The sequence below is a fragment of the Tauraco erythrolophus genome, chromosome 2 (genome assembly GCF_009769465.1).
Source record: "Tauraco erythrolophus isolate bTauEry1 chromosome 2, bTauEry1.pri, whole genome shotgun sequence".
NCBI lineage: Eukaryota > Metazoa > Chordata > Aves > Musophagiformes > Musophagidae > Tauraco > Tauraco erythrolophus.
In genome coordinates, this window is record NC_141466.1 from 77,776,845 (window position 1) to 77,848,933 (window position 72,089).

A 72,089-nucleotide genomic window follows, 5' to 3' on the forward strand; every position below is an offset into this window, starting at 1 on the left:
AGTACGAGGATAAGTGGTGATTTTAGCAAAGGAAACTAGTTTATTGTTAATTCCTTAGAAGGCTTAGGGTGACTTTTAAAACTAAATTTAGGGTTAAGGCAATGGCTCAACAGTGGAAGTACTTCAACTCCTGCAATCCCAAACAATAACAGTAAATGTAACATCCTCCTCTGTCTTTACTCTAGCTAAAATTCCAGTTTAGAGATGACAAATCCACAGACTATGCAAATCTAGCAATGGAAAAAACACACTTTTGCCTTTGCTTCTGAGCTTAAAATCAAACCTTATGGTAGCTATAGCTCACCAGTCTCAGATCTAATGAGAATCCACTTTATCCTGTCTACAGTCCTCACTTAATCCACAACACGGTAGTATTCATCAATTAAAAACTGCTCTTTCACTAAATCACTATCCCTGAGCCACGGGACTTCAGACTCCCAAGCCAATGCCCAGTTCTATTTTTTAATCCTAGTCTTGCAGGATCCAGTAACAAATCCAGTTTTTCAGTTTTTCTTGTTTGTTCTCTCAATGCTAACCCTAATCTGAACTCGGGTTTTTGAAGAAAGCGCAGGAAGTCAAGCTTGTCACTTTCTGTCATCTTTAGCCATGACCCAATATTGACAGGCACACAATGGATTAAGGCAGAACCTGGAGAAGAAATGGACTGAATTATTTTTAAAGTTAGTACTTGGCACATTAAAGAACCATTTTTTAATTTTTCTACATGGTTTACAGGTCCAAGATGAGGACTCGGTATTTACAGGCACAAAGAAGTTACAGTTTGCCTAAAGGTACACGTGTTGCTTGTTTCTCTTTACATTGAGGCGTAGACAACAGCCAGGAACTAAAATATCAATCCAATGTATTGTTGGATCTTGCAATTTCTTAGCTGAGACTGGGACTGGAATGAACAGAAGCATATAGTTTTACATAAACACAAGATGCTGGGATACTCTCAAGCTTGAACTTTGGGACAAAACCCTGAAGTTCCTTGTTACATTCTGTGTTGCCCATAATACTAAAATGAACGTGTGCGGTAACAGGGTAGATATTTGAAAGACAATTATGAGACAGGCTATGGGTAACTAGACTGTAAGGCTGAGCAAAAGCAACGATTAAAATTTAGTGCTTTGTTCCATAAAGACAGCAGCGCTACAGTGAAGGGCTGGTGCTAGCAGTAATGTGTGGAGGGCAGCCAGAATTCCCTTAGCTTTGGTTATGTCTGGAAAAGTGGTGGCATTATCACTTGCACAAGTTCAATGACAATCAGTGAAAACGAGCTAAAGCACTCTTAAAAATAAATTTGGCAGTACATACACTTCAGTGTGTCATCACCCCTGAACACAGGAAACAAGCAGACATCTTTGGAGGCAGGATTTCTTTTGACTCATTGAAAGGCCTTCATCCTGTTCCCAGAACTTGACCTAAATAAAAGTTACCACCCCTCTGTTTCTGTCCTCAAGCGCTTCTGAAATGGGTGTATTCAGACAAGGACTGCCCTACAAATGGTTGGATTGCATCCTCTTTCTCACTCATTCTTTGCAAGCCCTGCATATCGCTACATGTAGGAACTGCCAGAATTACAGCCAGAAGGGCAAAATCAAATGTGTGCAGTTGGCAGCTATGGAATTTTTAAAAAAGCTTTATAACTTCCCCCAATATTTCGCATTTCTGGTCTCGCCGTAACTGGCTGCCTCTCTAAAGACACAACCACTTATCTTACATACAAGCGCTTACGTGTTATTCGAGACTAAACCTTGCGTGTGACGCCGGGCACACGGCAGTTAAATTTAAGGATGTGGGGTGCGTTGCTGGGCAAGGCCTGGGCTCTCGGGAGTAACCGCAGTGACTTGGCTTACTGAAGGGGTAACGCCCACTCGCTGAAGCCGGTGTCCGTAGCGTACAGCCTTCCGCAGCCTGGAAACCTACTATCCACCCGCAGAGAGAACTAACTCTCCGTCCCGGCCCTACTTTTAGGAGGCTATCCGGGGTGGGTGTTGGTTTAACTCCCGGCCGGTATTTTGGGATGGAAGCCTCCTCAGCTGCGTACGTGCAGGTAGACAAACAGCCTAAAAAAAAGCCATACAGGGAGAGGTCCTGGCGGAGCGAGCCGCCGCCACCGCCCCCCGCCGCCACCGCCCCCCGCCGCCACCGCCCCCCGCCGCCACCGCCCCCCGCCGCCAAACAGGCATCCGCGGCCGCCGCCGGCGCCCGGGGCACGGCGTCCCGCCCCGCCCCCAGCCGGAAGTGCGGGCCGCGCGCCCTCCAGCGGCGGCGCGGCCCGGCGGAGGGGGCTGCCTGCAGAACGGACGCCGCTGCCCGCCATGCTCTTCCGTTTCGGCGTGGTGCTGCCGGCCCGCATGACGGAGGGCGGCGGCGTGCTGCTGGTGGCCGGCTCGCGGCCGGAGCTGGGCCAGTGGGACCCGCGGCGCGCCGTGCCCATGAAGCCGGCGCGGCCGACCGCCCCGCTGCCAGCCCAGGAACCGGCGCTGTGGCTGGTGGAGGTGGCGCTGCCGGACGAGGACGCCGCCAGCCCCTTCTGGTACAAGTTCCTCCGGCGGCAGGGCGGCGACCTCCTCTGGGAAGGTAACGGACGGCGCCCTTCGCGCCGCCCCTTCGCACCCCACAGCGCTGCGGCCGCGACGCCGTGCCCACGCTCGGCGCGCCGGCGGCGGGGCGGGGCCGCCGCCTTCGCCCTGCCCGGCGCGGCTGTGGTGAGGGGCGGCCCGCGAGGAGCTGGCGGGCGGGCGGGGCTGCTGCTGGGGGCCGCGGGCTCGATCGTTGTCCCGGGGCGGGCGGGCCCGGTGGGACGCAGTAAGGCTGGTGGGAGCAGGGCGGGCTCGGTGCAGCCCGGGCGTCGGTGGTCGGCCGGGAGGGGCGGCTGTGCGGAGGCAGAGCAGGGGTGGGAGCTCCGCCCCTTGGCGGGTCGCTTGCCCTGCTGGCGGCTCTGGCAGCTTCCGCCTCTTGCCCGGCGCCCCGAAGCACCGCTCGGGGGCCGAGAGGGATGTCCTGAGCCTGATGCCGCCGGGTGTCGCTGGAGGCGGCGTCGGCCGCCGCCTGTACAGGATGACCCGAGTTATGCTTGCAGGCGGAACCTCCTAGGCTGTCGTGACATGACGTGAGCACAGGCTAACAATTTTTTTTTTTTTTAACCGGTTGATGGAGGAGGGTGAATACAGAATGAAGCTGCTCTTCTAGATTGGTAAAAGTTCTTTGAAACAGTTTCACTGTTTCTTTTCTTACTTCAGGCATCCATTGTCCTGGTGTTTTGTTTTCTTTTTTTGCCCAGAAGAAAGGAACTTGGAATTTCCTACTTACACGTTAGGGTGTGATTTATTACTTTATTTCAGTAAGCTGAAATGTCATGATGGCGTTTTCAGGCTGGAAAATTTTACCATCAGAATTGCTGAAAAAAAAGTAAGGAAAAGTTCTATCGCAGCTTTTCCAATCGTCTTGTGGTTTCAGTAGTACTTCCACCGTGGTTCTGCTGTTCTGTCTTGTCAAATGTTGAATAACTTCAGTCAGTTTCCATGTGCTGTTCTAGTATATTTAATTTAAGTATTTTAAATAGAAGATAACGCTCATACAATTGTATGCTGAGTCAAATAAGACTCTAAATATACCTCTTGTCACTGAGGAATGGATCAGACTTGCTGAAAGGAAGTCAGATGACTAAGTAATTTGTGAGAGGTTTTTTTAACTTATAAAATAGTTTTATAATCCATATACCGAAATAACACATTGCAGAGCAGTTGCTCCTCACCCATTTTAAGAATACATATCACCCTTTTAAACTGCCATTCGGTCATATAGACTAAAACATGCATGTCCTTGTAACTGTTGCATTTGTTTTTTCATCTTTATGCTAATAAAAGACTACGTACTGGTAGTACATTCACAGAAGTTTGCATCATGAATTGCTATTTACATCATGTAACAATATTTGTTTTATTTAGCAGCTAAAATTAGTAGTATATTCTGCCTGTTTTAATCATGTTTTTCTTTTGCAGAAATGCAGCAAAAGTGAATTTATGGAATAAAAATCTTTGCGTCTGTCCAAGGAAGCAGAATTGGGTCTCTTTTGAAGGTGCCATATTGCACATAATATGCCAGTGATATCCGTAAACAAAGATGTCCTCACCACACAGGGTACAGAAATAATAATAATAGAGTGTTCCAGTCTGTAGAGAATCTGTAATTGTAAGGTGATGGTTACTATCTAGTTTGGAAGTAATGTTATCTCTAGATATTTGTCCATAGCTGGGAGTGAATTTAGTAAATGTAGCCTGAGTAATAAACATACTCTGTTTTGGCAGTAGTGCTACCGATGCAGTTTTAGGATTAACGTGTGTGGGATTTTGTTTTTGTCATTGTGAATGCTCAGCAGTTTGAGCTTATAGCTTAGCTAGAACGATAGCAAACAAATGGGCATATCATACAAATGCAGAGGGGTTTTTAATCACTGATTCATATCAACCATTTTTTTCTAAGTTGTTATTTACAGGAAATAACTAAATTTGCTTAAACTCTGAAATTTGTTTTTCTTGATGTATTGCATGAAAGGATTTTAAGGATGTTTTCCTGTCTAATAATGAAGCAATATATTGCAGTCCTTTTTTGTGTCATTTGGTTTAATGATTTTTTTTTTCCAACTGTAGATCAAGAAAAGTTTTGACTGTCATCTATTTATTCTTGTAAAAATCACAGTTTTAAAAGACAGCTACCTTTTTTAAAAAAAGAACAAAACTGTCTTGGTGATAAGTAAAAGCTATGCTTTGTCTCTTTAGTGTCCTATATGTTTAGAATTAAAATGTGCTTTGGGAGACATTTAGCAGTTACAGAACATCTGCAGTTTTGAAGACATGGTCATGAGGGATAGAGGAAAGTGCAGAATGGTACTTACTCTGAGTTTATGAGTTGAAGCATTACTCTGTAACCAGAGGAGCTCCTGTCCGATTACGGATATCAGATGTTTACATACATTTGACATGAGATAATGTGCCATATTTAAGAAAATTACTCCGGATTTTTTTGTTAGTGTACTTCATGTGAGAGTTCCACTAGTAATGCATATTGTTTTTATGATACTGCAGTACATGTTGCATCATATGTTTTGAGTATAAATTTAGTTCATCCTTGCAGCCATTCCAATGCAATGGGGAAACTGAAAGATAAAAGTGAGGGTACTTGTTTCTGTGGGCAAGAGAGTCAAGATCAAGGGCCAGTGTTCTGTGGCTTTTGGTTTCTGCCAGGTGGTCTGGTGGGACACCTACAAGCAAGGCTTGGCCTGCGGGAGCGTTGCTGGCTTGTTGCTTGTGTCTGAAGGGAACTAGTTCCCGTCTCTAGGAGGATGAGGTGGGAGAGGAGGCTCTCTTGTGCTCCTGAAGGGTCAGGTGCTTGCCTCTGCTGTCCCAGGATGATGACGCTGGTCTGCATCCGGGGCCTCTCACTTAAAGCCATGGGGCTCTTCTGGCTCTGATGAGGTGGTTTTTGCATGCTCTCTGGCCCAAGTGCTATTTCTTCAGGGTTGCTACTTGCTCACCTGCTGTGAGCTCAGTGGAAAGGCCTGTTATCCAAGAGGGTTTTTAACTGCCATGGTAGCTGTGGAAATAGTTTATGTTGAGCTTTAGAATCTGGGAATAGGTTTAACCATTAGAAAAAATAAATGAATGTATGTACCTTTTTTGTTTTTTTTTCCAACCACATGCTATGTGTCTTTCTGTTTACTTTGGTTTTGATGTAGTTTGTTTCTTCAGAACTGGGTTCATGTCTCTCTTTCAGCTTGCAAAGTAAAAGTATATTGTGCCTGCTGTCAAAACTAAATAAATACAAGATGAAAGTTATGCTTGAATTTGTTTTTGTGAGTTTATGCTTGAGCATTCATCTATGCCTTTATGCACTTTACTCTGGTCTAAATAAAGTATGGATACTATACAAGATACATGTTCAATTAAAGGACGTAGGAGTTACAAAGGATATGCCCCAAACTGTTTTGAGATGATGGAATATAGGCCGTTGACACCTTATGTTTTGAAAAAAGGGAAAAAATATATATAAAAAGTATAAGCTTATATTCTGAAATGTTGATCCATTTTCACATAACCAGTAGTTTGATGTAGTTGGTGCTTACTTGAAGCTTGACAGATAGAGTCTTGCCAGTTAAAGCTGAAAAGCAGGGTCAGCCTCCATTCTAGTAATTTGTAGAGGTGAGCAGAGCCTTTTTCCTTCAAAAAAAATAAAGTCTCTACTTTTGGGGAGCGGGGAGGAGAGAAAAGATGATGTCTTGTTTGCACTTACCTGCTGTGTCATTCTCTTGTTTCTTGGGGGCCCCAAACAACCAATACAACACAGTTTGATTTAGAGACAGATTACTTAGCCTGTGGCTTGGTGTGTTGGCCTTCTGATGTTTCCAGTTCATGCTCTTATGACCTTGTTAGTTACAGTTTAAGACATCTGTTGGCCAGCATATACTTCTGATGATAGTTCAAAAAGACATTTATGGAGTAATAAAGGTTTTAATAATACTGTAATATAATTAGCGGGAATACCAGAAGTAAAATTTGCTTTCAAGAGTCAGTACTTGATTGGCTGAAAATATTGATGATAGTAAGGCACATTAAAATTTTGTTTTTAAAGTGACAATCTGTTGAAACCTGAAACAATCTCACTTCTTGGCCTCAACTCTGTGGAACAAAATTGCTATAACTTCTTATTTTAAGGGGGGAGATTCTTTAAAGGATGTGTGGGAAGTTAATACCTACTTGCCATTTTTGTTGGAGGGATTGTAACAGAATAAAAGATATGTGGGGCTAAGCCATGGTGGGATAAAGCAAAGCAGAACTTTTGAGGCCATTGTGGAGAAGTACAGTTGGATGCAACATTACTTTTCTGTAACTGAGATGCATCTTCTTTCCCAAAGCTAATATACAGATCCTCAAATTAGCGGTTCTATTGTTTAAAAAAAAAAAGAAAAAAAAACCCTGGAGAGAATAACATTTCCTCATACCTTTTTTAATGCAGATATTTTATGTAGTGTTGTTCCCACTGGGTGTCGCCATTTTACCTGCGTATAGCTGGTGACGGCGCAGTTTCTTGCAGCTACTTGGACGTTTCATCAGCATTTACTGTCATCTGTGCTGCTTTTGAAAATAATCCAGGGCTTTCCTTGCTTCCCCCAGTCTTGTTCTGAAGTAGGTGGTGAATAGGAAGGAACACAGCGTGCAGTTGGATGCTGGTAGTTGAATAGTCGTGTGTAATGTGCATTTTGCTTGTGCGAGGCTATTGCCTCCTGGGCAGTGCTACATAGAATCATAGAATGGTTAGGGTTGGAAGGGCCTTAACACCTTTCAGATGTGAGGAAACTTCATGAGTGAAAGCGAGTAACTTTGAAATCTACTGTCTAATAGCTCTTTAATGAATGGAGAGAAACTTTTGTTTACAAAGTGCAACAGCTCCTGGTGTTTTGTTTTCAACTCCCTCAAGACATACTTAGCATGGATTACGGTATAATTGGTGGTGAGTTTTGTATCACTTCCTATCTATATGTCAGCACTAATCAACTTTTACTGAGCAGACTGCTGGAGATCAATAGAACAATGGAGAGTTGTCCATGAAACTGCAAAATCAGAAGAATAAAAATAAGTATGTACACATGCATTTCTCTGGATTTGGCAGGTGTGTGTTGTTTCCTACCCACAGGGATAATGGGGGCCCAGCTCTGACTGCTGTGAGAGCAGTTGTGTTTTTAATGGTAAAATTACAATAAATGCATTGTTTATGCAAATACTTTATTTATCGTTATTCACATCGCCCACTTCACTCTGTGTCCTCACTTCCAAGTGACAGCAGCGTGCGATATGGGTGAAGAATTTATTTTCAGTGGTGAGAAGCACTTAAGTAAAGTAACTGGGATGAGAGTTGGGTTAAGATTTTGCCATGGTTACTATTTTGATGTAGCTTGTTTCCTGCCTATAGTTCAGTAGTCTTTTCTGGTGTGGTAGAAAGTAACAATCAGTAATTCACAGTACAATGCCATAGGGAGTTTCAGAGTGGTTAGGAAGACTCTATTACATTATACATTGTGTTACTATCAGCTATTATTCTATCATCTGCATTTCCTTTATTCTTATTTCCACCATCTATCTGAGAAGAACCTCTTTTTTACATGAGCTGAATTCCCTTTTAGTTGCTTTTCTCTGGCTTAATCTACATCATTAAACTGGGCTTTTGGTTAAAAACTCTTAGTACGGTAACAGCTCACACTGAGACACACCTGTGCCTAAGCGGGCCTAGAGAGAGAAATAAAACATATTCTTGAAAGTTGCCTTTGAAAATTCTTACTTTCTCATCTCTGATTTTAAAAAAAGAAAAAGAAGAAAAGCCATGTTGATTAACAGTATTAAGTGCTGAGGAGGGCTTTCTTGTAAACCATTTAGCTCTAATTCTGGCATAACTAAAAAAAATCCTTTAAAAGAATTCTCTTAGGAGTAGACTAATAGACTAAAAAAATCTCAAATTCAACCTGGATTTTAATAGATTTAAAACTTGTTTCCTTGGTTATGTGTATCAGCCCTATCAGCCCTACCAAATGAGAAGCTGAAACAGCCTGCTTAAGTATTTAAGTAATACAAGAACGTCATCTGCTGTTTTTAGAATCTAAAGAGAAGACAGTTTATTAACAGCAGAAGAAGTAGCATTATAAAGTAGAAAGTAGAGTAAGTATATTTTTATGTGCGTGAGTAAGGCTTAGTACGCGACATACAGAATGAAAACATGTTATTTGGCACTGTTTGTCAGAGGTGTGAAGACAAAGGGCAGCTATTCAGGGGCTTTGGTGAGACCTTAGAAAGGTGGGACTCCAGCATAAGAGCCTGTGGCAGACTCAAACTGCCAAAATACCTGACCTTGCTCAGTTCCACCGAGGGGAATTCAGCCTCCTCTACCTCTGCTTTTTTTAACAATCGATAGCGATTCAGCCTTGGTGGGATTGAAACAGATCCTATTTCAATATATCAGAGATTGAATTTCGTTCAAACAGTTAGGCAGCAGGGAGACTTTCATGACAGAACCTGGTGAAAGGGTAAGTAAATTTGAATATTTTAAGTGTAGTGATGGAAGTCCCGTTAGAGTAACGTCTGATAATGACACCATGGAGTAGCACATTCGGATAACTCTGAGAATCAGGTCCAAAATGGGACTTGAGGCTTTTGATCGTTTTTGTAATTTTTGTATGAAAGATAAGGAAGCAAGCAAGTACTTTGTCTTTTAAAGCTTTCATTTCGGGTATTTTTTCCCCCCATATGTTTCTGTTAGTTCCTGTTGTTCAAGTACTATTTTAAAAAAAAAAAATCTATTCCTTAGCTCGGCCCCTCCCCATTCCTCTGCCCCTTGGGTGTTTATAGTACTTATGATGTTATTAAACTCTTCCAGGGGAATTTCTAAGCGTGAACTCAAGATGTTAATTTACCTTGTTAAAGGACCTTGTTTAATATTTCAAATGTAATTACTTATAATATTTAGGCATACTTAAAATTTTGATTTGACATGTGTAAAGCCTGCTGGTTCATGCAAAATTTATGACAAAGATTAAAAGAGTTAGTCTTTACTGATTTGTAAGTAGGTGACCTGAAAATTGCCTAGCTACTTGCTGTTTGGATTCATTAGTTGCCATTGAAGCTAATGTGTGTATCTAAGGTCACCTAAGTCACCCTGTGGTTTTTCAAGGGTAGCAGTGAACTGAGAAACACATTGACCTTGCTGAGGTGTAGGGTCTGGCGAAGGCAGGGATGAGATACATAGCACCTCTGTGGCTGCTGCTGTGCCCTGGGGTTTCTACATGTCTCCCCTCACCCAGGAAAAAACAGAAAAATATCAAAACTTCCAGCAAGGTGTTCAACAGCCTGGTAGCTGGGAGAGCTGTGGCTGAGCAGTACACTATGTGGCTTTGCTGCAGACAGCTCTGCGGAGACAGTGAAAGAGGCAATCTTATTTTTTTCATTCATTCATCTTTTTCCGGTTCACCACACTTAATGGTGCTGAGAAATTTCATTGACCCAGATTTTGCTCATTATCTTTTAAGATCAAGCTGATAATTTCACCAGTGTGACTCTTCTAGAACGTTATGCAATCTGTGTGCGGTTGTTCTCTGTGTCAAGATGAGCCTGTGCTGTTGGCAGACTGTTGGATTATGCTTTTTTCAACTCTTCAGTGTAGCTGTAATAAAATAGTAACTGAAGGTTTTCCTTTGTATTCTGCTACTATATGTGATTAGATCAAATTTCAGAAGATCCTCTTCTGGTCCCTGCTTCTTTTCTTCCAGCCCTTGATCTTTGGACATCTTTTTCTTACTTGCTATATCTTCACCTGTTTTTCATTTGTTTTGTTCCTAGCTCCGTCTTTTGCCAGTGCCATTTCTCAGTTACGTGGAGATCATTGGTTTTAATATTTTGTTTGGTTGTTCATACAGCCAGCTTCCTTCTTATGCTGCTTTGATCATCCTTCATATGCATTAAACCAGGAGCCATAAGTGCAGTCATGCAGGTTGGGGAAGAGCCCTTTGTGAGGCTTGACCTGTGAGGTGGGCTGCTTGGGTGCTCTGCTCTCCAGCAGTTCCTGCGTCACTGGATTCCACTGCGCAACCATCCGCAGTGCAGAGAGCAACTAGTGGGTTGCAAAAGCAATGAGAGACTTAATGATTTAATGCCTAGAAACGTATGTTTCTCTTTCAAATAAGAAGCATTTTTGCTGTGAAGAAGGACAAAGACGGAATTTAAATAAAATCATTCTGGACCTTATTGAACAAAAAAGAGTGCTACCCTATTGGTTAAAGTAGGACCTGTATCTTCTAATAAACTTCCAAATTCCTTTTGTTCTTTAATTAGGAAAGTCCACATGATAGATTAACAAGAGGATCAATACTGTTCAGATATTTAACTTACCCTTTTTTATGGTTGAATTTTCCATGTTTTCAAACGATTCTGTATTTACCTTCCAAAAATAAGTAACTAAACCAGTGTTTTGCCACTTGAAACAGTATGAATGAAAACAAGGTGAAGAAAAGTACTAATTTAGAAGTGGTTTGAGCTGTAAAAACATATGTTTCCTGTGGTGTATTTCCCTTTCTCAATGGACATTTGTGCTTGTTTTCTTTTATGAATAGATGAACAGGCGAGTAGAAAACAGATTTGATTTTCTTTGCTTTACTACTGGCTCTAGGAACAGAAAAGTTGAAATGCTGTTAAAATTCTCCCAAATCTTTGAGGCTGCACAATGTTTCCTTGACTATAAAAAAATATTTCACCCCAATAATTGTTTATTTCATATTACAACTACCTAACGCTGTGCCCTGTCCTAGGCATGGGAATGTCCCCGTGCTCCAGGGATCCAAATCTAGAAGGGACTTTGTTTGTCTTATTGTGGCGAGGGAGGGAAGAGTAAGTGTTTCACTTAGTGTGGCAGGTTTTTATCCTGCCTCTGAAAGCTGGTTTGTTCTTTGCATGAGCTCTTACAGTGCTTTTGAGAAGTCTTGGACTGGGTCTTCTGAGTCTGAAGAAGTCACATAACTCTACTACAGATGAGGCCCTGCTCTGTCAGCAGAGATGAAGGGACTAAGATGAGACTAAGGCATGTTTTGCCTGAATGTGCTTAGGCATACTATGAGGTTGATGCACCTTGCTTCAGACAAAGGAACCTCATGAGGAAAGGTTTAAAAAGATAGGGATGGAAAAGGAAGAACTGAGGATTACCCAGCTAATGATTTCTGCTTGTCGCTCAAGCTGTCCCCGTTTTCCTAGCCATATACGTTCTGCAAATATATAACAGATCATGTAGGTGATGCTAATTGTTTTCTATTTAAAACACAGTTTATGATCCGTTACCTTGAATGAAATCTGGTTTCATTGAGTGACTTTTATTTTTGTATTAAATGACTCTGGAAGATAAAAGTTGAGAGAACTCAATCTTTAAACCTTTTATAGCAGCTCTAAGTTATAGATGAGTTCTACATTGCTTCTCCAAACTTATCATCCAGCTCTACTTCTGAAACTGTTTCCTTGCATTGTTGTTTTATGGCATCCAAAATATTACGGTTTTCCTGTGATAAACTGTGCTAGCAGAAGCATGATGTGAACAGATAAAACAACTTTCTCTGGTTTTGAAACTTTTTGTTAAATGCGTCTTGTGAAGCAAACTGTGGCAAGAAGTGCTTGTATATCATTTGCATATTGCCTGGGTAGTGAGATCCTGATCGTTTGTAGTAATTGCCTTCTTTCGTAACTCTTCCAAGGGGAATGGAGAATTCAGTTTCCTGAACGGCTCGGCATGATCATACTGTTCTCTAAATTAGTGTTCGGAGATGGTAGCCCTCTCCCCCTCCTATCTGAAATTACATGACTGTATTTGTTGAATATATATTCAACAAATATATATTCAAATATATATTCAACAAATTAATGAATATATATACACACATGAATATATATATATGTTGAATGCATATTCATATACATTCTGTTGCACAGACATCATATTTCAGTAAGAGGGTTGTTAATTTATAAGTCAGTAGATAATTTAAGAGTAGTAAAGAGCGGTGCAGTTCTCATGAGGAATGTTACGAATGCAAGCTGTTATTGTTTACATGAGCATTATAGTCAAAGGAAAACATACCTTTTGAGATTCCAGATTGACTGTAGGCCACAGCAGGAAAGTGAGGTTGAGTGGTGCAGAAAAATCAACAGCAATAAATAACAATTAGAGAAGGAAGCTTTTCAGAATGAGATTTGACAAAACCTGTTTGAGGGAGTAAATGAAACAAACGTCTCATGGCAATTTACTGTTGGCCCACTTTCATGTGTGGTTGCAGGCTAGGTAAGGGAATGAAAGATGGTGAAGTTGAAAAGATTACAAGGCAAGGAGGTTACTGCCATTTAAGAAGGCAGATGACAGAGAAGGAAAGAGAAAAAGAGACGATAATTAAAACTGGAAAAGAGGATGGACAGTAAAACTGACGAATGACAGAAGGACATGCACCTCAAGCAGCAACTGTTGGAAATGGGAAAGCAGGAGGTACGCCACTGAGATCATGAAGATGAAGAAAAGCGAGGCTTTGTTGTCTTGTAGGACTGACTATCACCTTGGAGAAGGGAGAAGTTAAGCAGGAGAGAAATACCATAGATTGTGATGGCAAAAATTCATGCAGAAACCCAGATAGGAGAGGAGCAACAGCTGGAGGAGGAAGGGGCAGTGCTTGAGGCAGCCATAGTGTGTACAAAGTGTCACCTAGCACTGAGGGGACAGACGGGTTCTTTTAGGGTTCCTTGGCAGAATGGCTTTACCAGGGGTCAGGAGCAGGGGGTACCTTTCATGCAAGGGCACCTGCATATGAGGAAGCACAGGTCTGGGAGTAGCAAAAGAGTCAGGGATCCTGAGAACATGGTCCAAAACTGCCAGGGGGCAGTGATGGCTGGTGGCTCCCTGGAGACTGGGGCTGAGGGCTGCAGGGACACCCCATGGGGTTGGCAGCGAGGAGCAGGGAGCCAGGGGCACCGGGGGATGGGGACAGGCTGAGGCTGGGATGGGATGTCAGCCCGTGGGTGGGTGTGGGTCAGGATCAGACACAGCCTTGTGATGGCTGGGTAGGGCCATGGTGATGTGCATTGCTACGGACAGTTGTCGGAGAGTAAAACGGGGAAGGCAAGATATGTTATTTGTGGTTGTAAAGATTTTGCTGAATACATTAAATCAATGAAGTGTCATAAACATAAAAGGTTTTGTTATGCTGTTGTATTTGTTGATGTATACTGCCTTCTTCAAATATTGTTTAAAAGTGGTAAGAATGTGTAAATAATTAGAAATGTGAGATAAAAGTACAATGGTAAGATTTGTAGCTTCAGGAGCTAGATACTGATCTTGCTCACCTTATTTATCAAAAGCTGTGTCATACCATTACTATTGTTTAGCCTCAAATACGGGCTAAACGCAGACAGTGTGATACATAATGGTTCAGCAATACAGAAAGAGAAAATAGTTTTCTACCTAGTGTATTAATTTTATATTTGGTAAATAATAATATTTCACAATTATAATAGAAAATACTGCATGTCATCTGGAAATAAGGGGATTGTTTGAGCTTTACTATTAAATGTTAGTCTTATTCTCTAATCATTGCATTAATACATCCCCCAAAACGCTCTTGCTCTAGCAAATTTTCCTAAATGTGGTGCTTGGAACCTGGTCATGCATTTACATGCAGTCTGAAATTGAGGATATTCCTTTGGGCATAATTTTACTCAGAAATGTTCTAACATCATTAATAATGTATAAGTGTAGCAGGTTTACATTAAAGCAAGGCAGAGTCTACGTCACTTCTAATCTGCACAGTAATTCTTACATGGCAATTAATATTACAATAAGTAAGTAAAAATGATGGGGCAGGGGGAGAATATACTGAATTTTTGGAGGCTAGATAACCTTTTGATTGATGACTGAACTGGTTCAATTCAAATTGCTTACTCTGGCATGGTATTAAAAATTGGTTTTCTGTACTAAAGCTCACACTATTACTGTAAGAGCAGAAGGGGTAATGGATATTAAATAATGGAAAACTGTAAGAAAAATTTCTTACTTTAGACAAAGCTATTTTAGTTAATCGTGATTGCCTGGCATTGCAGATGTGATTGTGTCTGGGTCTCTTTGGGCACCTTTACTGTGTACGAGCAGACCTTGTAAGTGGGACAAGTATCTGAAGAGTACAAAGTGATTTTTTTATTGGTTAGCAAACATAAAAGGCAGGTAGGATTTAATGAGCTCCTAGGCTAGACATCGATGTGCGTCCTGTCCCCGGCAGGACACTTGAAGAGTCTTTGCTGGCCAGGCAGCTGTGAATGGGGTGGAGGAGGGCCACCCTTTGCTGCTCCCTGAAACAGGTCTTCATTGCTGCCAGGTCGCTGCCTGCCACCTGCTTGCTTTTCTTCTTCTTCTATTTCAGGTGATAATAATGTGTTCTGAGAAATACAGTTTGAACAGAGAGCGAACACCACTCCTGGTCTTAAATACTCAGTTCACAGCTCCTGCAAACCTTTTGGAAGATTTTCCAGATGCACAGCCTGCAACTGTCCTTTCTTCTGTTCTAGGTAATGGGCCCCATCATGATCGAAGTTGTGTTTACAACCAGAGCAACATAGTAGATGGAGTTTACTGCCTCCCGATAGCACACTGGATTGAAGTCTCTGGCCATACTGATGAGATGAAACATACAACTGATTTCTATTTTAATATTGCAGGACATCAAGCTATCCATTACTCCAGGTAAAAGAAAAGTGCAGGGCTTAGCTGGTGTCAACTATTCAAACAGAAAACCTGTACCGACATAATGTCAGCAAACTTTGAAGTGGTGAATGGTAGTATATGTGTAACAGTAAAGTTTAACAAATATTCAACACCTCTTCACAATTAAATGTCACTTGTGGCAATAAAAAGGAGAGATTTTGAGTTCAAGGATACCTGCAGCCTGTACAGGTATGATAAGTTGCATCATATCTGAAAGTGACTGGTGGTAATTTATGGATAAATTTATGAGGAACTGTCATTTTCAAATGCTTGTCCACATACACATGTAAATATGCATGTATGTAATGTGTTTGGTTTGGGATTATTATACTGAAGAACGTCTCCTGTGAAACAAAAAGAATATATTCCAGCACCAGAACTTCAGGGCAGCTGCAATTATTAACAGCCATCGTAGATGACTTCTGCTTCTGTGCATGCATTTTAAAAAAATACTAGAACTTAGACAAGACTTGAAATGGTTGTACTTCCATGGTGTTCACTTGAGTCCACTGCCTCACCAGCGAAGTGTCCTGGTGTGAATTAGCTTGGCAGTAAAGCTTAAAGAGAAGAGGGCAGCCACCCTTTAGGGCTGCAAATAAAGCACAGGCTGTATTTAGAGCAGCAGCCTTAGCACTGGTCGTTAACAAAGTGTCACTGAGGACTGTTTGTAACTTTTTTCTCACCTCCAGTCATGGCTGTAACAGCAAATTTGTTGATTGATGATGGTTGTATGAATGCTGGCAGCCCTGATATCCACCTTCAGCTGGTGTTGGTTACAAAGCAGTCAGTGATCCCAAAGGGATGTGTTATTTTTTTGAAGAAATCAAACCACCACGTACTTTCAATTAGGTCTCAGCATTGCTTTGTGTGAATTTCTCCAGATTACCGTTTCAGCTACTCCAACCTCACCATCTTGTCTCGCCTTTCTACTCTTTTGTCTCCACCCTGGCACAGGGCAGGAAGGAGAATTGTCTTTTTCTCATCAGAGTTGCAGTGTATGAGGGAAGGATTTTCCTCTCTTAGTATCTTCTGGAATAGCATGGGTTCATAAACACTGTTAGGCATACGTACACATTCATGTGGCTTGGTACCTTTTCTCTGAGACCCTCTCAAGCTATATAATGCACCTGACAGACTATACTGTTATCTGTGTCTTAAGCATCTGTTTCTAACACCCTATCTGAGAAAAGATCTTGTTTATTCCAAAGCACAGACTTAGAGGAAGTTTGTGAGAAAGAAGAACAGCTGTCGGAAAGTGAATATCTAAGCTGCAAAGGCTAACTTATCTTCCTTTCCTGAGGCAGCAGCGATCCATTTAATACTGCCTTATCTGTGTGACTATATGTTTCTAAGATTAGGATAAAAGCACTGATTCCACTAAAGAATATTTGGAGAAAATTTTCTGAGTTGTGTAGTCTTTTCCAGATGAGAATCTCCTCCTCTGTTCCCCTCTCACACACACATACCTTCATTGCAAGGCAGCCTTAAATGTACATCTTCATGTAAGTAATTTTTATCTCATTTCTTTCAGCTGTATTAAGTGAGCATACCCCATAACAGTCCTGTCACATAATTATTTTTAATACTTTGAAGATGTGCAGCCTTAAATGACTTTTTAATTATTAACAGTTTGGGGCAGATTCACCATTCTGCTGGTTGTAACAAACCAGCCTCAAAATACTGGCTAATTAAGATCTTTTTTTTTTTTTTGGCAGAGCAGCTGAAGTGAACTGATGAAAATGCTTTCATTTTGTAATGGATTTATTGATTCAGAATAGTACTATGGAGATTAATATCACCAAAAAAAAAAAACCCCCACACTCAAAAAAAAACCCAAAACAGAAGCAAAGAGCCAGTCCCTCTGCCTGTACGGTTAAAAGCTCAGTGTATGATTGAATTGTAGTTACTCAGCTAAGCTTACTTTTTTCCACCCTTGAATGGAGGCAGCAGTACCACAAGAAGCTTTATGAGCACAAATTCTGAGTCGTGTCACCAGATGTAGGGTCTTTACAGAACGGTGGCAGCTGGAAAGACGTGATTTATCAGTGAAAATTTTTGATGTGAGCCCCTTCCCTATGTTGCCCCGCTTACAAGGATTGGCACACGCAAATTAGCTGGAAAGTTTCTTTCTGTCAAATGGCCCCTCACTTCAGCCTTCCATCTCATTTTACTTGTCATTTGCCTAATCACAACTATTAGAAACAGTTGCACTGAGCTTCACTTCCACCTTGCTGCTTAAAACGTGTGCTTAAACTTTAGATGAGCTGCAGCAGGATGAGAAGAGCCTGGTTCCTGCTGTTGCCAAAAATCAGTCTGAATCATGCTGAGGCTGATGGTGATGTTCTGAGGAATCAGATTTTTCTTATTCAGTATAGATGTATTTGCTCATAAATCAGTGAATTTATGTTTAAACTTTTATTTAGAGAACTCCCTGTGTGTTGGTCATTCAGGTTGGAGAGTATATGATGTGGTTTTTCAAGCATAGCAGGATTTGAAATTAATTTTTTTTTCAATGTGAAATGGAGCTCACCTGCGGCTACAGAGTCATGACTGATACCTCTGTGGCATTAGCGTTCACTTGTTTTGAACATGTAATGACGCATATCACTGAAATCTGATTCAGGAAAAAATATCCGTCCCTTTCGTGTTAGATATTACTGCAATAAGATGCCTTCAAATTGCAGGAGAGTTCACTTAGGACACAGTAATTTTCCAAAGCAAATCGGAATTATTGTAATTTTTTCTAGGAGAAGATGACTTCAGAAAATTTGTAAATCTAGGGCATGTTAGCTCTGTTTCAGTTCCATCTGTGAAAGGTGGAATTTCCTAATTCATAGGTGTTATGTACCTTATTATTTATATAAAAACCTTGACATTTTTCAGAAGAAAGGTGTTGTGTAAGAGCAAGAGAGGGAGTGTCACCTGAAATTACAAAATCATTAAATAGTATGTTGGAGATAATGATGCTCGATGGCAGAATTAGATGCTACAGGAATGAATATCACTGAGAGGAAAAGCCATCTAGTTATAGTTTTCGATTTTCAGACTAATTTTAAGTTCCCAAATCTACTCTTGATAAGGAGTGAGTTCCCAGAGATTTTGCCTACTCATTCCAATATGATGTATGATCACCACCTCTTCATTTTAGGACATAGGCTTTTATGCGCTCTATGGTGTCTAATTTTTAATAATATGTGTTTCAAATTTACTGTCTTCATAGCTGTAATTTTATTAATTGTGTTTTTTGTGGGTCATATCTCCTAAATCTGATGAAGAAAAATATTTTTTTGCATGTAAAAGGCAGCTAAACTGAGTTCTGTAAATCAATTCCTCAGACAGCCATGATAGCTAATCTCTAACTGATATATTGTTACAGCTGCTAAATGCGTTAAAGGAAAATAAACAATCAGCTTTAGACGCACAAGAATGTAACGGAGGAGTCACTACGTGAGAGTAGCTGTGGGTCCTGACAATTTTTTGAGGTACAGTTTTTGTAGTAGCTTTTTTGCACTGAAATATTAAGGCCATTAAATATTAATATTTCATGTTTATGGAGCAAGTGGGATGTTCCTGTAACTGGATAGAATCCAAGAAATTGTGAGGTTGACAAATGTGATGTTGTCATCAGTGTTTATGTCCCTATTTTTTTCCCTAAAATGAAATAAAGCAGAAGATAAAGTAAACCTTTGTGCTTGCAGATACTATTTTTGTTTATTTGTTTCTTGATGGCTGCGAATTACATTTAATTTATGATGTAGTCTTTTTACAAATGCTTTGTAGGTTGTTAGTAAGACGGCTTCCTTCAACACTGCCATAGTAATGTAGGTTATAACCTAAGTTAAGTGTTAAGTGGGAATGATCAGGAGAGTCACATAAAACGCATGCTCCCGATCTGTACTAAAATGTTAACACAGATAGGTGAGTGGATGAGGAATGATCCAGGGCAAAATCCAGATGCTTCTTATTTACCTTCTGAAGGCACTAAAGCAGTATTCTGCTGATGAGCACTGAATTTCCTTTGTCTGTAGTAATTCCTGTGAAGAAGATGAGCATTTACTTGGTAGACATGCATCTTTAATTGGGATGGAAAACAAAAAGCTGGTTGAGTATATTTTTACTGGAGAAGGGTAATAATATAACTTTTGTTAACTTATTTGGGTCATACGAGGCACAGTTAGTGCTATTTGAATGTTAGAACTCTGCTGGGATTGATGAATGTAAAGACATGCTTAAAGATATCTGTGGTAGGACTCAGCTTGAGATTAAGACAACTAAGTTTGTATGTCTATATACAGCAATTTAACTCACTGACAACTAGGTGTCTACTTTAGAGTGAATTGAAGAATTCAGTTGGTCTCCAAACTCCACTGGTGATGCTGATGAGATCTCTATTGATTTATAATGACATGTTAAACATCCTGTCTGGTTGCTTGAATGTTGATGTCTAGTGTCATTTGGGATGCTCTGGAGTTTACTGTCTGGCCTCCAGCTGCTACACTGCAGGAACATGGTTTCTGATACTCGTTGGCCATAACTGTGAGCCCCATCCAGATGTTTGAGATGCTGTAGAATGTCTCAGATGTCAGTGGGAAGCTGTCCTTAGGCAATGCATTGAGCATTGCTGTGCCTGAAGACACCCTTTTATAGATAAAAAGGGCTAGGTGTCTTCATCTTGATCTTGTATCCCATCCCTAGCCTATGTTCATGAATGATGTCCGTATCAGTTCAATATGAAGTCAGAATTACCTTTAAATTATGAAACTGGAAAAAATACAAGAGAGAGTGCTTTTATTTATTTTTACTCTTGAAGTTCTCTTCTGACTTACTGATATTAATTCATTCACAAAATAAAATACCCTTCTGTTTTAAGTGTTATTCTGAAGAAATTTTTTTAATACTGAATTATAAGAACAGCTTTAAAGAGGAAGCTGTCACAAAAAACCCACTAGAGTGCAGTGAACTTTGCTACTGTAATAGAAAGCTGAACTGATACTTTTTGCCTACATTATGAATTAAGAGAAGAGGTGATCATATCTATGGAGATTACCATAATTAACATTAAAAGCTGAAAGCTAGCTGTCCTCTGTGCCTAAAGAATACTTGTGGTAACAATATGAGAGAAAAGAATAAGAAATAATGAGCTCCAGAACAAAAGTATTTTATTATATTCTAATAAAATAATCCTGATTAAAAATACTTAACACGAATAGGAGTTTGGCCTTTGATTTCAGTACTTGGGATTCTAACTATGAAGTTAACTGGCCATTTTATACAATAAATAATGAAAATATTCTAAGCCGCATTTTGTTACATGTTTATCCCATAAACTAGGAAATTTGACCACTTCTTTGAATGTTGTTTTATTACACTGAGCTGTAGTCTTAAACTAGTCCAAATGAGATCCATTGTTTACTTACCAATGGGAATCATCTTTTATAGAAACGTTTAAATATTAATTCTATTTTTTTTGTCCCTTGTATATCTTTATTTTTTTACATATCACCCTCAGCTAGGGCTATGAAATGCTTTTGCTAGTCTCTGCTGTGAAGAAAATGGGTTTCAAATCAGTGCAAGAAGTGACTTTTGAGCATTTTTTAATGAAGTTATGAAAATTAAGAGGGAATGCGAGGAAATAGAAGCAAGAGTGAAAAGACAAATATATTATGAGGTCGGAATTTTGTCCATTTTTAAAGCCCTTATTTGTTTACATTTGGATGTATCTCTGTATTGGGTAAGAAATGCATTTTTCTTCTATGTTTGTTGCCTATCCAAACAAAAAGTTTCTCGTTTCGTGAACTCACCACACTGTGCCCTGCCTAACAATGGCTAAAAACTTGAAGACTGATTCTGCTTTTCCAAGTTTTGTGATTTTTGCACAGGCAAGATGACACCTAGCAGGCATAACCTAAGCCAGATTATTGGAGGGTTAGCTGCAAATCCCAGGCCAATGCACTCTGCACAGGAACACGTTTAGGATGTGCCAGCGGTACAGTCACAAACTGTGGTACCTGTGTAATACTGTGGATAAACTGAATTGAGGGAACTCACTTCTCACTTCTTTTTTCCCAAGTATTGGCAAATAGCTGTTGTCAGCACAGCTCCAGTTCCCTCGCTGTGACCTACCAACTGAGCACTCGAAAGGCACTTGAAATGGGACTCCTGGGTCTCAGTTACTCATTTCTAATCACATTTCTTGTATGTGCCATAGCAACAAGCAAAATCTGGCATTTAAATGGGTGGTGTAAATTTTTCCAGAAGAAAAAAAAAATCACAGAGCTTTTAGATTAAAGATTTTTGCATAACTACTATCGGTTATGCAGTAACCACTATTACTTCTACCTACAGTGACTGATCTGTTAAATCTGATGAATGACTACTAGCCAGCGTGCTGCCAAGTGTGTTGTGTACTGCAGTGGCTGAGGGACACAATATACCATCTAGACTTTGGGATGACACTGTTGAAGTAATGACTGATGAATGGTAAATTCTCTGTGTGAATGTGATAAAATTATGGGAAGGAATGATTTCGACTGCAAATGGGACTGAGAACTAGCAAACTTGGGAATTATTAGTATTTTTATGACAGTAATTTTTCAAATGGCCAGCATCATTAATATTCACCGGCTTTCCTGAGTGTTTACCCTTCTTTCTATAAGGCTACAGTGTACGTCATCAGCATTGTTGATAAATTGATAACTCTGAACTGTTCATATATATAGTCTTAAGTAGTATAACATTTTATAAATTATTTAATGTGGTATTTTTACATTGCTTTAGATTATTAGAGCAATTAGAATAATTTTGTTAGCACAGTAGGAGCACAACGCACTGACGTGTGGATTTCACTTTTGATGAAAAACAATGTATTTCTAATGAAATACAGAATATTTTCACGGTTAGAAGTTACTGAGTCCCCTGAAGTAATGCATAGCAGTCATCTGTACTAGAAAGAAATGGCTTCCACAGCACCTCCATTACGTCTTGTTTACCTTCTTTATCTTAACTCTGCTATGCGCTTCATGATGGAGAGCAGAGTTGTGAAATTCTTTCCATTTCTTATGCCTTCAAAGAAAGATAAAAGAAATCTTTTGGATGTAACACTCCTGAAAAAGTTGTTTTTTCCTAATCACAGTCTGAATCATATTCAGATGTAATGTCAAGACCCTTCAAACTGTCCTGTGGCTCGGCCAAGGAAGAACCAGTTGGCTTCCCAAAACTATTATGTCTGGGCAAGTGGTGTGAGCATACAATAACTTCCTTAGAGTATTGCTAGAAGGGCTCAACAGTAACCCCCTGAGGCAAAAGAGCTTTTGCAGCAACAAAGCGCTTGATTTGCTTTCATCTCAGAAGTTAATATCCCTTTGTCTGTCACAGGACTGGGCTTTATGGGGTCTGCGCAGTGCTGCTGCTGGGCTGCCAGTGTGTGCGTGGCAGCAGGAGGAAGAATGGGACCACAGCAAGAGTCCTGGTGCTTGTCACACCACATCAGCATGGAGCTCTGCAGGGTGGCAATTATTAGATGTGTCGTTTTTCTGGAAGCCAAATAATTGATATGTATAAATTATACATAGAAAGTACATTGAGCATGGCTTGATGTGCTTCTAGTCAGCTTGGTGAATTTGGCAGATTTAAAAAATATTTGAAAATTGTTTAAAAAACCTGGTATGGAGTGTATAGCTGAGATGAACCGAGAGTTGTGAGATGGCAGAGGGAGAGAAAGCTGGAAAGACTTGTGATTCTGCCTCTCTACTGTGCTCTCATAAGACCCCACCTGCTGTACTGTGTCCCTGACAGAAGGACATGGAGCTGTTGGAGTGGTTCCAAAGGAGGGCCATGAAGATTATCTGAGGGCTGGAGCACCTCTCCTATGAAGACAGGCTGAGAGAGTTGGGGCTGTTCAGCCCAGAGAAGAGAAGGCTCCGGAATGATCTTATTGCAGCCTTCCAGTACATGAAGGGGGCTGTCGTGGGTTAAGTTGAAAACTTCCTCCCCCACACACCCGGTCACTCCCCCTCCCCCACCCTCAGGAATGAGGGAGAGAATTAAAGGATAAACGGGAAACCCGTGGGTTGAGATAAGAATGATTTTAATACAGATGATTTAATACACAGGATAGGTACTCACCACCCCCTCGTATGCGAAGCCCGTCTCGTCCCGAAGCTGCAATCCCGGACGAACGCGAGGCCCCGAAATAGAGAGGGGCAGAGAGAGAGAGAGAGAAAAGAAAGAAAAAACAGCAGAGCAACAGCGCAGCAAGCGCAAAAGAGCAAAAGTGCAAAAGCGCAAAAGCCCCTCTTCCCGGCTGACCTTCGCTTTTATACTGGGCATGACGCTGCATGATATGGAATACTAATTGGCCAGTTTGGCCCTCAGTCTTGAGTTCCACACAAATCACAAGGGGAATCGTGTCCCCCTTGTCCCAGCTATGCTCTCCCCTTATCCCGCTGTGCTTCTGCACTCCGGCACACTGAAAAGTCCTTGGCAGCTTGTTATCAGCGTTCTTCTCAGAGTGAGCCTCTGAGTAAAACCAAAACACGGAGCTCTTCTAGCTGTTAAAAAAAAACTCTGTCCCAGCTAAAACTAGGACAGGGGCCTACAGGAAAGCTGGAGAGGGACTTTTTACAAGGGTGTGTAGTGATGGGACAAGGGGCAATGGCTTTAAGCTGAAAGAGGGCAGATTTAGATTAGATAGAAGGAAGAAATTCTTCACTCTGATGGTAGTGAAGCAATGGAACAGATTGTCCAGAGAAGTTATGGATGCCCCATCCCTGGAAGTGTTCGAGGCCAGGTTGGATGAGGCTTTGAGCAACCTGATCTAGTTGAAGGTGTCCCTGCCCATGGCAGGGGGGTTTGGAACTAGATGATCTTTAAGGTCCCTTCCAATCCAAACCATCCCATGATTCTATGACTGGCTGCTGCTTCGTGGAAGCAACTGGCTTGTATTCACATACCAGGAGCTTGTGGCTTGGAAGGTGCTTTAGAAGAAAATCTGAAATGAGGGTCTAACTCAAAAGCGCTAGTAACGTAACCAAGTAATTTCTAAACAGGGAGTAGGCATCAGCACACAATAAGTTAAAGGGGAGCTTAGCATGCTGTCTGGATAATCTTGTGAGTTTTATCTGGACTTTTTTCTGAATTTTTCTTTACCATTCTGCCATTCATATGTGGTGTTTGGAATAGGCGTTTGATTGGGAACTATTTATTTAGAGGGATGATTGTTTAGGAATGAGTATTTCATTAATAAAATGGCAGCAAGCAGAGACTGGCTGTTGATGGGAAGATGAACACCTTTCATCAGCTGACTGGTAATGGGTAATATTTGCTTAAAACCACTGTTGCTCTTCAAAATGGATCTTTTCATAGGTGTGTCGCTGCACGAAATGATTTCCTTACTTCTTAAGAAAAAAAATACAGTTCTGTGTTGTTCTGGAAGCTAAAACCAGAAGGAAGACTGGGAACCCTCCATGAAAAAACCTTGAGGAGTTAACATACTTATTTGTTCTGGTTTTCTCTGTGGGAAATAACAGATAGTCTAGTAAATACGAGTTTTATGTAAGGTATCACTGTTAGGGAGCAAAAACTATTGTTGCTTCTGATTTCTCTTTCTGTTTTACTGTTCCTCCCTGTCCCTTGTCGGTATTTCTTCTGGAGGTCTTCAGCCCTTTTTCCTGCCTCTTTATTCTTTAACATTCAGGCTGTCAGTGAGGGAGTAAAGTTCTGTCTCCATTGGAAAGCAATTTGCTGGCATTGCCGGCTGTGAAGGAAATTGACTGAGATTGTGAAATCCTGGGCAATTTAGCTCACAGCTGGGATGACGGGGAAGGGGTGACATCAGTCTTTCACCAAAGATGATGTTCCAGTTGTCTCGCAGATATTCATTTCCTGTTAGCTTTTACATGCATTTATTAGGTGCGCTGTAATCGCTGATATTTCTTAACATAGTTTGTTCAAAGATAACAGAAGCTCTTTTTTTTAAACCATGTTTAAATGCTCTAGATATTTACAAGATAATTTTAAAAAATCTCTTCCTTATATGGAGAATCCTACTTAAAGGACAAAAAATGATTTATTAGAAAGGAAACTTGTATGTAGCTCTAGTTTCTTTGAAGTTTGTCTCGGAAACATAAGTATCTTATTTCTCAAGAGTAAACAGATTATCGAATTACTGCTGTATTTTCCCATATATAATTTTCTCTCTGCAAGAAAAAACAAAAAATTGTCTTCCCAGGGAATATATTAAGAGACTGAAGTGAAAATCTCTTGGTCCCTCCTTTAATACTTGTACTTTGGGAAATTTAATTTCGGAGAGTATGGTACATAATCCCTGCCATTGTTCAGAAGTTTAATGTATGTCCTCTTGTGAACTATGACAAAAATTGAGTCAAATATCATAGATGTTGACAAGTTATAAGAAATATGGATTTCCTCTTTATTGGTTCAATAGACACCATGGTTTGTAAGTTTAAATGAAATGTCTTTTTTCTTTGATGTTAAAAACCTAATAATAGAAAAGATGCTTTTAAGCATGCAAGAAGAGAAAAAAGGGGAAGTATGCATTTCAGTTTTAATACAGAGACAAGAAAATGTAGAATATAAATAAAGTCATTAATGAAGTAGAATCTTCCCTCCTTCCTTCCCTCCCTCCTTCCCTCCCTCCTTCCCTCCCTCCTTCCCTCCCTCCTTCCCTCCCTCCTTCCCTCCCTCCTTCCCTCCCTCCTTCCCTCCCTCTCTCCCTCTCTCCCTCCTTCCCTCCCTCCTTCTTTCCTTCTATCTATCTACCTACTTCCTATAATTTAAAGTAACCGAGTGAAGAGCAGCAGGAATAGGAAGGTAGCATTCGTGCAGAAAGTCCATTCATCAGCCGTGGGCCAGCAGCAAGACTCTCCACAGCTCTTTCAGTTCAGGGGGTGGATGCTAGCCGCTAGTATATATATGTGAATGTTGGTGGGCTTCTGGAGCCTTTTAAAATTATTTCTTTAGTTTATCTAGCTTCTTGAGGACTGCTTTTTCAAAATTCTTCAGAACAGTTATATCCGGTGCCTTCACTTCACCAAGGTGAAGATCTGGTAAGGAGGATGTGCAGCTTCCCTAATAAAATAATTTCTGGAGTGTTCCTTCTCTTCGCAGTCCGGCTGCCAGCTTGCAGGGTTGGCGTGTGCAGACCATTCCTAAACACAGCATTAACTACAGCTTTCTCTGCAGAAGACTGAATCACTCAGCTTCCTGTAATACTGAATTGCCTCAATCTGGTGAGATGAAGGAGGCAAAAGCTTCTCAAATATATTTGCAGTCTAGGTAATGAGGCTATCTAGTATGAGTAATGTTTTACAAATTTACAGAGGAGTTAAGCTTCATCCAAGAATGTAAACACATTTACATAAATTTTAGTAACAGTGGGTCACGTTAAGACGTTTGTTCAAATGCCTGCAATTTCAGTTGCCAAGTAGGTGAAATTATGTTGCTAGGAAAAGAAAGAGATCTGGAAAAAAAATGGCAGTTTAGAAAAATATGCAACCCTTGGTAATTCTTGTCAATCTTTGGTCTCCAATAAAACCTGCAGCATTACTTGTTCATAAAATTTAAGTTGAATGAATTTTTTCCCTTTTGACATCTAAGACTTCTTCAAGAGATCCCACTATACTTTGCAGTTCTGTGTCAAGAAGACTTACACAGATCCTTCTGCGGCCTCTCAGTAGCTTCATTACAGTCTCAGCCTCAACCTTTGAGGTTGGCAACTCATCCACAGGGTTATTAATTTTATGTTTATACTCTAGTAACTAGATATGTTAGCTAAAATGAAGTTTTCTGACAATTTTATTATGGTAACATGATGCAGCTGTTGTCTCTTTGATTTGACTTTGTTGTGGGAATACATTCTTTTAGGTATTTGTGTAGCTGACTGTGGTGATGCATTGATTCAGTTTTTCTCAGTATTTCTAAGATGTTGTCCCTCAGCCTGTGGTACTCTAGAATGTGCCTGTCCCTCCTTAAAATTAGTAGAAATGAAGCGATGCGGGTTTAGAAATTCTGGGTAAATAACTGGAATGAACAGAGACACAGAGCCCGTCAAGGCTGCTGTATTTGATGGTGCCACAAGGAATGGATGTGCTTCTTTCTCTGGCTGTTGCAGTTCTGAGGGAATTCCAGTGTTTTGTATGCGTGCATATGCTGCCGTGTGGATCAAAAGGCCACCTTGCAATAAACTCTGCTTTGCAATTATGTAATTGTCATGAATATGTGCTTGTTTCTGAAGCATTGGAAAGCATTTCCATTGGCTCTGAAATGCTGTATTTGAGAAGTGGATTTATCTTTTATTATTTTCACAGTCTAGATTGCTAAGGAGCTGCTAATAAGTAAACTCTGAAAGAAGACAAAAGATATTTTTACCAACAATTCTTGGAACTTCTCGGGCACTAACTAACTAAGTTCATCTGTAGCTGTTTAAGTCAATTTTGTTAAGATGTTTTAACTTAAAGGTGCCAGCAGTGGCATCATTCCCATTGCTAAGCATTAATGTTAGAAATTCTCATTCCTAATGCCAAGAGATTCATGGCTCATTACAATCTGGCTTGGTTCAGCAGCGTCTTGTTCTTGTGTTTCCGAGTATTTGTTCTAATTCAAAACAAATGGGAATGTTGGCAACCTAACGGAGACATATGTAGGAAGTAATCATTGGCAACCATGGTTGCATGAGGCAAGATTCTATAATTGGAGCATTTAAGTATTAATCCTCACAAGCCAATGGAGAAGTCCTTTCCAGGTTGTTCAGCACAAGCCTTGGATCCTAATTCTATTCTCAGGCTGTATTTTTGTAATTGGCACATTGTTTTCTTTGGATAATGTTTGTACAAATGAAAGTACAAGAAGAGTCATTCCCTACAAAGGCAAATCCTGCTTTCTGCTGCATGCAGTGTTCTCCTTAGGCATCAGTAGAAACCTTGCGTGTATGTTTGAAAATGAAGTCTGACTAAGTCCTATAAGACTAGATCTAGACACCCTGTCCTGCAAGGCATTGGTGTTCTTGTGAATGATTACTTTCTTATCTTCGCAGTAGAAATATGTAGTGAAATATGACGTAAGATATTTATTTCACTTTGAATACAGGCAGGATAAAATTTTATCTTCCACAATTTAGGTTTGGCCATGTACATAAAGTCTTGTGTGACCAAGTTATTTTAGATTGTGTCTAGAGTAGAGATAAAATAGATTATAAAAAATGTATAAGATATAAATTCATTGGCGGTAAGCTTTTTAATGGAGTGAGGTGAATGAGAGGGGAGAAGAGTTTATAGTGTTTTTCTTTCCTGTATAGATTCAAATGTACTGCAAGCTTAACGAGACCAGTTCCATTGAATTTGTTGGAGTATGTGCACTTATCCTAGAGACAAAGTTAGATAAATTTGATCTGTTATTGTGTCAGAAGAACAAAGATGGCTTACAATCCCTTTTGCACTTCCATTTCCCAAGGGGAGACAAGCCTGGAACATATTCTAGTCCTGGCATGGAAGGTATCAACTGTGTCAGACTGGTTTCTCTCATCTGTCAGTAATTGACCTTTGAGGTAATGGTGCCATCCCTGTTAATGGGGATACTCTGCCGCTTTTGTGTTGCCTTCTTCACAGGAACTTTTTGGTCAGGAGATATCCCACAAAAAGAATCCTCAAAGGTTTCTTGTTAGGAGAGCTTTACATCCTCTTTGCATTGGTTTTGCAAACCCATTTAAAATACAAAATGATGTAGCGGTCTCTTTTGTTTCTGTGTTGGGTTCCCTGACATAAGATATACCGTCAGCACAAACCACAGTGAAAAGCAGAGATACCTGAGCTAACCTGGAATGAATGAGGGCATTTTCTGCAGGCTGTGTAGCTTTTATGACACTGGAGTCGAAGCAAAATAAATTGGCTTGCAAGGAACTCTGTGCTACCATAGCTTGACTGCTTCTTGTGTCTGAGATAGGCAGCACAGTTAAATGAAGACTGAGAAAGAGGATATATTACTATTTGTAAAAGACATTCAGGAATTAGTACAAGGGAGAGAGAAGAATTATTGAAATTGAACCTGCTTTAAGATCAAATAGATATTAATTGCTTCTGAATGAATTTAGAATGTAAATTAGAACAAGGTTTCTGACATCAAAGGAGTGATGTCTGAATTCTGGCACAACCTTTCAAATAAGGCAGGAAGGACAAGGAACCTAAATTATTTCAAGGTGGAGCTTGATAAATTAATGCAGGTAGTGATCCCAGAGATGGAAATTAAAGTTTATGATTATAGTATCATAGATCATAGGCTCAAAGAGACCTCAAAAAGCATCCAGTCCATTTCCTTCCTCTAACTTGGTCTCAATTGCATTTAAGTCATTTCAGGTTTATCCAGCCTGATCTTAAATATGATCTCATCTCAGTGATGAGACTCTACAGCCCTGTTACTCTTCCATTCAATTACCTCATCATTGCTACCATTAAAAAGCTTTCCTAATCTCAACTTAATTCTTCCTATTGCAATTTAAGTTCATTTCTTCTTGTCTTCTCCACAGCAGGCTTGAACAGCAAATTAGTATCCTGCCCCTTTATAGCTGTCTCTTATATGCTTGGAAATTCCTATCCTTTTTCCCAGAATCACAGTGGTTGAGATTGGAACATCTCAGTATTTTCATTTTGATATTAACTCTTGATTCTTTCAGTCTTTTCTCTGAAAAACTTGTCTTCTACATCTCTGATTGTTCTAGTACTCTCTGCTGGGCTCTCCAGGTATTTCTCTTCTTACCATTCCTCCTGATGATGGTCTATTAGTGCTGAATACATGGAAGAATTATTTTATGACTTTTAGTCATAGTGCTACTGCTTATTTATCCAACTGTTATTGTCATTTTTGCAGTGTGAGATGTGGTTTACTTCCCACTTCTCTAGGTGTTTTCATCAAATATGTTCCCTGCTGTGGCAGGCGTAGGATGTTAGAAATGCCCTTGGTCTCTGCAGCTGTCCTTATGAGATGTTTTTGTGAGTTTCTGCTAATAAAACTCTTATATTCCTTGTAAGGGAATTTTTGGGGTTGCTGTGGAAGGGGAAATGGGCCATAAACAGAAAGCTTTGAGGATCCATCTGGACTAAACTTCTCTTATGTGATTGACTTTAGTTCTACTCACGTGGATCCTTCTTACCCTGTATCTCTAGTGCATTCCAAGCTAGAACAATCCATAAAGCAGACACAGCTTACAGGCCTCCCCAGAGCCAGACTTCACCAGAAGGTTGTGAATGAGGAGGAGAGCTGTGCTGTGCATAGGTGTTAGCATGGTTGCTCCTTGTTTCCGTAACCTGAAGAGTGCACCATACCAACTGCTGTAGATGCAGATTGGTGGGTGAAGAGTTGTGCCATCAACCTGATGCTATGGAAATCTCCTCCTAAATCAGCAGAACCTGAGGGCGCTGTACTACTGGAACTGCTTTGAAACCGAAGGTCTGTGCAGCCTTATATTTCAGTTATTGGTTTGATATTATTCTTACCTGTTTTCATTTTAGTGCATTGTCAGCCAGCTCGAGGTCAAGTCTTAATGGCTTATTTGCTCTGCATATCAGCAAATGAGGTAGTTTGATGCCACATTCATGCATGAATTTGTGAACATGGAATAAATAAGATACTATTAAGTGTAACACTCAGAATTCAAGGACTTGAGAAACTTTGCATATTGCTAAGCTGACAAAGTGTTGTTCTAAAGTGATAAAAGCAGGTGTTTCTATTTAGTTGCCAAGTCTGCTCCCATGAGAGAGGCTAGATAAGTAGTCCAAATTACATCTAAGAGGAAAATTTGCCAGAGCTTAATTACTTTTCATTGCAGTGCCAAATAATAAGAAGAAAAAAACCACCTTGGAACTACATTGTAGTCTATTTGATTCTCCTCATTTGAAGCCCTGAGGTAGAATTCTTAACTTCACAATAAACTGCACTCTTTCAGTGGTAAAGCAGAACAAATTTATAAGCAATGACTTGTGCTCCTGCATTCGTCATTTAGGTAAAAGCAATTTTTTGTTCAAAAATATGTGTAGTTTTTACAAGGTCTGTAGCTGTGTTGTTTCAGTAGGATATAGTTTTATCATTAATCAACACTTTGATGACTTCTGCTAATATTATGGCAATTTATTCCATCTATATTGATAAGAGTGATCTTATTAAGTCTGGCTATTAGATCGTGGTGTTCTGTGAGTTAGACCGTAGCATCATCAAACCTCACTCTCTTACTCTGGCAAGTAGTGCTTGTCTGCGTGCTGGGCAATTGAGTGCATCAGGCTGTGTTCAGTCAATCCTACTTAAGTCAAGCCTCTCATCACAAAGCCTCCATCAGCTTGTCTTCTGCAAGGAGACTTTATCAGTAAGTCAGCAGGGGAAGGGATTAAGACCACAGCCATTTACCCACATGCCTTGTGCAAAGAAATGTCAGTGTCATAACCCCTCAGTTCTACATTATTATTTCATTGGTGAGGAGGCATTTCGCCGAGAGATTTCTCTGTCCTTTATTGAAAGAGAGTGTAATGAAACCAGAATTCTTATGCAACACCAAACCAGGGACTCCTCTGTTTTGATACCTATCTATGTTGTCAATATTTTTGAGGAAGATGTAATAATAATAATAAAAACATAACAAAAAACCTACCATTTTTCTTACCTCTTGGTAGTTGCTTTATAGGTGAAACTATATGGAAACTGATATTCTTTACCTCTTTTATGTACATAGAGCCAGTTGATTTGCCCCTCCCATATATTTTCTCTTTAAGCAGTCATCCAATTCTCTTTTAGAAATGCTAAATTCTTAGTCTGCCCTCATATGAAAGTATTTTCACAAGAAATAGCTGGCATCTACTGTGTTTTGAATGTTTTCATTTTTCTGTATCTTTTTTTATACAATAAAATAGTTAATAGAAAGTTCGAAGTTTGAGTGCATAGAATGGGATCGTTGATTTTCGGAAAGTAACTGTAAATTTTCTGTTATTTTCGGTTCACTTCTTTGTATAGGCTAATATAACCACATTGACCTCTCTATAAAGCAACGCTTTCACCACGCGTCACTGCAAGCATGTACTGTTTCCCTTTCTAATTGATTATAGTTAGCTTAAAACCCAGTGATGTGTGTGAGTGGCTGAGATTATTTATTTCAAGACATATTACTGAGCTGCATTCATCAACTGTGAATCTCATCTGCTCCTTTGCTGCATATTTATTTAGTTTTATTTGATACCACTGGCAGTTGTAACTAATAAAATCTTAACTAATTCTGTTTTGGGCAGATTTTACTCTCTCCTTGAGCAGGCTCATCTCTTGTGAGAGATCTTAGCTTCAAAACAGAATTCCATGTTGAATATAGGTCAACAGTGTCATGCTGTAAAAGGACAGTCAGGGAGCTATAAAGATGGATATAAGCCTCTGAGGCACAAGAAGTAACCAATCTTCAGTTCTTTTCAGAAACGGTACTAGGCATAACATCTTAAGAAAGGTGTTGACCAGCTGGACAGCCCAAAGGCAAACAGGAATCATCAGGTGCTTTGAATATATGATAAGCATGTGTGTGTGTGTGTGAGAGTGAAGAATACAAAGCTGTGTGGGTGTGTTAGTAATTTTCAGATAGGTAAAAGGATTTTGCAGAGTGGAAGGGAAGAATCTGTTCTTTGTATCCATGATGGAGACAAAGAGGTATCACTGAGACCTGTGACTGTGCTATTCATATTGGGCATTAGGAAAATATTTCTGAAGGTGAGGATAGTCATCAGTGTGCTTTCTACTTATGAAACAGTATTTGAAGGTGTTCAGATCTTCCACTGGAGAGCAGAATTTGGTCATTTGAAAATCTTTCTCTGTTTGTCAACTCATTTCAGGACATGAGATAGCAACCTAAGTAATGTTTCTTCTCTGATGAAGGCGCAGGAACCTCATCTGATTTCTTGTGAGTGCTCTTAGTGTTTTCACTGTCAGAGGTTCAGGAGGAAACAACAAGGAAGTCCCAGAAGAGAGACTTCTAATTTGGTACTTCAGGAAAGGCCTGCATGTACCTAAGACTAAGCTGCTGTATGTTGTTGAAAGAATGCCGATGGCAAAAGAAGGAGCCCATACAAGGACAATGGTTCTGGGTCATCATAATCTAGTGGTATCACCATTTAAAGTGATGTGCCTTGTCACAAGGCTGAAAGAGAAAAGATGAAAGAGCATCTCAGCTACAGCCAGTAGGATTTCCTATATTCTCATTTTGAATATACACAAGGCAGTACTTTTGGAAATCTCTTTTGTGTCAAATGAGAGAGAGGGAAGGAGAAGTAAGAGGTTTTTTGCTGCCATCCTTCTGTCTCCCTTTGTTTCTCATCAGACATTTGGTCATTGAATTAGTTTAAATTTTGTTAAAAGTAGAAAATATCGGTGCAAGCTTTTAGTTCGGACAGATCATCGTTTTACATTAAAAATCTACCTTATAAAAAAATTAGGAATGAGTTCCTACTCCAGTGCCATCAGTGGAGGAAATAGGAATGCACCGTAATTGGAAGCAGTCTTTAGCAGTTACAGTGCTGCAAAACCCATCTGTAATGGAGTTGTGCTTCAGGCCTACATTCCCGTTGGGCTGCTTCCTTGTGGTGGTGTCAGAGTAATATCACTACATCAGTACAAAAACCACTGTGTGTGCATACAAGCATCACAAAATGCTGAGGGTAAACTGACTGAATTATATATGTTGCTCTTCTGGGAATGCAGAATGAGTTTTGCTGTAAGTTACATGTAGCTGTAGTTGCATGCTACACCTTTAGGAAGTAAAAGCCTTAAGGGAGGACGTAGCTGATGTAATCATTATTTTGTTTGTTTGTTTGTTTGTTTTCAGCTAAATTGCTCTATCTTGTAATATGTATATATTAGCACAAGTCTTGCTGCCATCGGATGCTTAGTGGATCTAAGGAAGATTGGTGCAGACAATTGAAGTGAATTGCAAGCTTTAACATCAGGCTACATCTTGACCTGGCACTGAAGGATGAATCGATTCATCCCTTTTCATTTGAAAGAGTATGCTGGACCTTGGTTGAAAATATTACCGATATAAACAAATGCCAGAGTTGATGGATGGTTCTATTGCCAATAACCAATGAAAAATACCTTAGCATTTTTCCTTAGTTTGGCAAAGTCCTCTTCCTTGATTAAAGCTGGCAACTAACAGGGATAAAAGGACATCTGAAATATTGTATCTGATAGATCTTTTGATGAAATGTGTTCCCCAAAGGCTTGAATCCCACCCTTTTCTGTAGGAACTGTGACTCCTTAGAAGGATTGACTGATTTTAGAAGAGATTGTAAGACGCCTACTCCTAGTACACTGATGATTGAACAGATCTGGAAGCAATGCCTGAGTCATCCGAGCTTACAGCTCAGCATGTTGAGGAAATTTGAATTTGGTGCCCGTTTGCCGTAAACCATTATCAACAAAAGTAACACAGGAGCTGCTTAAGAAGAAGCATAGACATCTGTGCGATGGAGGAGGAGCTGACAGCTAAATGCAGTAACTGGATGTCTTCCCCTAGGGCCGGTCAACCTCACTGTGAATCAGAACCCTACAGCAAAGTTGCTGGTTTGGTTTTGTACTATCTGTGGAGGCCTAAGATTCAAAGGTACAGTGCATCACGCTGTGAGAACATTTCCTCTAGCCTGAAAATTACAATCTGCACCATTACAAAAAAAGGTATCAAAATGCTAATCTTTCATTGCCTCAGACTAATTTTCTTCTTAAGGATTGGAAGACTATTTGCGTATGCATTGATTAAATGGAATGCATTTGTTGTTTCAGATGCATTCATAGTGCATTGTTATAATTTAATCTAGGCTGTGCAGGGTCCTGGGGAGAAGCAACCAAGTGCAATATATATCTGCATCATTAGAAATAATTTAAGTGTAATGACAACTGGAAAATAACCGTAAAGTGATTTCAAGGTGTTCCATATTTATTCCCTGGTAATGATAAATCGTTGTTGGTTTTCTCAGTCTGCAAGTCAGTCAAAAGACAGGTTTTTAACATTTCAGCCTTCAGTCTGGGCTCTGTAAATCAAGTAAATTGTGCAGACACCTGCCTAACATTTAGTCCTTGTTACTACAAATTCAAGCTTCTCACATTCATTCGTTCATTTAATCCCCAAAAGTCCCCTTAAATTAGGTAAATATTATCTCTATATTATGGATGGAGAACTGAAGTGTAAGGCAGGCTGAAAGTAATTTTACAGAAAGTAGCTTTAAAGAGAAGGCTTTTAGACAATCTGCAAGTCTTAATCTCAGAAGTTTGTTGAAAATTTTTGATGTTACTCTAGGTGATTTCTTCATTGATAAACTGCGTCTGACTGAATTGACCATGTCTTCTGGGATCAAGCATGATTTAGTATCCTTAGTAACACAGGGAGTTAACATGTACAATGGCAAAACACCATTTTTATATTAAAAGAGAATTTTAAGTAGTTTTTTTTAAAAAACATCATCCTGTTGTGATATTTGAGGATTGTGACAGGAGGTGTAATGGCTAAGATTATAGGTTTATCAATCACACATAATCCATAAGTATTTTATGAACTATACACAGGGATCACTCAGTTTGCTACTGGAAAACAACCACATGTGAGCTGGAAGGCAGCTGCTGTTGGACAGCTCAGTGTGCTATTATAAGACAGTTAAGAGGGGAAAGTAAAGGAGTTCTCTTTCCCATGCCAAATACTCTTGTGGCTAAAATCTAGCTACCTACTGAAGTACAGTGGCAACTTAAAGAAGGCCATGTTGGAGAAAGAAAACTGAAAGTCATATTATTAAGGAAAGAGATGTAAAAATGAGATTACCACATTCTTACTCCATTTAGTATGTACCTTTCCCTGGTCCTCAGTGTAATTAAGCCCTCATTTGAGCTATCAAAAATCAATGTACAAAATATAGCTGCTAAACTCTCCATCAGTTTCTGTACTCCCATGTGCACCGGCCCTTTCATTCTTTCCTTCTGACATAAGACAAAGTTGAAGTACAAACCAGATAAAGCCAAATGGAAATACAGGAACTATGCAGTAGGATTATTCTAGAACTTTTACATAAACTGGCTGATCAGACAGCTCTGCAGTACTGTTTTCTGCATGGACCATTTTTCTGGTAAAAGAGTAGTTAAGTCTTGTCCCACAAAACCAAGACTTTACAGTTATTTGGAGGTGGGTAAATAAGGGACTTGAAGACCAAGGTCAAGACTGCATCTTGATCATCTCAAAGGCTGAACTCCAGGACCTGATCGGAAAAATAATTCACAAGAATTGGCTGTCCTAAATACGTTGTTTTGGTCATTCTCTGAATGCCACCACTAGTTTGATCAATTACATGGAAAGACAGTGATAAAAACTTGGTAAACCCATCAGACTGTTCGATAAATGCAATTATTATTGTGCAATACAGGAGGCAACAAGAACAAAATAAACAAATGATGTATATCCCAGTGGTCTTGCAGATAGTGCAGCTGTGATGTTTGCCAACTAAATAATCATTGGGGAAAAGATTATAAAGCATTGATTTATCTGGAAGCAAGAGTACTGCCCAGAATTTTGTTTATCAGGAATCCTCCTGATCAATCACTCCTGATTCAATCAAATGCTAGAAAACACACTTTTGATCCCCTGTCAAGGTAACTTACTGTATTAGATGCTTCCCAAAATATCAAGAGAATTACATATGTATGAGTCTTCAGGAAAGCTTTTGAAGGAAGGATACTAATGTTCTTGTTCTTGAAAGAATATCCTCATATTGTCACAAGGTATTAGCGATATTGTCGTTTTTCTTTCCCGGCTATGGAGTTTTGTGGGCATTGCTCATCTTCAGCCATTCATCAGCGTCTGTTAGGGCTCTTCAACTTGTGTTTGCCATCCTTGAAATGCTCTAATCATTGCACTGAATTCCTGTGGCAGAAGTCTGACAGCAGTCACTTTTTCAGGTCAGGATGCGGTTTGCTGTGGGGCTGACACGTGGGCAATGGGGCAGAGAAGCAATTGTTGCAGTGGACCTTTGCTAACCTCTCTGGTCAGTGGGAATACTCAAGGTCATTATGCTGGATTTTGGGCAATTTTGAGAAGCTCCCTTCCTGTACCAGCATGTAGGATTGTGCCTTGAACTTAATGGTAATTCACAATTGTTGTGCTTTATTGCATTTCCTTTGGGTTGCTGTGGAGTCCACCGTTGACTGAGTATTGGTATTTCTTAATATATGAACTGAATTTCATAGCTTAAGGAAGCCAGAGCCTGTGTATTAGAACAACTTTCTTTCCTTGTCTTCTCTCTTTTATAAACGTAGAATTCAGGAATGTGAGAAAAGTGACAAAAGAAACGACTTCAAGGTGTAAATCTTGATTTCTGAAAGTTTGGGTTAAAGTTTACTTGCTGCTTAGGAACAAATGCATTTTCTGTTAGCAGTGGGAAATACTCTCACCTCGATCTAGACCAGAACATCATAGATGTGAAACAACAACTAAGTCAAATCTTTTTGAATGATCTCCCTATTGAAACCTGGTTGAAACGATTATTTGCTGTGAAATAGATTTGACTAAATAGTACTCAGTTACCGTATAGTGAGATTGAGCCTGTTGTCTCGCTGAAACAAGGACTGTTATGGCCAAAGACTCTGTGTGGCTAGTATGTAAATCACTGTGGATGCAGCTGAAATGTAGGAAACAATAATAAGTGCTTCCTGGATTTGAATTTTTCTTTTTGACAATCTTTCAGTAGTAACATGGCAGGATTTAATCATTGTCAATTACAGGTCTTAATTAAATGCTAGTAAGCACTTATAACTAATAGTAGAATGGAAATAGCTACCTGATGATTTAAGATTTAAGGGCTGTTTGTAGGAGTAACTGCTCCTGAATAAACATAAAACTTTTCTTACTTGTCTCTGAGATGAAAATTGGAAAAGACCGTAAGAAATGCATGGCAGACACTTTAATTTTGAGGATCTTGCTTTTGTTGTAGATTGCAAACATTATTAACTTCAGAAGAATTAAGCCAAAGTTGTATGTTCAGCTGCAGGGATATTTTGTGTAGTTTGTGGATTGCATGTTCAAAATACAAGTTCATGCAAACAAAAAAATAAAATAGATCACCAATAATTTGTGCATGTAAATAATCCATTGTAGATACCATCAGTTTATTTGCATGTGCAAATTAAAAATCCTTATTTGAAAACAAACTTCTTAATATTCAGTTTTTATATGTGTCAAAATCTGTGGAGACATACAATAGTTTTATGATAATTAAGAATGGGAAAACCATAGAAGTCTTGAAGCTTGATTTAGATAAGTACCAGAAATATGGATGTTTATCCATCCTACACATATCTCCTGAGTTTTCTTGCAAAATTTCTGGTTCTTCAGGCCTTGAGGGAAGCTAGACATGTGTTGTAATTCTGCATTTGGTTCCCATTAGACTCCACAAGAGCAGAGAAAAATGAGAAAATTACTCATTCATTTTTGAATTTCCTCACAGAAGGGTAGTTTAAGTTGGGTTTTTTTTCTGTCTACTTTCCTCATTATAATGGTAGCTATAAAGCTGGAAGAGTGCTATGTGTTTGACTTATTACTAAAGTAATTCAGATTTGAATCATGTGAATCTTTTAGTCTCCCTTTTTTTTTGTGCAAATTTCATGAATCTTCAGAGTTTTCTTATTCTAATCTGTGATGTTAGTAAGCTTCTACTGCAAGCTTAATGAGGGATGCCTTGGAGACTTGTGCTACTAATTATGCTCTGAATTTTTTCTCAGGCCATCTGGCTTTTTGTGGTAGGTTAAGAACTTGATCCCCAGCATCAAACATTACCAACTCAAATGTAATGAAATAAGAAGATGCTTACTGCATGACATGAAAAGGCTGCGCTTAGCAGTGTTCGTATGATCATGCTAAGCAGGCTTGGAGCTGGAACTGCCGCTGAACTAGGCACTTTCCTTGTTAAGATGTTTTGATCAATCCCACTGCAATGTTTTCTCAATGCTAGAATTCTGCCAAACATCTGGCTGGGAAGTTGCCCTCGGCAGCTGGAGCATGTGACCGTCAAGCTGAAGCACGAGCTGGGTGTTACGGCTGTGATGAACTTCCAGACCGAGTGGGATATTGTTCAGAACTCCTGGGGCTGCAACCGCTACCCGGAACCCATGAGCCCCGAAATCCTCATGAAACTGTATAAAGAGGAAGGTCTTGCCTATGTCTGGATGCCAACCCCAGACATGAGCACTGAAGGTAATGCTCAGGCCACATTTGCAGTAAATTTATAGTAACAAACCCTTTGAGTTTGTCACTTTTTTGACTTGTTTGGTCACTTTTGTGACCAGCGGTCTTTTTTTCTGTGTAAATTTTGCATAAAAATGTACTTAACACACAAGGTATAATTTCTCTGCATGTTGGCTCTAACAAATTATGCATATTTTCTTGTAGGCGGAGAGGCCATCTAAGGTACTTTGTGTCTGGCAGTATATGTGTATTTGAGTTTAAAGCCGTCTCACGTTGATAACTGCTTGACTGTTTTTCCTTTCAGCTTGAATTCAGCCCGTATAATGAAAATATGCTGTGTAGGTGGAAGACTGCAAGCTTGCACGGCAGGACAGCTTGCCATCTTTGCTGGTTAAAAATGGAGAGACAGTGCTGTATTTCCGTCTCTGCTATCCCCTTCCCCCAACATATAGCTTTTCTTTAACTATAGTATCCCAGTCTGATGAACCTCCATAGCGTCATTTATATAATTATTTATTATTAATTTAGAATACCCATACCACCTGATGTTGTAACATAAATTATTATTATTTTTAATTCCTCCATTGGAATGCTCAGATCAGAATCTTGTTTCCAACCAGTAGGTTAGAAATTGTGCGTGTTTTCAAGTGAGTAGCTCACCAGCAGAAGACAGTGCTTTCAACAGAATGAAATACTGTTGCCACAAATAGAGAACTGTCATATCAGTAACAGGACATCATCAGAGAAGACAGGAGGCCCTTAAAACAGAGATTTGAAAGGGCTTAATGTCAGTGCTCATCTGTTCCATGAGGAAAAGTTGGGCTCTGATCTTTGCAGCTTCAGTTCCCGGGGTAACAGGGAGAAAGGTGTCAGGAAATACGGTATATTCATTGCTTTGGGAGTGAGAAAGGCTATTCTGTGTTGTTTAGCCATATGCTTAGTACACAATTAAATCTTAACAGTATTAAGTTGTACTGGAAAATACTCTTCTGCTCTCCCTCCCTCACTTCTTATTGATATAATGGCTTTCATTACAATGTTTTGGAAAGCAGCAATATGTAGGTAGCTTCACAAACCTCTGGTACTAAAAAAACATTTCATTTTTGGCTTGCTAATTTTAATTCCGTGTATGATGTGCCGTTTGATGTAATTTGCTGCCTTGTTTCAGTCTCTGTGAAAACGAATATGCCATACATATCCAATGTTAATAAGAATGTATATTTAGAGAAGACTTAGAGCATTTTATGTATTTTGTGTGATCTGAATCTGTGTTGCAAGAAAAAACAAGGTTAGAGTGGAAGGTCATTTGGAAAAAAAAAACCAAAAAACCAAAAAACCCAAATATGTCAGATTTGCCATTGTGATTCACAGTTCATCAAACTGTGCAGACATAATCTCAACTGTGAACGTACCTTTCTCAAATGCAAATGAACGTGCCTTGTTTTTAACCTTAGGAAGAATACAGATGTTGCCGCAAGCTGTCTGCCTCTTGCACGGGCTACTGGAGAATGGACACACTGTCTATGTTCATTGCAACGCTGGCGTTGGCAGGTCTACAGCTGCTGTCAGTGGCTGGCTGAAGTATGTGATGGGATGGAGCCTGCGGAAAGTGCAGTACTTTTTGGCTTCCCGGAGACCAGCTGTCTACATAGACGAGGAAGCGCTGAATCGTGCTGAAGATGATTTCTACCAGAAATTTGGGCATCTGCGTTCCTCATGCAAAATACAAGAGTAGAAAAGCAGGAGAGGAGAAGGAAGGTGAAGAGGAATGCTTACATTTGAACCCCAAGGACTTGAAAGTTCTGAGTCAGACGCCTGCCTCTCCTCTTCACATTATAAACTTGTCATAAAAGTGATGAGAATTCTGTTAAAAAAGTGCCTTTGAGGGTTTTTTATTTGCATTCTTTAAGGTGATATGATTCATATTTTCAAGCATTTTGCTGCAAGTATGAGACCTAGAAACTCTGCAAAGGGAAACTGAGGTTTTATTTTGACTACTTGCCTACAGGAACTGAGGTTTTAGGGTAGACACTAAATATGACGCGAGATGAGATAGAGTTGGCAATATTTCAGTGACAAGAAAGAGAAGGCATTCTCAGGAAAGCATACAAAGATTGACTGGATTAAGGTTCAGGTTAGGATGGAACTGATCATTGTCAAAGCTGCTCAGTTATTTTAGGTGAAAGGTATGTTATTGCAGTGTTTTCTAGTAATTTTGTAGACAAGTGCCGTTAATGAGAAAGACGGGAAGGAAACTGATTTTTCGACTCAGTTTCTTAAACAAAAAGCTAATGTCTAAAGCAGTGAACTAAAATAAACTCTCTTTGCCTATCTAGTTAATGTTAAATATTAATGAGTTATATCTATGTTCTTTTATGACATTGAGGTTATGCTGGGATGTGGCATGAAAAGGGGAATCAGCTCCACTTCCTGCAGTTTTTCTCCGTCGCGAGGAAGGACTACTATTTATTACATTATCCTAGCCTGTGAGATCTCTAAGTGAAAGATACATTTTGCTCTTCTGGTCCATGTCGTGCTGTACAGTGGGCTCCTCAGGTACTAAGTCAAAATAAGCAGTAACCACTGGGCTACAACAGGACCTAAAGGAACTGTGCGATAAGCCTCTGCACATGATTGTCACCACAGTCTCTGTGATTAATTTCTTCACTATAGCAAAAGTCTCTCCTTGTGCAAGCAGTGTGTGGATGTTCACAGATGCTAGGAAGCAATGCTGGGCTGTCTCTGGGGTGAGTGAAGTGAGTGCATTCCTCTATAGGAGCAAAGAGCAACTCTGAGGAAGGTTTCTCAGGAGCTTAGCCTCAGTAGGCTAATGCTGGCTTTGTGGGTGATCCCCAGTGTTTTCCAGTGCTCTTAGTCCCTTAGCGAAAGTAAGCAGTGGCACCAACAGCTTCCAGCCCTGCTCAGGTAAAACCAATTTGCTGTAGGTTAAGTCCAAGAGAGAAGGGAGAGAAAGCATTTCCTAAGGAAGAGAAGATTCAGGATGCATAAGCATTAAGAAACCTGATTTCTATAGGTTTATTCTTCAGTGAAATCTCATTTTTTCTAGCCAACTTGTTCCTCTAAAGACCCAGTCAGTGCCAGACTAGTTCAACTGATATATATTGATTATCTTAAAACTTAATGGAGAAACTATTAGATATGAACTGTTTCTGGAGAATGTCCAGAACAAAATAGTTCATTTTATTTATCCTATCCTTCAATCATGTTCAAATGGAAAAATGTTTATTTAATTTATTCTGTATGTGTGGTTTTGATCATTACTTTGTTTCTGATTTTTTGAAATAACACTGCCTGTTTAGAAAATGGATGAGAAAAGTTCTCTATTAAATAAAAACATAATGGCAATTCCAGCAGCCCATTTTGTCATATGTCTTTGGCTTCCAATTTTGTGAGTAGCAAAAGGGGTCGTAACTGATATTTCTATGTAAAGGTAGGACCAGCCACTTTAATGGTAACAGCCCATTTCTTGTCTGCTGTGCTGTGTCAGTTTTGATGGGCTGTTGAGGAGGAAATCTCAAAAGACAGCACAGCAAAGGTGTGTGGATGATACGGCACCTCTGGTACCTCCAAAGGCAAAAAAAGTGGTTTCTTCTCCCATCCTGATGCAGAGAGCAGAGGGAGTGTGTCAGTCCTGCTGTTGGGCTCTCATGCAGATGTGCAGAGCTGTGGCTGAGCACCCAGGAGTTGCCATGTTTTGAATGAGTTTAAAGTAAAAATGGTGAGCTTTTGCTACCGTGTGCCTCTCAAAATCAAGTGCTGAGAGGAGGAGGATGGCGTAAGAAGTAGAGAATAGAAATCACTGAAGTTTTGTGTTTCAGTTGAGATGCATTTGGAACCCCAAGCTTAAAATGTGTTTCTAAGCATCCCCAACAGACCGTCCTTTCTATCAGATGCAGCTTGTCATATATGTTGGGACAAGTACTTGTGGCTTTGGTGCTAGTTTCACAGCTAACTGTATTTCTCTTTCAAGGGCTCTTGGGACTGCACAGTGAGTAACATGGCACAAATAACTAAATGTGTGACTAAGTAAGTATAGCCATGCTGTATCAGCTGTTTCCCAATTCTGGTTTTATTGGCAATGAAAGCAGACTGGTTCTTCATTTGTAGGGCAGGAATTCAAACGATACAGAAACCACAGCTTCAGGGAAGCCATAGCTAGGGGTTGTTAATTTGTTGTTTATTATCATTTCAGCAAGGGGTTGTTGATTCGTTGCTTATTGTCATTTTGATTTGCTTGTCTGCTGAACTGCTGAGGGACTATATCATATACAGATTACATTAGCCAATGAACTGCATGAAAACAACTTGCCAACATCATGTTAACAAAGAACGCAAAGAGATCCCGTGACTTGCAGTCCCTTTGTACCTATTTGTAGCATACTTTTTTCCTCATTGCCACCTTCCTGTCTTCCTCGTTGAAGGCCACTCTGTCGAGTAACGTTTGTTCAAGACCTTGTCTGTTGAATGAAATTTAAAGGAATTTAAATGCTAAAGAGATCATTGCAAGAGGCTACAGCAACAAAAAAAAAGTAATTGTATAAAAATATTCCACTTCTCTAGCTGTATAAATACCTGATAAATCTGCATCTAGAGATTATCTATTAGAATTCCAATTTGTAATATGTTCTTATGCTGACTGGATCATCAGTTCTTTCCACAGACTAGCCTCTTGATGCAATTTGGGTGAAAGGACGAAGACAGTCTGTTGTTTATATACTTGTATATGTCCTTGCTACTTTAGTCATGAAAGTGCTACAAAATTTTGAGAACAACTCCTGTAGAAAGAATTAGAAACAGATAAACAGGAATGGTTATTTTAAAGTGGGCCCCAGAAGCCAAACTAATACACACACAATAATGGGAACCAGGCAGAAATATTTTGGTAACTCATCACTGAAAAACATCATTCGGGGAAAATGGTTTTCGGCTGGTATGAGCATCAGTATTCTCTGCCCTGTTGCAGCCAGGTTTTTACCTCTGTTAAGTTAAAGAAAGTAGAATTTTCTGCATGAAATGAGAATATTTATAACTCCAGGTACTTAGAGTATCTTAACACCATTTTAGGCCAAACAATAGTATATATTCTTTCCCAGGGCTATGTACGTGAAGCAGCTAAGCAGTCCTAGCTCTTACAAGTGATTTTGTAACAAACATAGCCCCTTAAAGGATGGGTCAGGCTTTGAGGGGTATAGTTTCATGAATATTGTTCCTTTTGACATCAGAAAGGTACTAATGAGAATTTCTGCATGAAATTTTTAGGTAGGCAGTGCAGTCTGGTGAAAGGGTACTGGGCTGGCTGGCACGACTGTTGAATACCTTCTGTTCTCCCTTACTCCTTACTTATTTCATACTTTGAATTTTGGTCTTTTGGGCACTTGTCTGCTCCAGTTGCTTAGGTTGTAAGTTTATGGTCTTCCTTCCATTTGTACAGCACCAAACATGGCAAAGCTCTGGATGTCGCCGCAGCTGCGGGTTTTATGCCAGGTTGTACTCTGGAGTAGTGGGAAAGTCTCACACTTGGCAGCCAAGTTGCGTGTGCTACACAAAAACCTGTGCAAAACAGTTGCACTGAGATTGAATTAAAATTTGAAACTGCCAGCCAAGCATGAAGATGAAGGAAAAATATAGGCTGTAGGTTGTGCAGGAGCAGGTAATGAAATCCCTGTTTAAAACAAGAAGGTAAGAAGTCAAACTTACTCCATTACCTACTATGATGGCCTTTTGAGCTCGAAGTTATAAACCCATTGACTTTACTGGTCTGTAATTGAGAAAAAAATTTGATTTGAAGTACTCAAAGACATTTGCCATAACTGTGTTACTCTGTTGCTTCTTTCATTCTTCATCATTAAATTGCAGTGAGAGGTTTAAAATCAATGATACAGTTTAAAAAAATAACAATATGATTCTTTAAAAAAAACACACTGAGACTGTGCAACAGGAAACTATGAAGGAATACTTAGAAGCATAATAACTACCACAAAAACATATATTTGGGAAGCAAGCCCTACCTTCTTGAAGGATAATGAACGTCAGCCTGCCTTTAGCTAAAATGGAATTGGATTAATCTAGCAGAGGACAGGATATAGATTACTATCTCCAGCTCTAACTGCTTACATTCCCAGTGGTAAATCAACACCTCTGCAGTCATTTCTTTGAAAATATTCTACTGGAAAAAATAGTGTTTTATTTTCCACATGTATATAGCTTAAAGGGAAAGGGACTGCTCTGAGGGAGCAGACTTTGGAACGGTGGAAGTATAAAGGAATTAATCCTTTTTCTGGTGCTTAGCAACACAATGACATCACCAAAGCAAGACCAAACCGTATGACTTCATAATTGATCATCTTCCTAAATTAACAGAGGAAAGCAATTTTTTCAATGGCAATGACATTACCATATATTAGCATAATTGCATGATTGTGATATAAGCAACCAAAATACATGTTGTTGGCCCTTCAGTTTCACTGTTCATTCTTAATTAGATGTATTTTCCTCTTGCTCCACCTTTTCATCTCAAGATCCTTCATTCCAGTCTTGACTGGTTTAGAAATGGTTTTGTGGCTAAAAATTGCCATATTTGTAAAGATGAGTAATAAATATTTTCTTAAACCTTTTTTACATATCAAAGCTTGGCTGGGGATAGGGAAGTAAGAACTGTTACACCCTGTAAACCAAGGATGGTGACACTGTGAACCTTAGCCCTATATAATTCAATCTTTTTGTTCTTAAACATGTTGTCTTCTTTGGAAGATAGAATTTATAAAGATGGCAGGATAATGTCTATTATTTGATAATTACTTCAAAGCTGATGTTGTTAAATTTACATCAAGGAAAATAGAAGGCCTGTTTATTCAGGAGCTGGTAAAATATTAAGTGATATCTCATTCTTGATTTAGATGATGTGAGGAAAAGCGTATAACAGCTGCCAAGAAAAAATTTCTATGCTGGGCAGGTTTTTGTGGTCTTTACTTAATGTCATTATAACAAAGTTTGTTTTGTGGTAATGCAGTTTCAGCAGGGAAATAATTAACAGTCAGGCCATCATCCAAGGGTAGCAGCCATGGTTAAATTGGGCAGCCAGCCCAAAGTCTCTGCAACAAATCAAATGCTGAAAATGAATCCAATCTTCAAAAATTCAATAAAATACATAAACACAGAGGTTAAGAAATTAATATAAAGATTGTAATTGGAGAAAGGCAAAAATAGATAAAGTATAATCCTAGCTAATGTCAAGGGGAAAAATATTTTGTAGTGGGATAGCAAACACCACAACTCACTTGAAAACATAATCAATAAATAAAAGTTAGCTGGTGTTAGATAAAAGTATAGCTGGTATTTAAAGTTCACTAACTAGTCAAAGGGGTGCCACCAAACTGTTTAGGCTTAAAATGCAGTTACAATATTTGGCTATATAAAGACAGATTTGTGGAAGGGTAAGCTCTCAAGAACACAGACCAGTTGGATACCCTCTCTTGGGTGACTAACTCATGGAGTGCACTCAAGCCAGTGAAGCTTTATGAACACAAAAGTGGTTGCTTGGTGCACTGTGGTTTGGCAAATAAATGTCTTGCTTAGAGATGTGTTATTTGAAATAGGATAAATAAGGCTATGCTTTAGAAGAACTAATGGGAAGGGCACCTCTGAAAATATGCTTAAATGATAGCTCCAGATGGATATCTAAACAAACGTAAGTCTTGATGGAGTCTTTCTCTTCACATGTGTCTTGCTGACACGGGAAAGCCTCTTACAGGTCTTTTGCGCCACAGTGCTTGCACTTATAGCCAGAGCAATGGAATGGGAAATTGTAACTGTGAGTTGCAGTGGCCCTGACACCGTTTAGACTCTGCAGGTGAAAGGGACTCTTTAATCTCTGTACTTGAGTTATTCTGCTTCTTAACATGACACTAAGGATGCTTAACCTCAGTTGCCTACCAGGATTGGATGGGACAACTGCTGTTCTCAGTGCCTCCGCCCACAGAGGCTGTGTGGGTGCCTGTGAGCACTTGATCAGACACTATTTCAAATGCTTTGCAACTCCGTGTTAATATGGTCTAAATGGCCCGCTTAAGTTTCACGGAGAGTTACTTGACCATGTCCCCAGCACACTTTCCTGGCACATGTGTGAATATTGCAGTTCGATGGCCCTCACAGGCAACATGTGGTCTAGCAATAAGAACCAGGACTCTGATCTGGCCTTCTTCCCAACTGGGATATCTTACTCAACTGGAAATAAGGGCACATGAACAATTCTGTCATCTTTAGTCAGACTTACTATAGTTTTCCTGGTGCCTTATATGGCACTTTCCATCCAAGTGCTTTCTTCAGAGAGTAACAGAAGCAATCACAATAGAGTGTTCTCAGCACCACTGAAAATCTTATTTGTGGTGTGGTTTTATTTTATTTTTTTTTTAAATGTAACTTAATTTAGATACCCAGCTGTGGGCGACTAAAATAGAAAATGCTGCTCTGAATTTTTGACATCTTCCACTCTTCCTAAATGGTAAAAGAAATGCATTATTCTGTAGTGATTTTCATGCAAAAGATTACAAAACATTTAAAAAGGCAAGAACTAGATACACTAGACCACTAGAGAAAGATTTAGAAACGGGAGTAGGAAAATATGTGAACTGCAGAAAGGAGTGATCTGCTGAGACGAGGCAGAGCAAGTGGGCAGGTGGCCCTCCTTGCAGTGGTCTCATCTCCTGTAGAAAGAAGCAGAGGAGAAAGCTAGAGCTTGTGACTCAGGCTGAGGACAGGCAGAGCTGTGTGAACTGAGAGAGGCAGGGAAATAGCTGGGAACCCAGGCAAAGGCTCCGAGACGTGGTGTGAGCAGGGCTTGCTCCTTGGGGGCAGCGGCACGGCCACCGCAGCCACGTTGTCACTCTTAGTGCACTTGGAAATACGTCATTCGGCAGTTAAGCAGACTCAAGCACAGGGGCTGAGGAAATGCACCAGTGGGAGCAAATGCATCTCAGCACCCAGTGATCATCAAAAGCACACAACATCCACAGGAACAGCAACGCCTGCAAGCTATTTAACAGGATCTGCACAGATCATTATTTTTGAGAGGAAAGAACTTGATTAGGACTCCCTTGATTGCTGGGAACATGACTTGAGTACACTTTGAAAATTCTGAGCTCTGCCATTTGTGCATTTCTGCTTATGGAACTGAAATCAATAACTTAATTTTAGCTGTAAACATGGTTTTGTTTTGCTTTTCTGAATAGCAGTAATTTCAAGGTGTCTTTCAGCGGCAGGCTGATTTAAAAAGAAATAAAACAACCCCCTGAAGAATCGTATCAGAAATTGATATAAATTATATATACCTAGGGTAGTTTCTGTGCTTTTAATGATGATCATCCTGGTTTATTGGAGTATTACTGAGCTTAGAATGTGCAGTTATGTTGGTTTTACTCAGCTGCTGCCTTATATTCCAGACTAAAGCATATGCTTGAGCAGTACAAAAAACATAAAAACCAGCTAAGTTTGAAACTGTTTCTGAAACTGTTATGTTTTTGTTCTGCTGTACTGATTCAGAGTTCAGTGTTGAAATTTGTGTGAAAAACCCCACCCCTGTAAACCATTGGTGAGAAATGCAGTAGCTATCAGAATGTTTATCCTGCTATTATCTGCTTTTCATTTGACACGGCAGGAGGAAAATTATTTGGAAAAAGTTGTTAAAGCCAAACAGAAGATGTGCATATGCACATCAACATACCTTTCCTCCCTTTTTTTAGCAGTGGGTTTGGGCAGACGATCTGCTGATTCCCCCTCTGTGCTCTGAAAGGCTCTTCTCAGGGGACACCTCCTTCAGACAGAAACTGATCTAACAAAGCACTTACTGCTGGTGGAAATTTAAGTACGAGAATAGTCATGGGGATTTCAAGTTCAAAACTTTACACTTGGTGCCTAAGTGCTTTGCTGCATTCTCTGCCTTGATTTTTGATGAGACAAGTTCTAAATTGGTGCATTGGCTGCAACCAAAATTCCCCCAGCAAATGCCACGAGTTCTGAGCCCTTAGAAAAGGATAAGGACGCTCGCCTATTACATGACTCTGTGACTCAAACAAGTTGTGTGAGATGGTAAAGTGAAATAATTTCATTTTTCAAGGGATTGGATGATAATAGGTGTTGGAACTTCATTACAAGTACCATATCTGACAACTTTGTTGTGCACACCAGCAGAGCTGTCTGAGCATCTATGTTCATGTGCCACGTGCCTGCCTGCGAAAGGAATAAAATGAAGAGCAAGGCTACCAAAGATCAGAGCTTTCAAGACTGAAATCAAAAGAATGAATGCGTACATGTCAGACACATAATGGCTGGAAACGCAAATGAGCTCTACAGTGTCTTGGGGAAAGCCTGCAGTTTTTAGCAATATTTCTATTGTGTTATGCATGCATGTGATTTTCTCTAGTCTGTACACATTTACTCTTCTACTTTTCCATTTGCTTTCTGCCCCAGCTTCTCCTCCCATTTAAAACAGGCTCAAATACTACAAAAATTTCGAGGAAATTCTTTCACTTGTGGAATTTTTATTCTCTGTCGGCTTCCTTACCCTATCTTGATAACTGCTCGTTCCAGACCTGCAAATATCAGACCAATACTGTACTATTTTCAGTGCCACAGCTTCTTCTTTTCACCTGTTCCTTCATAGTTCTTGAACCTAGCAGGGAGAAGCACAAAACCGTGTAATGATTTGCATGGCTCTGGATCACCTCCAAGAGACGTGCAGAGATCGTAGCAGATAGATGGGTGGAAATCTCCCTGCTGAAGAATCTGGAAACTACAGTTGAGCGTGATTTTTCCATCAGTCCTTCTAGACATAATTTGAACTAATGTGTTGTTTTTTCCCACACCAGTTGCTACTCAGGAAACCCTTATGTTGTTCCTTCTTGTTCCATGGCAGGACCTAGTCTTGAAGAACACTTGACAACTTGCAATGGTCGTGAATGGTCTTCTGGTCTCTTCAGCACGTAAATACTACTGAATTCTGATGTGTGCTCGGAGCCCTTTGGAGCTGCAGACTAGCTACCAGAGGTCTAGTGGTTTCCTGTGACTGGATCTCTGGTTATTGTTTTTATTTTTCTATACTTAGTTCTTTCATTGCCTATGTTTTGACATGGATGTGGCAAAGCTGTTCACTGATTACCATTAGTTATTATTCCTCTCTGCTTGTGGCCTGTAATATAATTCCTTCAGTCAGTGTTCACGGCTGTTGCCAGCAGCAGCTCTACCACCAGCACAGTGCCTTGGCTGCACGGGAGCAGATTCTCCCAATTGCTGTCAAGTAGGGATGTGAGTGGGTACCTAACAGAATCGAGCTCAGGACTATTCTGCTGTTTGATTTCATACAATATTGACTCAGATTTTTAGCAGTTAACTCAACACAGGTGCTAAGACAAGCAGTCCCCTTCACTAGAGGGGTACTGGCATTTTATAACCTAGTGTCTTCTGAGAGGCGTTTTGAGGTGCTGAGCAGTAAGTAGGCTCTGTTGAGTTTGCTCTGTACTCCAGTTATCCATACTGGAGGTGAAGCTGCAAAAGTCCATGGACCTCTGGCGATGAAGCTTGGGCAGGGCAGCGCAGAGGACAGCTGGTGAGAAGTGATCGCTAGCAGCTTGAGGTTGCTTTGATTTATACTTGGTGTCTCTCAGGGGCTTGTAAGAATAAGATTTCTTTTCTGACTTCTGGGGTGATCCCTAGGCCTACCTTGTTTGCTCAGCTCAAAACCATGAGTTGCACCATATCCTGAGACTTAATCTTGGCTTCTGTATTTCTAAAGCAAGGCTAATAATGGCGTTCCCCCATAGACCATAGCTGCACAGACCATCTCACTTACCAAATGGCTGCAGGTCACGCTGAGGGTTCTCCCAGCCCAACACCCTGACTTAGACGGTGGCTGCAAGCGGATACTATGCTGTCCCCAGGCTCTGACCATTTGCAGCTCAAGGGATTTCCAGAACTGGTGTCATTTCTCTGTTTAGTAATCTAAAATATATCTCTATTCAAGTGTTTGCGCTGTCTCCTGTGGGCATAAGCTTCAAGCATTCACACTGGCCTCTGGCAAGAAACTCAAGTCTGCTACACACTGGAGGAAAAACCACATTATTTTGTTTGTTTTGCGGTGCATTTCGTATCCCCTAGTTTTTGTGCTGGAAGAGTCAGAGTGTAATTAATCTCTTCTCCACCTTCCCCATCAGAGAAGCATGTGCTCTGTTAAGCACACACAGAACAGAATATTAAGCCCTTGATGAAGTCCAATGGGAATAAACAAAACCTTAGCCCAAACCTAAACACAAGCTCATGTGAAAACACTTTGCTGAGCGTGAGGGCTCCAATGGCATTGCCATGGAGCTAAACTCATTTTGTTCTGTTTTAAAGTGGAACTCCGTGCTCTAAGCCTTTGTTTAGGTGTAGATGTTTAAAAGGTCACTTCTTTCCTTGAGACAAGCTTTTTCTTTCTATCCCTGTTAGTTACCTGCTGCCTCAAAAACCTTCTGGTTTATTAAGGTATTAAATAAAGTGTGCATGCCATTCCCACATAGCTTTCCTTCTTTTCACTCTTGCTTACCTCTGATTTCCATTTGTTCACTGTCCCTGGTCAGAGGCCACCAGCATGAGGAGGGAAGTGAGCACCTGCACTTGTCTGGCCATCTCACAGAGGCTTGAAGATGCAAAAATCCTGCAGGCACCATATGGTGCTTCTGAGTGATGAAACCACAAAGTGAAAGCAATCATTATATTAGCACTGCTGTGTGGCTCCTCTGGCACTTGCACTACTGTAATTCTGGTGAATTATTTTATTAATAAAAATCCTGATGGATATATGCATAGGTAAAAGACCTAGAAGTAATGGAGGATAACTTAAAGGAATGTGAATCCTCATGTATGTGCCCAAGCGTGTTTCTGATTAATCCCTGTTAAAGTCCATGTCCCAGTCCCCATCCTTTTCCCCAGAACTTTATTTCTGGGTATGTGACCTGCAGTAGTTGTAATTCCTCAGCTACAGAGCAGGCAGCAAGAAGTTTCTTAATAAGCTTTCTCTTATTACCAGCTAAAAACTGAATCAAACCATGCAAGTTTTAGGGACCAGATGAGACTATATTGTTAGATGTTCCAGCCTCCATGTGCCACCTGCATGCTGACTGAGAAGTCACCTGGAGATACCTAATAGAAGACAAGAGGGTAGAGGCAAATCTGACACCTCCCCCTAGCTTGAGAGAGCTTCAGGTAGGCACCTCTGCCTGCATGGGACATGGGCCATAGCGTTGTCCCTGGAGGAGACATCTGTCCTTTGCAATGAAGTTATGGACTCACCCTTGTCTTTCAGGGTGTTGGGGAGGGGAGTGACAGCTGTGGTGCTTGTTGCGATTATCCAGGGCTTAAACCATTGACCTAGAAAATGGGACCCTAAGATCAATTCACTCCTTAGCCTAGGATGTTTAAAGACCATGTGTCCCAAGATGTAGCCCTAGACACTGAGCTGTATAGCACATGAAAGCACCTTATGTTAAAGAGCCTTAACAAGCCAGAAACATCCAGGAGAGCAGGAAGGACACCACCAGGCTCCTTGTCAACCACAAGCATCCTGGTCTCCAGATCCCACCACCACCACCTCTGTTGTGCTTTCCCTCTCTCTGACCCAATGAAACTTCAAATCTGTCCTGCACACTGGCACAGCTCTGGCATGACGCTGGGGCTGGGAGGGAGTGGGGGACTTGATCCCACCGTACTGCAGCCTAGCCTAGAGCTTATCAGTAAAGCAATTTGCAGATTTTATGCTCATTTCCAAAGCAAGCATTCTTATAACTAGGCTATTATGCGCAAGATATCACAATAATCTCTGCCATTTCAGAAGAAATGAGAGAAGTGGTGGCATATGCTCACATCAGCGTTTAAGATACCCACAGCCATTAGGTGATATTTGTGCTCTGAAGCCCAAACTCTCTAGTGTCTAGAGTGCTGTAAATCCCATTCCAGGTGGCTGATATACTCAAGGTGTGGAAGTGCTCTTTGCGGGCACTGCTGCCGCCCCAGAACCTAAGAGATTTTTGGATCTTGGCTCCTCCTGAGGTGATCATCTGTTGTGAGAGACAAAACAAGAGTGTATGTGCAATCCTTGTTTTATTCAACAGCTTGCAAACATTTGCTAGAATGAAAAATGAAGAAAAGGTGTATCACAGAGGAGGAGAGGGAAGGTTGGGTGCTGCCTGACAAATTGGGAAATGTTTCCTTTCTTCGCCTTCTTAGCCTATATAAGATACTCAAATACTGCCAGCAAAAGCTATAGTTCAAAATGGAGAAACATAGCTTTATAATGTAAAGAATTTGGTTTTGCTGTTGAATTTTGTCTTTTCCCCAAATGACCAAACAATTTAAATAAAAATTTAAGGGGAAAAACTATATCTTTAGTTGCAGAGCAGTCACAGAAAACATCTGTCTATTGGTGGTTTTCTCCAAATGATAACTTCTGGGGAAAGAAGGAAAGGGAAAAGGCACGTGGCTTTGCAGCCGCTCCCACACTCTTCACGTGCTGCCCTCGAACAGCTTGTGCCGTGGGGGGGTGGTTCTGAGCCAGGCTGGAGTGCCTCGGGAAACATACTCATGAAAAACAGGACGTGCAAAATCATGACCTGAAAGTGGATGTCAAGGTGAGGGACAATTTCTGTCGGTTGCTGTGGGAGCTCGTTGCAGTCTAGGAGAGCACAGATGGCCTGTGCCCTCCTGCCAGGAAGCGCCCGTCTGCTGGAGGAGTGGATTTGAGGGCAGCCCCACAGCAGAGACCAAGCCCTCACCTCGGAGCTGTGAACCATCTCTAAATACCCTGAGACCAAGCCGGGGAGTGCCTCGGGCACGCTTTCCCCTCTGGGAGAGAAACATCTGTCCACTGGGGTTAGTGTGAGGGAGAGCTGATAGACATATCAGCTGTTGCAGCCTGGCACAGAGCTGGAGAAAAGACTAACACTTAAAAAATCCCCACATGAGCCTTCTTATGTGAGCAAGGTTTTGAGAGTCATCACAAGACACGTTTGGAGTATTGCACCGAAATCCCGGTCAGCCTCCTGCCGGCGTGTTATGGAGGGCAGCGGAGAGCCCGGGTCTCCTTGCTTGCCCACGAAGCCGACCCACTGCCCATCTGGGCAGGCAGCCACCCATCTGGGCAGGCAGGCAAAGAGAAATGAGAAGAAAAAGTTGGTATTTAGTTTTAGAAAAATGGGATAGCTAGAGAAAGCAGCTTGAAAAGGAAAGGAGAGACCTGGAAAGTGAGGCAAAGCACATCAGGAGAAGAAACTGTGCAAACACCTATGTGTGTGTGTGGTTTAGCAACTCTTGTCAAAATGTTCCCTTAATCCCCTGGAAAGTAGGTGAAAAAAAAGCCCTAGCTTTACAGATCCTGGTGTTTGTGGGATCTCAATTAAAAAGTCTGCTGCCCACATGTGGGCCCAAACACAAAATGCTGTTTTGTTTTTTTTTTTTATATTTTGCTCTTTTTCTTCACAACTGAAAAGATAGAAGGGAAATGTAGAAATCCCCAGAAGATCCTTTTTTCAATATTACCTTCTGCTGTGACTACCATTTGCCTTTGCCATGGGCTTGTTCTTCTGTACTGTATCATAATGCTTTTGCACTTGGCAAAGAGCAGCCATTTACCATGCAAGTAGCCACACTGTAACTGGAAAATTTCCTTAAATTCAGTTATATTCTCTTCTACTTCCTCCCAAGATATTCCTGAGGGAATAATTATTCCCCTATTTTAATATTTCACATTATAACATCTGTAAGTTACTACAAAAGGGAGGAAGTATGAACTTCCCTTACAGTTTACGTCATATCTCACGTAATTTCTGTGATTAACTCTCTAATGGCGAGATCTTGATAAGAAAGCCTAGGGAGCTCCGATAACATTTTACAGGGAAAAACACTTCACTGTGGAAAGGGCAAGTTCCTGAGAGACCTACCTAAAAGCACCCTTGTCTTGATCTCACTTTACAGAGCAGACCATGCCAGGGCTACTGTGGTAGGAGAGCAGGTTTCCTCCATCCTCTTTCATCCTTTCTCCCTGGAGATTTCAGGTCACTGACCTCAGCAACAGAGGGTTTATTTCCTTTATTCTTTTTACCTTTCTGAAACCGAGTGAGAATATGTATCTGTAGAAACCCAGATTTCTTTGTATGGCTTTAGGCAAGGCCAATTTTTTCAGCTCTGTCTACAGAGCAGCCAGGGCAATGGCTTGCTGCTGGGGCTGGATGGCGTGTCTGTAAAGCAGGTGGGGTTTTTGGGAATGCAAATGCTGTATATGTCTCAGGTGCTTATGGAAAAATCCAAACAAGCCCCTTGTAATCCAAAATATTCTGTTTCAGTCAATATTCGCCCCCCTTGAATTGGTCATTCCTGAGCATACTGCCCTTTATCTGTATCATTTCATAGTCGATTCATAGAATAATATCAAGCAGGCTGACTGGAAATCTTTGCCATAATACATACACAAAGGGCAGATCTGTAAACTCGACAGGGGAGCAGATATTCACAAAATTTATTGCTTCTGGTTTGACTAGAATTAGCGAGGTGATGACTTGCTTACTGCTGGGATCAGGGAATTCATACTCTGCCACAGGTGGTTGCTTTGCTCAGGATCGTAAAGATTAACACATGGAAACATAATGCTATCCTGCTTTGTAGTTCAGGTTAAAAGTTTCATTGATCTCCTAGGACTTAGGACTGCTTCGGATGTGCAGCATCTGGCCTATAAGAAATAGGAACACATGCATGTGAAATAGATAAAGTACAAAAAGTGAGAAGTAAGGGATAAAGCTAATAACAATTGTTTGCCAGAAGTATCCTAGATTTAAATGCTGATATATACATCAGCACCTTCTTTCATTACAGACTAATGCACTGAATGGAAAGTCCCAGAAGAGATGTCATAACAGTGCTTATATTGCTTTCTTAAGGTGTCTTCCAAATTAACTTGACTTCATCTCTGTTTCCCCTCTCTCCTTCACTTCTCAATATTCCCTTGCTATGTATTTATGGAATTTTTAAGTCACTGCAGTTTCTATTGATCTTTGAGAAAAAAAAATGTGCAGCACACTTATATGGTTTTGAACAGTCTGTCTTGCAGATCTTAGGTTTTTAAGGATGTAAGTGACAGTTTTAAAGAGTTTTACTTGTGGGGCTGTGGAAGATTTTTTTCCTGCCTTCACGAGGATGTTTCTCTTTTCATGTTTTTAAAATGAAATTTTCATTTTCATTTCTATTGCTTGAGGAAAATGAAACTGAGCACCAGGGAAGGTGACTTTCCTCATTCAGATTAGATTGGTATGGTTTCTCTTAAAAAAAAAAAGGTAAAAAAGGATAAAAAAGATGAAGTACTTGACAGTGCACCCATATCAATCTTCCCAGATCGTAATTTTTGGGAGGATGAGGGGTTTCTGAGTTAGTCTTTCATCAGACTGTCAGGACATTATTTTCCCTTATAAACTATAGGCTCTGTTTGCATTTCTGTGGCATCTTCAATCCCAAAGGACTGACAGCGCTTCACCTTCTATCCATCTGGTCTGTCTTCACCCTCTATTGAAGTACAGCTGCCACAGTCTCAGGAGCACAAATTGGGAATGTGTTTAATTGTGTATAACAACACTGTCCCGCAGTGAAGGACAGAAGCAAAGCAGAATCCAGCAGAAACAGCAGGGGACCTTCAGACCAAAGCGTAGCTAAAACTGAATATTCAACTAATGTAATTTTCTGAAAATAAATCTCACTTCATCTCGCCCCTTACCTGTTTAAGCCTATTTGTATTACAGGTATAATGTGAAAGGTATTTGGTCTACCTGTCACACCCTATAGCTAGTATTTTGATCAAAACCCACTAATCTCTAGTTGCTCCTGAATTTGCTTAGGTAGGATATGCTTTCTGAATCTCAGAGGTGCTCATGCCCTTGCAGAAAATCAGCGGGTCCTGATGGAGCCCAAACTCACTTACTCATCTCACCGAAACACAGGCTCCCTGGATAGCCCAAGTCAGGAAAGTCAAATGAACGATTGCAGCTGAAAATTTTGATCATAACAACAGTACTTTGCTAATGCATGACAGACACATGTCAGGAAATTGGCCAGGATTGTAACAGTCAGTTCTAGATAGTAAGGTGGTTCAGGAGCTGGGATAACCACAGGCATTCAGGGGTTACAGCCGCTGTAAATGCTGGCATTTCTAATGGCACAATAGCAGCAGTATTCTGGAACTTTAATTCAGCAACCGGCTTGTCAGTGGTATAATTTTTTGTAGCTTCTGCCTGGCTGTCTGCAAGAAATCAGGGCAGCAAGCCGGGCAGCCCAGAGTGTACCTTCCATGTGGCCGCTTTTCTCAGGCAAAGGCTGGTCGAGTGGTGAAGGGAAGAAAATGGAGCAGTGGTGCGCTGACAAGCACAGGCAGGACTTCTCGGCAAACAATCTGCAGGGTAAACGGCTTGTTACATGGAAAGATTTCAGCTGCAACTAGCTGCAATTGTAAGGAAGAATGTTTAGCTGGTAAAAATGATTTTGAAGGACAGAAATGCCAGTTTCAATGACAGAAGTCAGTGAAATGTCGTTTGTTTGAGGCAGATGAAAGTAGTAAGGTCGTTCTTGTAGATAGCTTCTTGAGACTCCTCTTTTCATCAAGGTTATTCTGATTTAATAACACTCAGCAACCCATGCTGAGGCCATGTGTATGACCGTGTGTGTTCTGGAGTCCTCTTCAGCATTGGCCATTTTTCTAATTGTTCCTAAATGCGATTTGTAGGTGAGTCGGTCTGCTGAGGAGGTTTGGTATTCATGGTAGCAGTCCCCTTCCCTACCTTCTCATCACCTCAAAGGACTCATCTGGTGATGTCTATCACATGCAATTATGTTGGAACCCCGTTAATTAATTAATATTAGTTGCTAATGATTATGCAATTAAATGCATTTGGAAGAATATAAAATTGAGTAAATAACTTTGAAGTGTTGAGTCCTATTTGGCAAGCTAACACACCTCATCCTGCCCAATTACACTGATAAGATTTTAACCTAATTGAGCTCACACTGTGCCTTTCCATTACCTGACATTCAGCAGCACACAGAGAAGATTAAAGAGATTCAGGCGATGATGCGCTTCTAAAACCAGGAATAGTCACTCCTGGTTCTCATTTAAGCATAAATACATATTAATTCACAACTGAACAATAGTTTGTATGGAGGTTGCCATAGAGATGATAATTTTGAGAAGTTTGGGGCTCTTGCTGACATTTCAGGTTAAAAATAATGACCCAGGTTACTCAGGACCTCATTACACAATGGCAGGTGCATATCCTGCAGTCCAACCAGTTGCTCACCATGGCACCATAAGAGCAGAGAGCTCGCCATACTGGATTAAATAATTTGTTCATCTAACTTGACATTTTGCCTTCTGCACTGATATTCTTGAGGAAGGTGGAAGGCTCCCATTATGCCTATTACCTACCCAATTATGCTATGTGGTGTACAGGGAAAAAACATCCTTCCAGAGCCCTGCAGGCAATTAGCTTATACCCAGAAGCGTGATATTCAATTACCCTTATTATTTCAGCATGCCAAGCAGCAAGAGGTGGTTAATGATTGCATGAAATTATCCAGCCTTTTAAAAAAATCTGCTCAAAGTTACTAGAACTTACATCGCATGCCAGCAAAACCCATATGAGGCCCACTAGCAGCAGTAAAACTGGAGGAAGGCGAGTGACAGATGATACACTTGCATGGCGAAATTTGTCTTTTTGAACCTCTTGTTCATACGCATGGATTCAGTCCTGAGGGACACTTTACAGGACGATAATGTTCATCTAGAAGCAAATCTACTACTCTCCCCTGCTGAAGCTTCTGGCTTCTTGTTTGCTTTACAGAATGGGCTGTTTTTCAGAGAAGGTTTTGGGCTGCCAAGCTCTCAGCTTCTGTTGCTGCACCTTGGATTCAGAAGTTGCTTGTGACTGTATCCATGGCATGCTGACATCTTCTGCCAGTCACCAAACTCCCAGCAAAACTCCCCATAATAATAGAGAGAATCTGATAAAATCTTTCAATGTTGTGAAGAAATGCTTTTAGAGGATTAATTATTTTTCATTGAATAAGAATGGGTGGCTGAACTAATTAACATATTAACTCCTTGGAGAAGAAAACTAAAGTTCCTTATGCAGAACAAACCAAACATTGAAAACTGAGTTTTCTTTCACCAGCTGTCTTTTAAAAAACTTTGCAGTAGAGTTTGCACTTGAACAGGTATTTCCATTGTCATGGACGACCGGAGCCAAAGGTGCCAAGATCCATGTAAATTATATAGGAAGACAGTATAAAAACATTCCCATTGATCAACAGTGACCGGGTACCGTATCAGAACATTCAAGAAATGAAGCAGTACATAATGAGTATAACTGCTGTGAGAAATTATACATTTGATACTTATTTAAACCAGACAAGAGATCTTGGCTGGTAACTTTATGTTCTTAAGAGAAAGCTTAAGGGACATGATGACGAAATGAGTCCGCATTGTTAATGGCACCAAACAAGTGCTGTTCTTTGTCAAAATGGTGTTACAAATGGACTGCAGGTGAAATTTTGCAAGACCTTAGGTCTCTGAAGGACATATACTCTGATTAAGATGTATTGAATCATTGCTTATTCGGTAAGAGACAGTTAAGTTCTTCCTGCTAAAAATTCAAGCAAAAAGCTTTATCTTTAAGGCTTAAAGAAATCAACTTCCTTTTAAGTGTAAAACTATCTGCTAAAACCAAAGGTGGAGGGATGGGTCCCTCTTACAGCTGCAGACTGTTTTCCAAGTATTTAGAGTGTCAGAATGTCAGTTAAAATGTAGTCTCAGACTTTTCACGGGGACAGATTGGATGTATATATTCAATCATATATATATGATTGGATGTATATTGGATGTATAAATGTATGTTCTGTAAATGCATATCACTCCACTGATGGCCATGGCACTGCCTCAATATATACCAGAACTCGTTTTGACCTCTTTCACATTTACTAAGTAATCATTTAATTCTACAGTCTTCAAAGAAAAAGATTATGTGACTCAATGAACTTTCAAAATGAACTAGTTAGGGAATGTGAATTTTAGTTTCTGAAGTGGATGATTTGTTTTGCGCACAGTCTTGGGATTCACAAAGAGGGTGTCATAATTTATGTTCCCCAATGATAAACCTATTTCTCATGGCAGACAAAAGCCAGCTGCCTCCTCATGGGTCACAGCGAGCACACAGAGACAAAATATCACTTTGCCAAACTTATTTGATTATTGCAAAATTTTTTTTCCCTAATAACTGTGTTTCCTCTAGCAGATGGTAGGAAAAACTGAGACTAATCAGATAAAATGCTTTCTTTTCCACACGGGAATTAAAATTTCAAGGTGTGTTACCAGTTCAAATATTCTTGAATACCTACAACTGTAGCTTATTGAATAAAATGAATGTAAACTAGAAAAACGGATTGGTTTACTTCTCTCATTAATCAGAGGAATAAATTGCATTAAGATGTTGATGTTTTCCTAGAACAGAAAACAAATGATTCTGTGAAAGACGTATAGGAAATAACACTGAACTGCTGCAAGTCGTCTAGTAACTGCTGCCAAGATCCACAAACATCAGAGGTAAGTGAATAATCACCAACAGAGCAGAACAGCCATTAGACATAATGATAGAAAACCTCCTTTCACACTCACAGGCATCAACCTTTCTGTGCAATTACGAGTTGGCAGAAGCAAACAATTGGCTTTAAAACAAGATAAAGAGCTACAAAAAGAACCTGGCTTTTTGCTTTGAGTGAGTGGACTGCGAGAGAATTCAGCTGCTCTGCTTGGAAAAGGGAACAAATGAGAGTATACGCTTTTGTGTCCTTCAAAGAAAATTCAATGGAAGAAAAAATTCAAACCATTTTGAATTCTTGCTTCTTAATAAATCAAGCAAGAACTACCCAAAATGTCCAGCTCTTCTGGAACTGTTTCGAAGCAGAGCTAATAGGACCTCTCAAGAGACCCTTTAGTTTTATATTCCCCTTGAGAGGGGTGCAGAGAAATGGAGGGGAGGCAAATCACTAGCTGATGAAAAAGAAGAGGAGGATAAGGGGGAACAGTGTAAGCCTGTGTCCTCTTCCATGATATCTGTTTTGTTTTCATGAAGTGCTATTGATTTCTTATGCATCACTCACACTAGTGAGAGGAGAGTAATTTCACATACCATGTGGTCCAAAATGCTTTAAGCACAATTAGGTTTGGTGTTTCATTACAAGCTATTTTTATTCTGCGAGGGAAGTTGCCAAAGAAGTTGGGTAATGTTACTTGAGGGTCACGTGGTAAGAGATACTGACTAAAGAAAAGACAAAAAAGAATGGGAAAACACAGAGGAAGTGTGCTGGAGACAGAGAACAATTGATCTGCTCAGTGTCACTGAATTAAACCAAGATAATGTGACTTTGCAGAGTGATTTCCCTGTGGATGCTTTTCCTTCTGTGTGAGTTTGGGAGTTTGAAATACAGAACCATGGGATTTGGCTGATTTTTTTTTTTTCCATTCTGAATGTTTGCTAAATTCTAATTTTCACATCCTAAATCTCTCTGACACCAAGTAGAGAGCGATATTTCACTGATCACCATCTTTAATTGACTCCAGCTAATTCATGCTGAGAATATGAGAAAAATACAAACCATGTATCTCATTGCTGAGCAAGAGGGCTGAGGGCTGCATTTCCTCTGTGCTCTTAAATGCTTTGTTTTTATATTTAGGAAAGGAGATAGACTTTTAATTGAAGTCCTTTTCATAAAGTGAGAGTACTTGGAGTTTTAGAATAGAAGAAAATAAATTACATAGTACTCTTCAAAACCAGTTTCTGATTTTGGCCATTCCAAGATGAAGTGATGGTACTGGTAGACTTCTAAATGTTAATGAATACTTGAAGGCATTTTGAAATTTCAAAGTTAAAATTTATCGTTATAAAACTCCTGCAGGGAAGCGGTTTCCTAAAGAATAAGTGACAGAGAAGAACAAGTTGGTGGACTCTTGGAAGTCAGGCTATTCCATAAATTATAATGAAAAAGAAGTTTCTTTTTAATTTTAAATGTATTTTGACCTTTCTTGCTTATTGTAAGATGCATACTGATCTCTTTCAAACAAAGAGAAAAAGTTACTGTATCATAGTGCTATAAACCATTTGTTCTATGCTGAAATACAACATACAGGGTTTCGGTTCAGAAATAATGTTATTTTTCAGCTTGGTTTCAGGAAGAAAAATGTTCTCTGCTGCTAAGAGATTATCTCATTATGAATAAATTCACTCTTTTGGAATTCAGACCACTGTGCTGTGTGGAAGGTTTAGTTTCAGGACATCAATAAACTGATAGGTTGACCACATGTTTTTCGATCACTGCGTAGTAATATTTTACTGATGTAGGGCCTTTACTCACACAGCTATATTCCCCGGGAAGTCAACAAAATAATCTATGTAAACGAGGAGAAATATAACACTTGATTGTATGAAATGGCTTTTTAGGTAATCACCTTCAGAGCATGTAGAGACTTCAGAGGATTTTACAGTAACCTGAAAAATAGCATCAAAAACGTGTCGGTGTGACAGACATGAGATCTATTTTTCAGAAAAAATGTAATCAGTATTTCTAAAGCACTGACTGATAGAATAGGCTAAAACGAACCAGACTTGTTACAGGCAATTGAAAAAATAATATGAATACCTGAAATTACTTTATGTACTGAACTACATACTTACCTGATGGCTCTGATGGCTTTACTAACAAGAAGTTATTGCCTGTCAGGAAAGCGATCATTTCCTCCACATCTCTAAACAGGACTAAACATGACCTTCTTGGCTAAATATATGAAACAAAAGGCTGCCACAGATTTTTCTGGCAGAGGGTTTTTGAAGCTCTGTCAGTCCTAGTGCAAGAGGAATATCTGTGTATCTTGATAATTTCATCTCCAGTGTGCAAGGTATTTCCACATAGGTACGGAACTGGTTTATAAATTTCCAAATAATATATGTGGTTTTATATATGTATAATTTTTTTAATAGTATATGTGGAAATTCGCAGTGGTGCAAGAAGGGCAGTGAAATTTTCTATTTTCTGTGTAGTTCTCCCAGCCTGATACCTGAAGACCGAATGCAGTAGATACTCTGTAAAAAAGTAATTTTGACCTGTATGAATAAACCAGTTGAAATCAGGGCTACTTGTCTGAGCTGTACTTGGCACAGAGATCTATTTACAGAAGGAGAACTTGGGTAAAAAAATATATTCTGCTTATATAGAAGTATCATGCAGTCTCTGGCTGAATTACGTATGCTATATGAATTATTATGTATGTTAGTTATAAAATAAACTAACATATAATTACTTTCCTCTTATACAAAAATATCTTTCATGACATAAAATATTTTTATCAAGTTGTAGCCATGTAGTGAAATACTGTAGAAAATATAATTGGATTATGATTCTTTACTATTGCTTTTTAGCTGTATTTTAATAGCATGGTGAAATGCACTTTACTGCCTAACTATGCAAAAAATCCTCTTCTGGGTTGGTTGGTTTAGCTTATAATGTTCACTGAAGGAACTTGTAACACAAGTGCTTTGCTATTAGCATATTAAGGTATTGCTGTATGGGAAAGCAGTTAAACACTTAAGCATTTCATTGAACTGAAACCACACAATGTAAATGCACAGTATCACAATTTGCCATAGGTAAGTGCATAAGGCTGAAGTGGATGGAAACACTTAGAGAGAAGGAAACTTAGCTATTTCTCAGAAGAAGTGGGAAAAGATTAGATAATGTTCTTTACACCAGAAAATGAGGAAGGGAAAAACGAAAGAAAAAACACAAAACAAATTCCCGTCCTCTTGCCTCAAGAGATCAGCTTGATCAATGCAAGATCAGGTCCAAAGGCGTTCATGGAGTCCTGCTGAAACTGTTGCAGACCACACTCTTGGTTGGGCTTTCTGGTGCCGGGACGCCAACCAGCTCTCACCCATCTCTGCTGTCAAAAATAATTTTAAAATGCTGATGAAAGTTAAATAGACAAATTTGCAATATTAAAATGTCTTTGGAAAAGTTCTCCCCTTCCTTTTATTTCAGATTCAGTGAAGTTTTTCAAGAGATAAGCTGCTAATCCACCACAGCTTCTCTGTCAGGCTGCAGCAAGGTCTTGCCCAGTGAGCACTTGCATTAATCAGGTATCATGAGTAACTGACCTGTCTTTGTTAAGTTTGAAGTTGGAAAAAACACAAACGAAAGACTAAGAAAAAGAGAAAACATTAAATGGAATAGAAATAAAATATAAGAGAAGGTATGACGGTGCACCTGGGATTTTAGAAACTACTTGCATTTTAATAGGTTGGGCATCCTTACAGTCAGTTTGCTTTGTGGGTTCATTGAGGGATGATGCCAGAACCTCTGAGAAGCAGAACTAATTGTCTGAGCTCCCTGGCCCTCAGTACTTGCCCTACAAGTGATCGCCCTGACCCTTGCCATAGCAATGTCAGAGAAGGACGTGATCCTTTGTCACTCCCAGCTGACCACAGTGGCAGATGTGTCAGTCTCCCATGTATCAGGAAAACACTTTAGGTGCATCGAACATAATTTGCAATTCAAAAATTTTCTCTTCCTACTGCTGTGTTAACTTAGGATCCTAAGTGAATCCCTGGAGCTCAGTTTTACCATTGAATTCTCCTTGGACTGCCTAAACCAGGAAGAACCATTTTTCTTCTGCATTGTCAGGAAACGGCTTTTATTGACAGTTTTACAGGACACATTTGCAGGTTGAGCTTGATTATCTATTACTTTTCTCATTTTTCATTCAGCAAGGCATTTAAAACTCTAGCAAATTTTTATAGCATTTGCATGTCACAACTGTAGAGTCTCACATAGGGATTTATAGTGTAAACAAATAATAAAACTCCTGGCTAGGACCCCTCCTGTGAAATTTGACTTTTCTTCTACTCTCACATTGCATTTAACAGTATGTAAGCTCTACACAAAATAAACTTCGTGTAGGCTTTGAGTTTGATTCCCTTATAAGAGAAAAAATATCTGAATTTCTCTGCCAAATATATGACACTTTCTTTGTTAAATATAAATATATGTATAGATACAAAATAATATTTTTATATATATGTATTTATTTATTTTTCACATGTTGCTAATGGATGATGTAATTCCTTGCTTTATTCAATAATTCCCTTGATAAAAATAACTCATAACAAATCTCTGGTTTTCCTATTCATTTGTTCAAACCAACACAATAACTTGGCTTGCATCTCTCAGTTACTGAACTACACTTATTAGACACCCATATGTGCCAGGGCCCAGGGCTCCTGGAGATAAAATAGTTCTTCTACTCTCCTAAAACAAAGGAATCTGAGAAAACCAAAATCAAGCAGGAGCTTCCTTCTGTTATTTGCTCTTTTGTCAAAGATATCTGACATAAAAAAAAAAAAAAAGCAACAAGGTCTTTAAATGTGTCTTTCAACAGTTCCTTCCTGATTGCTGGGACAGGTACTTCTCCCCAGAGAGAACACACTCTACACAAATAGTCTTTAAAGACTTCTTTTTTGTGCAAGGCACCTCCTGCAATTAAGAGTGACCTGCGTGTGTCAGGGCTACCCCTGGGTGTGCCAGGGAAGAATGCAAAAATGCTGTGGCCAGAAACAAGACCTGTATCCTTTAAAAATGAGAGTTACAGACATCTCTTTGTCACATGCGTGCTCAGTTTCATGTGTGCTCATTCTCTTTCTATTCTAAAAAATCTCAGCCTCAGGATCTCAGAGCTCCAGCAGCACCTTGACTAATCTGTGTTACCTGGTGCTCTCTCTCTGGCAGGTAGTTACATCATCCAGAAACCAATAGAAAAGTAGTTTGATATTTGAAGTTAAAGGTGTTATTCATATCAATATCTCAGAGACACTTGATAATGAGACATTGGTGTAAAAGATTTAAAAATCTTTATATGTTTTTTAACTTCAGAGGAACTGAGCAGCAGGTGATTTTGTGTTTTTTTCCTTCTGCGTTTGTGCATATCAAAGTTTTTGAAGTAAAGATCTCTTTGGTATTAACACACTCAGCAACTATGATGGCTCTACTTTCTACCAACAGGCAGCCAGTTTGTCTTTCACTATTTGCTGGTTCACCACCGTCACAAGAGCTCGTTGCTGGTCCAAGCACCGCCAAGCATCGGTGACATCAGTTCCCCATGCTAAAGCAATCATGCCAATAGAAGGTTCCTATTGCCCTTGTCATATCTCTCATTTCTGCATGATTTAAATGTGCAGTTGGCACTTCTGATTAGCTGGACCGTGCTGCCACCCTGGGCACCAGCCCCTGCAAAGGGCAACTGTTGGTTCCCCAGCTCTGAACAGCCCTTGGCTGATACTTAAGATTTGGTCTGAAAACTGTGATGTGATGTTTCCTTTGAAGGTCAGTTTTCTTGAGACATACCCAATACACTGTTAAATCTCTGCAAAGCCCTGGAAATAGAGATGCATATTTTTTCCCAAAACATGACGTAAGATCAAAGAACAATGACACAATATTTAAGGCACTGTGAGGTAGTACAGATTTGTAAAGCTGCCTCCTCATCTGTATTTGTGATGATTGATTTCCCTTTTGGAATCTCCAACTCCATTTTCCAAAGAAAATCTCTTAGTCAGTATGCTCCTTCTGTTGTTTCTTGCACCCTGCTTAAGAACTGGACTAAGTGCAGAAATACAATTTTTCTTGTGGAGTTCTTGGATTGCTCACCTTAGTATTTGAATACATCATATATTTATTGTCATAGCAACTGGGTGGAATTGACCGCTGTTGTCACCCTCAATTTACAACTGGGATACTGAAGCAAAAGGCAGTTAAAGACTAAGTGACCAGAATAGCTAGTTATCAGGTAAGGTCTGAGTGATGAGGGGCCCTATGGACACACCTGAGGACTAGTTTTTGAGAGTCTTCAGCAATCCCTGCTGCTGCCCCTCCTGCTGCTGTGCCGCCCAGCAGCACCACCCTCTCCTGTCATTGTTCACATCTTGCTTCGCTCTCTGGGTGCTGCAAGAATCTCCCTCCTAAATTTAGGCAATGGCAAAGGGTGCAGTTTGATAACCTTATGTAAATTAAAGCGCTCCGTAGCCCAGGCGATCCTACTGACTTCAGTAAAAGTAATAGTATTGGACTTCATATATTAATAAACAGGAAAAAATAATAAATAAAGGAGTTGGAAATATATTTCATATTGCAGCTTGGCTGTGAAACAAATATGCATTTTCTAGTAGTCAATTCATAGTATACTGACTACTAAAACAAATGTATCAGATGACAAGACCTGCACACAGGCTCATGTTTGCAGGCAATAAATCAAGCAGGGAGTGAAGAGTTGTGCATTACTGTTTCAAGGAAACAGAATGGTCATGCAGCCTCAGAGTTTGCTGTTGGATTAAATCCACAAGTTCTGGAAAAATAAGGCATTTCTTGGTCTCAGAATTCAACTTTTAAGCTCATTATTTATTTGCAGTTGTGTATGATGAGCTGGGCAGACAATAAGGGAATGATGAACAGCACTGATTTGCAAAGAGGAGCCTTCCGAAGCTGGCTTGCGCTATTGTTTGGATGTGATACCTTGAGAGCAGCAAAACTTTGGCGTCTTACTTCACCTGCTATATCCCAAATGAAGGACTGGATGCAAACTCTGCAATAGAGGCTTTGAAGAGCTGCAAGGGGATGGTCCATGCCTTATTTGCCCTATTTCTTATAAATTTTCCCTGTTTTCTACCTTTGGCTGCTGGAGTTGGGATAGTGCACTAAGTGGACTCTGCATCTTTTATTGTGTTTGGGGGGAGAGAAGGCCAATGCATACTTTTTAGTCCAACCTAAAAGCAAAAGTCACCTCAATCTTTTTATAGGTACATTAAAAATATTAAAGCAAAAGTTTCAGTTTCCACATCCCTTAGTTCATAGCCAAAGTTTTAAATAATTTACCAAAACTCTTTGATTCCCATGTTAGATCTTCTATTTTTAACAAGACGTGTGAAAAGACACTGCCAAGGTAATGGCAGAACTGTATGACACAATGTCCTTAGTCAATGAAAGAGGTTTTGCTTTCCCTTGGACTTGCATGATTGAGTTAACATTTAATAGGAAATATCTATCTCATGCTTCAGGACACAGATTTTTCATGAACAACAATGGTTATTGACCACAGTGATTAAGACAAATGTCTATATTGAATATCCATCTCTTCTGATGTTCTCCAGTGCACGAGGGGGAAAACCTCTCCTTCTAAGCTTTTCAGTAACACACCAGTCTCTTCGGTATCTCAATGCTAGGTGAAAATGCTTTGGTTTTGTTGCCCTCCAGTCAGGTAGCCCAATAAAGATTTTGGTTTGGCTGCATTTTCAGAACTCTGATCAGGTGGGCATCCTAACCTTTTCTCGCTGCGCTTGCAACTCCAAAAAGACCTCTGTTTTCATTTTTGTTGCCTATGCAAAATTCAGAGTGCTGTATGTAATCCAAGTCTGGGAATTTACATGCAGTTAAAATATAGTGATTCTCCTTTTTAAAAAAACAGCTGTAGGCAGGTAAACAGTTCAACATTCAGATCAGAGAAAACAATCTACTGCTTCCAAGAAAGAAGAAAGTGATGGGCAAGAGGAAATGAGAAGAGGGGCAGGAGCAGGAGAAGAAAGGTTATTGTATGAAAGGGTAGCTACCTGAAAAGAACACAAAGCAGGATTGCTGTAGAGCTTCATAGTGTTATATCATTTATATAGTAGTAGTAGTTTATAATTTATGGTAGTTTATCATTAACCTGTTCAGGAGCTAAGTCTGCAGCTCTGGGTGTTTCCAGGCCACTGACCTCCCTTGACTACCTTGGGATGTGTTCAACTACTAGGCTGAAGCCTTGGTACCCTCTCTCTGAGTTCAGCATCTTTCTGCTAGATGCCAAGCAAGATAGCTTTCATTGCCCTTTGCAGACCAAGATTAACCATCCAAAGTCAGCATCAGCCTCTGGCATGCAGTAATGCATCATTACCAGGGTTGTTAAACTGGCCACAGAGGTGGCAGCAAGACAGTAATATCTCCTGATATTGTTTAAAGCTATAGAAATATTTTTTACTCCAGGAAAAAAACATCTGGCTGTATTTCCGTTCTCAAAAAAGGGGGATGCTAGGCCAGCTTTTTTTTGGTGGAAACTGCTTTAGGGTGGATGAACATGGCATCTTTGTAATCTTAGATACTTTCAGATAAGCTTTGATCTTGACACTCCATGAAATTCATTTTGCTGGGAGACTTCACAGGAATGCAGAATTAGACTGGTATCTTGCTTTTCTAAAGTCAGAGATGACTAACATCACACTTTAAAACGCATCACTTTTACATCTCTAATTAAGAAAAACACCTTGGTTAATTGCTTATTTCCAGGGATAATACATAGTCGGTAATGTTAACTGCTGCATCTATTTATATTTGGAAGGTGATAGCAACAGGAAGGTCTAGAAGTAAAAGAAAAATGATAAAGGGAATTTATACTAAAAAATATTTGTAATCGTCTCATTCCCCCAGGAAAAAAGCTTAGATTGCAAATGTAGGTACTAGATAAACTGACACAACTATTTATCATTTAGATGTGCTATTCTCATGATTCTAAACCACCCTGATATTAATACAAAATCACCTCAAAATCTGTTAAAAACAATGCCAAATTAAACAGGTAATAAATACCTTAGGCAGTATAGTTAAGCATGTTTTTTATAGAGTCCATCACTTATTAAAAAGTCTTGTTACACCACAGAAACTCTTCATGTCCTAAATTGCACAGCGCGGAATAAAAGACTCCACCTGTGAATACTGATAAGGCTGCTGAAGAAGCCCATGCATAAACAGTGCATATGTATATATAAAGTAGAGTCACATATTAATGGTACAAACAAGATGACCAGGAAGCAAAAGCTTGCCTTTTGGGGCTTAGAGACAGCCATGAGAAGCACTACAATTTCATTAAAATTAGAAATAAGTCTATAACTTTTTCCTTTAAATCATTCAATTTTTAGTTCAGTCACTTAATGGCTTGTTCAAATCTGTCCTCAGTTACTAAAGGATGTCTGTCTGAAGATGTTTTAACAGCCCAAGGGCTTGCCTTAAATACGTACTTAATACTAAATAAAACTGAAACAGAATATCTGCAATCCTTCATTTTCATACTTAACATTTACAAAGCCCCACTGAAGTCAAAGGAAGAAAAGGACCGAAGGGCGATAATGGGTCCGTTTGCTGCTGTTCCACTCTGTTTTGCCCCAATACTGACAGTATTGCACTTGCCTGCTCTGCATTATGCCATAAAGCTGTTTCAAAAAGCTTGGAAAGAGCATGTTTTTGCTGTAAACATCAGGACAGGAAGCTGCTGACTGCAGAAGGGTAAGTGTTTCTTTAAAACAGGGATGCAGAAACCAGTATTTCTATGCATGTGCTTTAAGCAGATGGCACTTGATCACGCAGAGATGTTTGCAAACTGTGGTCCCCTAAAGGAAAATGATGCTGGTGTGCCTGATGTACTGTATTTTGGTGCCTTACAGTATGATTCTCTCCAAGATGGATGTAAAGTAATGCTTTCTACTGTTTCATCCATCTTGTTTAGCAGTTAATCCACAGCCATCTGCAAAATGATAGCTGATGTGCAAACTGAGACATCCTTTAATTTAAGGATAGCACACATCAAAACCAGGAGTGGTGAGATCAATCTGCTCTAATGTATCCCAGGTCAGCAGGTGGGGAAAACTTTGGAACAGTTAAAAGATGTCACACAGAAAACCATTGGCAGGGCAGGGAAGAGCACACGAATGATTTACCAAGCTTTTCATCCCTTGAAGCGCTGTCCCCTCTGTTTAAACTAAAGGTAGCTTTTCAGGACACGATGGAGAGAAATTTGTACCTTTTCCATTTTGCTGCTAAATAAGACTTCATGCCATTGATTTAAATGCTGTAGTTTTCAAACAACAGAACAAGCACTGAGGTAAAATGGGCCCATGTTTCATGGATGAGTCTGAAAATGCTGTGCCTGACTGGTGTGTGCCTCAGACATCTGCTCTACTAATGTGGAATAAGGAGAGCTGACCCGGTGAAGAGCTTTGAAAACTCAAAAGTTTGTTTTATCTTGCTCATGGTGTCCTGTACCAGTTTGGCACTAGTGTCGTGTAGCCTTCCTGGGTTAATGTCAGCTCTGCATTGATCACCTCATGCTTTTGTTCCTCGCAAAGCAACTCTGGCACTTTTTTCCCCATCCAGAGATTTTTTGAGAGTTTCTCACATCTACAGTTTTATACTCAAAGCTAAATTACTTCGTAACTAGAGTTACCACCTACCATGGCTTTACTAGATGCCTCTACCAAAATTTACCGTGCTGCTCCCGTGGTCAGGGCATTTGAAATCCTTTCCAGAAAAGATCTAATCCCAGCAG

At 40.0% G+C, this 72,089-nt stretch overlaps 1 protein-coding gene across 1 annotated transcript; it reads left to right on the top strand.

The window, feature by feature from the left end:
* Positions 1 to 2,324: 2,324 nt before the first annotated feature.
* EPM2A (EPM2A glucan phosphatase, laforin) lies at positions 2,325 to 42,911 on the top strand. Its single transcript, XM_086631517.1, has 4 exons — positions 2,325 to 2,586; positions 15,129 to 15,303; positions 39,336 to 39,577; positions 41,023 to 42,911. Exons 1-4 carry the CDS (start codon positions 2,325 to 2,327, stop codon positions 41,301 to 41,303), a joined length of 960 nt encoding a protein of 319 aa, XP_086487643.1. The 3' UTR covers positions 41,304 to 42,911.
* Positions 42,912 to 72,089: the final 29,178 nt, after the last annotated feature.

Bases quoted from the DNA above. Each gene is read 5' to 3' on its own strand.
- EPM2A (XM_086631517.1), top strand. From the start codon at position 2,325: ATGCTCTTCCGTTTCGGCGTGGTGCTGCCGGCCCGCATGACGGAGGGC. The intron at 2,587-15,128 runs GTAACGGACGGC...CTTCTGTTCTAG, and splicing joins CGGCGACCTCCTCTGGGAAG to GTAATGGGCCCCATCATGAT. The intron at 15,304-39,335 runs GTAAAAGAAAAG...TCTCAATGCTAG, and splicing joins CAAGCTATCCATTACTCCAG to AATTCTGCCAAACATCTGGC.